Source organism: Oncorhynchus tshawytscha, linkage group LG11, assembly GCF_018296145.1.
Source record: "Oncorhynchus tshawytscha isolate Ot180627B linkage group LG11, Otsh_v2.0, whole genome shotgun sequence".
Classification (NCBI taxonomy): domain Eukaryota; kingdom Metazoa; phylum Chordata; class Actinopteri; order Salmoniformes; family Salmonidae; genus Oncorhynchus; species Oncorhynchus tshawytscha.
In genome coordinates this window covers 45527242-45599330 of record NC_056439.1, presented here as the reverse complement: position 1 = coordinate 45599330, position 72089 = coordinate 45527242, and positions in this window count along the sequence as shown.

Here is a 72089-nt window from a genome sequence, read left to right as displayed (position 1 = left end):
GTCAATCTGACAGAGCTGCAGAGTTCCTCTGTCTACTTCGGTATGACGCAACAAGCTTGGCACACCTGTATTTGGGGAGTTACTCATAGTCTTCTCTGCAGATCCTCTCAATCTCTGTCAGGTTCGATGGGGAGCGTCGCTGCACAGCTATTTTCAGGTCTCTCCAGAGATGTTTGATTGCGTCTGGATCTGGCTGGGTCACTCAATGACATTCAGAGACTTGCCTCGAAGCCATTCCTGCATTGTCTTGGCTGTGTGCTTAGGGTCATTGTCCTGTTAGAAGGTGAACCTTCGCACCAGTCTGAGGTCCTAAGCGCTCTGGAGCAGGTTTTCATCAAGGATGTCTCTGTACTTTGCTCCGTTCATCTTTCCCTCGATCCTGACTAGTCTCCCAGTCCTTGCCGCTGAAAAACATCCCCACAGCATGATGCTGCCACCAGTATGCTTCTCATGGTCTGAGAGTCTTTACGTGTCTTAATCTCAAACCCCAAGCAGGCTGTCTTGTGCCTTTTACTGAGGAGTGGCTTCCGTCTGGCCACTCTACCATAAAGGCCTGATTGGTGGAGTGCTGCAGAGATTGTTGTCCTTCTGAAAGATTCTCCCATCTCCACAGAGGAACTCTGGAGCTGTCAGATTGACCATTGTGTTCTTGGTCACCACCCTGATCAAGGCCCTTCTGCCCCGATTTCTCAGTTTGGCCAGGCAGCCAGCTCTAGGAAGAGTGTTAGTGGTTCCAAACTTCTTCCATTTAAGAATGATGGAGGTCACTGTGTTCTTAACCTTCCCAAGATCTGTGCCTCGACACAATCATGTCGAGTAGCTCTACAGACAATTCCTTCAAACTCATGGCTTGATTTTTGCTCTGACATGCACAATCAACTGTGGGACCTCGTATAGATAGACGGGTGTGTGCCTTTCCAAATCATGCCCAATCAATTGAATTTACCACAGGTGGAGTCCAATGAAGTTCTCATAGCAAAGGGTCTGAATACTTATGTAAATAAGGTATTTCTGTTTATGTTTCTAATACATTTGCAAATATTTACAAAATGTGGGAAAAGTGAATTCTTTCCAAATGCATTGTATATTTTTTCCATATAATTGAGGATGAAACCTCCTGCACTGTAATCGGGCCCTTCCATAACTGTCTGGTTAGGAGTGCATGGCGCTCCTCACAATCCCGGGGCCTTTAATGATTTTGGTGCCTATTCGGCGATGGCTACTTAACAGATCACTTCTCGCCGTGGACCCTTGTTAATTCCAAACCATGTTCCTTGGGATGGAAGCGATTCAGCATTTTCAGAGGAATGCCTTCAAAATATAAACATAAAAGGATGAAAAATAAACAAGAGCAGACAATCAAAGTATTTTCCATGAAATGTATAATTATTAGTTGTGCGAACCAAAACTTATTTTCAGTGTATTTCAGTTTTTTCAAATAATGTGGCCTGAATTAACTACTTAGCCTATTACTTGAAAGTATTTTCAAATACTTATTTCAAATACAATTTTCAAATACCTGGGTTAAATGTATGGGAGTGTATTTGAGTATTTTCAAATCCATGTGGATTTCCAAACACATTCCAATATTCAACCACTTCTCTTTTCATAATGGATGTGAAAGTACTGTAATATTAGATATTAGATATTTAAAATAGTATTTGAACCCTGTCTTGCATATAAGACCAGAGAAGATGGAGGGTGGAGGAGCTAGGGAACTAGTCGTACCTGCCAGCCGGTAGCTGCACCAATAGGAAAGCATGGGACTGATCGGATGTTAGAGGATTATGTGTTAGCCCTCTGAGCTAAAACCAAGATTAGTTATGGGAGCTAACACACGTCATTGGGTCTCCGTCGAGGTTACTGGTTGTGTGATCGTAGTTCACTGAACCCTCTTCCGTTACACACACGGAGGGCAAGGCCACCAAGCAAGGTTGGTTCTATCGGGAGATGGTATGGTGATGGGAAAATGCTCTGCTCCAGTGCTTTCTGTGAAGCAGCTGTGATGTCATCTGGTTTCCATGAGTTTGATACCATTCCATTCACTATTACGAGCCGTCCTCCCATCACCAGCCTCCTTAGTGCGTGTGCTTATTTTGTACATACAGTTGAAGTCGAAAGTTTACATACACCCAAGCCAAATATATTTGAACTCAGTTTTTCACAATTCCTGATATTTAATCCGAGTAAAAATTCCATGTCAGTTAGGATCACCACTTAATTTTAAGAATGTGAAATGTCAGAATAATAGTAAAGAGAATGATTTATTTCAGCTTTTATTTTTTTCATCACATTCCTAGTGGGTCAGAAGTTTGCATACACTCAATTAATATTTGGTAGCGCTGCCTTTAAATTGAATAATTTGAGTCAAACTTTCAGGGAGCATTCCACAAGCTTCCCACAATAAGTGTGGTGAATTTCAGCCCATTCCTCCTGACAGAGCTGGTGCAACTGAGTCAGGTTTGTGGGCCTCCTTGCTCGCACACGCTTTTTCGGTTCTACCCACAAATTTTCTATAGGATTGAGGTCAGTGCTTTGTGATGGCCACTCCAATACCTTGACTTTATTGTCCTTAAGCCATTTTGCCACAACTTTGGAAGTATGCTTGGGGTTATTGTCCATTTGGAAGACCCATTTGTGACCAAGCTTTAACTTCCTGACTGATGTCTTAAGATGTTGCTTCAATATATATACACTATTTTTCCTACCTCGTGGTGCCATCTATTGTGTGAAGTGCACCAGTCCCTCCTGCAGCAAAGCACCCCCACAACATGATGCTGCCACCAGCGTGCTTCACAGTTAGGATGCTGTTGTTCAGCTTGCAAGCCTCCCCCTTTTTCCTCCAAACATAACGATGGTCATTATGGCCAAACAGTTCTATTTTTGTGTCATCAGACCAAAGGACGTTTCTCCAAAAAGTATGATCTTTGTCCCCATTTTCCCATTTGCAGTTACCTGTTTCCTCCAGCATCTTCACAAGGTCCTTTGCTGCTGTTCTGGGATTGATTTGCACTTTTCGCACCAAAGTATGCTCATCTCTAGGAGACAGAAAGCATCTCCTTCAGGAACGGTATGACGGCTGCGTGGTCCCATGGTGTTTATACTTGCGTACTATTGTTTGTATAGATGAACGTGGTACCTTTGTAAAATGTTTTGAAATTGCTGCCAAGGATGAACCAGACCAGGTCTATATTTCTTCCTGAGGCCTTGGCTGATTGCCTTTGATTTCCCCATGATGTCAAGCAAAGAGGCACTGAGTTTGAAGGTAGGCCTTGAAATACATCCACAGGTACACCTCCAATTGACTCAAATGATGTCAATTTGCCTATCAGAAGCTTCTAATGCCATGACATCTTTTTCTGGAATTTTCTAAGTTGTTTAAAGGCCTTGTCAACTTAGTGTATGTAAACTTCTGACCCACTGGAATTGTGATAAAGTGAATTATAAGGGAAATAATCTGTCTGTAAACAATTGTTGGAAAAATTACTTGTGTCATGCACAAGTCCTAACCGACTTGCCAAAACTATAGTTTGTTAACAAGAAATTTGTGGAGTGGTTGAAAAACAAGTTTTAATGATGCCAACATAAGTGTATGTAAACTTCCGACTGTACTGCACTGTATGTACAATCAAACATTTGTGCCTGTGAGCGTGTGTGTAAATGTGCATGCACGTGTGTGTGTACATGTGAGCAAGTGTGTGTATGCATGCATGTGCCTGTGTGTGTCCACTATCCCCTATATCTACTAGGCACAGTAGCACTGACCACATGCCTCAGGCCCTCGCGGGAGCATTAGTGTGTGAAGAGCGTTTGAGACAATAAATATGAGATGACCGGGAGGATGCGAGGCTGTAGCCGCCGATCGATCCCCCCTCACTGTGTCCTCTGTAGAGCAGATTGGAAGGGAGGGATTACCCATGAGTCAGAGAGAGAGAGAAAGAGAGAGAGGTGGCAATGCAGAGAGGGGATGGACACTGAGTGAAAGACAACCAAACAGGAGTCCAATTAAGTGGATACACACACACGTATACACCCTAGCCCCCTTTTACAAACAGGGCCATAAAGTGCAACAAAAGCCCAGGTGTTGCCCATCTTCACCATTAGCCCCTGGGTACTTATTCCTGTATTTTCTGTCTGTCTGTGCCAGTTTGTTTTGTTCATTCAAACCTACCAGTGTTTTCCCTTACTCCTGTCTTTGCTGAGCCTGACCCTGAGCCTGACCCTGAGCCTGCCTGCAGTCCTGTAGCTTTTCCCCTACTCTGGATTACCGACCTCAACCTGACCTGACGCTGACCCGCCTGCTGCTCCGGTGCCTTACACACTCTCTGGATTACTGACCTCTACCTGACCTGACGCTGACCCGCCTGCTGCTCCGGTGCCTTGCACCCTCTCTGGATTACCGACCTCTACCTGACCTGATGCTGACCCGCCTGCTGCTCCGGTGCCTTACACCCTCTCTGGATTACCGACCTCTACCTAACCTGACGCTGACCCGCCTGCTGCTCCGGTGCCTTACACCCTCTCTGGATTACCGACCTCTACCTGACCTGACGCTGACCCGCCTGCTGCTCCGGTGCCTTGCACCCTCTCTGGATTACCGACCTCTACCTGACCTGACGCTGACCCGCCTGCTGCTCCGGTGCCTTACACCCTCTCTGGATTACCGACCTCTACCTGACCTGACGCTGACCCGCCTGCTGCTCCGGTGCCTTACACCCTCTCTGGATTACCGACCTCTACCTGACCTGACGCTGACCCGCCTGCTGCTCCGGTGCCTTACACCCTCTCTGGATTACCGACCTCTAACTGACCTGACGCTGACCCGCCTGCTGCTCCGGTGCCTTGCACCCTCTCTGGATTACCGACCTCTACCTGACCTGACGCTGACCCGCCTGCTGCTCCGGTGCCTTGCACCCTCTCTGGATTACCGACCTCTACCTGACCTGACGCTGACCCGCCTGCTGCTCCGGTGCCTTACACCCTCTCTGGATTACCGACCTCTACCTGACCTGACGCTGACCCGCCTGCTGCTCCGGTGCCTTGCACCCTCTCTGGATTACCGACCTCTACCTGACCTGACGCTGACCCGCCTGCTGCTCCGGTGCCTTACACCCTCTCTGGATTACCGACCTCTACCTGACCTGACGCTGACCCGCCTGCTGCTCCGGTGCCTTGCACCCTCTCTGGATTACTGACCCCTGCCTGCCTTGACCTGTCGTTTGCCTGCCCCTGTTTAAAGAATAAACATTTGTTTCTTCAACACTTTCTGCACCTGGATCATACCTTAAAACGTGATAGTTATGCAACACCCAGTGCCTCTGTGTGGAAAAGAAATTGCCCCCTTACACTCAATAACTGGTTGTGCAACATTTAGCTGCAATGACTCCAACCAAACACTTCCTGTGGTTGTTGATCAGTCTCTCACGTCGCTGTGGAGGACTGTGCAGCACTATTCTGTGCAGAACTGCTTTCAAGCATGAACTGCTTGTTTCAATTCATGCCACAACATCTCAATTGGGATTAGGTCTAGACATAAACTAGGCCATTGAAAACCTTCAAATTTGTTGCGTTTCAGCCATTTTCATGTAGACTTGGTTGTGTGTTTAGGATCATTGTCTTGCTGCATGACCCAGCTACACTTCAGCTTCAGCTCACAGACGGATGGCCTGACATTCTCCTGTATCATATTCTGATACAGAGCAGAATTCCTGGTTCCTTCTATGTAGGCAAGTCGTCCAGGTCCTGAGGTAGCAAAGCATCCCCAAAACCATCACACTGCCACCACCATGCTTGACCGTTGGTATGAGGTTCTTACTGTGGAATGCTGTGTTTTGCTTTTCGCCAGACATAATGTAACCCATGTTGTCCAAAAAAAGTTACACTTTTGACTCATCTGTCCACAGAACATTCTTCCAAGAATCTTTATGATCATCCAGGTGCATTTTGGCAAACTTGATCCACTTTTTGGACATCAAACCTCCCAGGCAGACTGCTCTCCAGTGAGCCCTCTGACACAGAAAGGAGCCCACATACAGAAAATGGCACAAGGATATGTTAGTAAATGTGTGCCATGTAGTCTAAGCCACAACAAGAGATAGATACAGAGAGAAAGACAGACAGAGGCAGAGAGAGGGAGGGGGAGAAGAGAAAAGTAACGCTAGTTTTTGAGCATGTGAAAAAAATGAGGAGGCCCTGCTGTTCCTTTTCGAGGGCCGTCTCAGATCCAATCAGGCCCAGGATGCAAATAACGAACTCGACAAGGTTCTGCATGCGAGTATGTGTGTGAGTGTGTGTGCAGGCGGGGAAGCTGAGGGATTGGTTGCCACGGAGATTCTGACATTTCGGGCCCCATTCCCTGCTGCCCTCAGTTTAGCCTCAACAAGGCAGAGAAAACGCTCGGAGGCGGGCAGGCTAATTTAGCATCCCCCCCCTCTCCTTTCCCTGTTTCTCTACCCCCCTTTCTCTCTCTACTCCTGTCGTTCTCTCCCACTTTCGTTCTACAGTATTTGCCTCTCCTGTCCTGTCTTCTCCCCTTCTCTTTCTGTCTGCATCCTCACTCACTAATTTTCCCTCTTTTTCTCCCTCGCTCTCTCTCTCTAGTAGTATGATGTGGGTAGGCCAGCCTGCGCGCACCAACAGGCTATAGTGCTATTAATCTAATCTCGTTACATCCAAACAGGGCCTCTGGTAATTAGCAGGGAATTTTAATGAGCTTATCAGGTCAAAAACAGCTTACTCCTTTAGGATCCTACTTGTGTAGAAATTAGCCCGGAGAGTCTCGCAGACAAACACACACATTACAAAAACACATTATGCACACCGATGATACTGTGAGATTCATTAAAAAGCAACATACTCCCGACAAACTTTCCTCTCTTCTTGAGGAAAAGGATTAGGGGGCTTTACATTAGTCGCTTGACAAAAATGCATAATGAATGGAGTAAAGCAACTGTGGTGATATGCAACTAGATGTAATGTGCAAATGAAAGAGTAGCTTGAGGGGGAAGACAACCGGCCATGGTAGACAAAGAGTGGAATCAATAAGTGCGTCATTCACACAAACAAGGTGTTTCCTGGGAGCGTAGTGAGATAACACTGTTGAAAAAAATAAAGTTATATTTCCCCCAAGGGTATGAAGAAGAAGAAGCCTTTGGGTTTTAAGCCCTGGGAACACTTCTGTTCAAGCAGTAGAAATATCTCTTGTGAAATATCTGGGCAATTAGTTCTGGGGAAGTTGCTGCGAGATGGAGAGGCGAGCGAGGTACATTGATTATGCATTGCAACAGTTGTACCAACAGGATTATACAAAATTTTTTCATCGCTCGTCGGCCATCTTTGCATTTCATTTATCGCTTCCTTTTTCTTTTTTCTCTCTTGACCCGATGCTCCCATCTAAATAGAAACAAAGCTCTATAAAGCAGAGGGACCGAAGTGTGGAAATGGAATTAAACAAATAGCACTGGGTTTGTGCAAGGTATGTGATGGGAGACTAAAGAGGAAAGGGATTGTGGAGAAACCAGGGTGGAGAGGGAGGGGGTGGGCAGTTTAAATCATTTTCCTGTGTTTCATGTGTGTTGTTATGTGTTAATAACATTTAGACTATGTTACCAGGCTATGCTGGAGGGGGGCAGGTGGTTGAAGAATGCCTTGCATGGCTAAACGTGAGTATTCGAAGATGCTAGCTTGCAAGAGCGAGGGCAACGAGCCACAGCAGCGAGAGTGACAGCAGCGAGAGTGACAGCAGCGAGAGTGACAGCAGTGAGAGTGACAGCAGTGAGAGTGACAGCAGTGAGAGTGACAGCAGCGAGAGTGACAGCAGGGAGTGAGAGCAGCGAGAGTGACAGCGAGAGGGAGAGAGGGACAGCAGAGAGAGGGACAGCAGAGAGAGGGACAGCAGAGAGCGACAGCAGAGCGACAGCAGAGAGAGGGACAGCAGAGAGAGCGACAGCAGAGAGAGCGACAGTAGAGAAAGCGACAGCAGAGAGAGCGACAGCAGAGAGAGCGACAGCAGAGAGAGGGACAGCAGCGAGAGGGACGAGAGCGACAGCAGAGAGAGGGACAGCAGAGAGAGGGACAGCAGCGAGAGCGACAGCAGAGAGAGCGACAGCAGAGAGAGTGACAGCAGAGAGAGTGACAGCAGAGAGAGCGACAGCAGAGAGAGCGACAGCAGAGAGAGGGACAGCAGAGAGAGTGACAGCAGAGAGAGCGACAGCAGAGAGAGCGACAGCAGAGAGAGCGACAGCAGAGAGAGCGACAGCAGAGAGAGCGACAGCAGAGAGAGCGACAGCAGAGAGCGACAGCAGAGAGAGCGACAGCAGAGAGAGCGACAGCAGAGAGAGCGACAGCAGAGAGAGCGACAGCAGAGAGAGCGACAGAGAGAGCGACAGCAGAGAGAGCGACAGCAGAGAGAGCGACAGCAGAGAGAGCGACAGCAGAGAGCGACAGCAGAGAGTGACAGCAGCGAGAGGGACAGCAGAGAGGGAGAGAGCGACAGCAGAGAGAGGGACAGCAGAGAGAGCGACAGCAGAGAGAGCGACAGCAGAGAGAGTGACAGCAGCGAGAGGGACAGCAGAGAGGGACGAGAGCGACAGCAGAGAGAGGGACAGCAGAGAGAGGGACAGCAGCGAGAGCGACACAGCAGAGAGAGCGACAGCAGAGAGAGGGACAGCAGAGAGAGCGACAGCAGAGAGAGCGACAGCAGAGAAAGCGACAGCAGAGAGAGCGACAGCAGAGAGAGCGACAGCAGAGAGAGGGACAGCAGCGAGAGGGACGAGAGAGTGACAGCAGAGAGAGTGACAGCAGCGAGAGCGACAGCAGAGAGAGCGACAGCAGAGAGAGTGACAGCAGAGAGAGGGACAGCAGCGAGAGGACAGCAGAGAGACAGCAGAGAGAGTGACAGCAGAGAGAGCGACAGCAGCGAGAGGGACAGAGAGAGACAGCAGAGAGAGTGACAGCAGCGAGAGTGACAGCAGAGAGAGTGACAGCAGAGAGAGTGACAGCAGCGAGAGTGACAGCAGCAGCAGAGTGACAGCAGAGAGAGTGACAGCAGCGAGAGGGACAGCAGTGAGAGTGACAGCAGTGAGAGTGACAGCAGCGAGAGTGACAGCAGCGAGAGTGACAGCAGTGAGAGTGACAGCAGCGAGAGTGACAGCAGAGAGAGTGACAGCAGAGAAAGGGACAGCAGAGAGGGACAGCAGAGGACAGCAGAGAGAGCGACAGCAGAGAGAGCGACAGCAGAGAGTCAGTGACAGACAGCAGAGAGAGCGACAGCAGCGAGAGGGACAGAGAGCGACAGCAGAGAGAGGGACAGCAGCGAGAGGGACAGCAGCGAGAGGGACAGCAGCGAGAGGGACAGCAGCAGAGAGGGACAGCAGAAGAGAGGACAGCAGAGAGAGCGACAGCAGTGAGAGGGACAGCAGAGAGGGACAGCAGAGAGAGGGACAGCAGAGAGAGACAGCAGAGAGCGACAGCAGAGAGAGGGACAGCAGAGAGAGCGACAGCAGAGAGAGGGACAGCAGAGAGAGCGACAGCAGAGAGAGGGACAGCAGAGAGAGCGACAGCAGAGAGAGGGACAGCAGAGAGAGCGACAGCACAGAGAGCTACAGCAGTGAGAGGGACAGCAGCGAGAGGGACAGCAGCGAGAGGGACAGCAGAGGGAGAGGGACAGCAGAGAGAGGGACAGCAGAGAGAGGGACAGACAGAGAGAGCGACAGCAGAGAGAGGGACAGCAGAGAGAGGGACAGCAGGGACAGCAGAGAGAGGGACAGCAGAGAGAGCGACAGCAGCGAGAGGGACGAGAGGGACAGCAGCGAGAGGGACAGCAGCGAGAGGGACAGCAGCGAGAGGGACAGCAGCGAGAGGGACAGCAGCGAGAGGGACAGCAGCGAGAGAAAGCAGAGAGAGGGACAGCAGAGAGAGTGACAGCAGAGAGAGGGACAGCAGAGAGAGGGACAGCAGAGAGAGCGACAGCAGCGAGAGGGACGAGAGGGACAGCAGAGAGAGGGACAGCAGCGAGAGGGACAGCAGCGAGAGGGACAGCAGAGAGAGTGACAGCAGCGAGAGGGACGAGAGGGACAGCAGCGAGAGGGACAGCAGCGAGAGGGACAGCAGCGAGAGGGACAGCAGCGAGAGGGACAGCAGCGAGAGGGACAGCAACGAGAGTGACAGCAGCTAGTGACAGCAGCGAGAGTGACAGCAGCGAGAGTGACAGCAACGAGAGTGACAGCAACGAGAGTGACAGCAGCTAGAGTGACAGCAGCGAGAGTGACAGCAGCGAGAGTGACAGCAGCGAGAGTGACAGCAACGAGAGTGACAGCAGCTAGAGTGACAGCAGCGAGAGTGACAGCAGCGAGAGTGACAGCAGCGAGAGTGACAGCAACGAGAGTGACAGCAACAAGAGTGACAGCAGCGAGAGTGACAGCAGCGAGAGCGGGGCTGCATTGGAATCTGTTGAAGAGCAAGTTGATGAGCAACATACTGAAGGAAGAGAAATTGACACTGTTCCTGTTCTCCGTCATGGATAGGCTTAGTCCTCCTACTCCTTTGCAGTTAACAGGCAATCTAGCTGACAATTGGAAACAAGCAGAGACTCCATATCTACCAAGCAGCCAGTGGTGCAGCGGGAGATGATGACAATTGGAAAGGTTTCAAGCAGAGATTCCATATCTACCAAGCAGCCAGTGGTGTAGGGGGAGATGATGACAATTGGAAAGGTTTCAAGCAGAGATTCCATATCTACCAAGCAGCCAGTGGTGTAGGGGGAGATGATGACAATTGGAAACGTTTCAAGCAGAGATTCCATATCTACCAAGCAGCCAGTGGTGCAGGGGGAGATGATGACAATTGGAAAGGTTTCAAGCAGAGATTCCATATCTACCAAGCAGCCAGTGGTGCAGGGGGAGATGATGACAATTGGAAAGGTTTCAAGCAGAGATTCCATATCTACCAAGCAGCCAGTGGTGCAGGGGGAGATGATGACAATTGGAAAGGTTTCAAGCAGAGATTCCATATCTACCAAGCAGCCAGTGGTGCAGGGGGAGATGATGACAATTGAAAGGTTTCAAGCAGAGATTCCATATCTACCAAGCAGCCAGTGGTGCAGGGGGAGATGATGACAATTGGAAAGGTTTCAAGCAGAGATTCCATATCTACCAAGCAGCCAGTGGTGTAGGGGGAGATGATGACAATTGGAAAGGTTTCAAGCAGAGATTCCATATCTACCTAGCAGCCAGTGGTGCAGGGGGAGATGATGACAATTGGAAAGGTTTCAAGCAGAGATTCCATATCTACCTAGCAGCCAGTGGTGCAGGGGGAGATGATGACAAATTGAAACGTTTCAAGCAGAGATTCCATATCTACCAAGCAGCCAGTGGTGCAGGGGGAGATGATGACAATTGGAAACGTTTCAAGCAGAGATTCCATATCTACCAAGCAGCCAGTGGTGCAGGGGGAGATGATGACAAATTGAAACGTTTCAAGCAGAGATTCCATATCTACCAAGCAGCCAGTGGTGCAGGGGGAGATGATGACAATTGGAAACGTTTCAAGCAGAGATTCCATATCTACCAAGCAGCCAGTGGAGCAGGGGGAGATGATGACAAATTGAAAGCTTCCATTGTTCTGCATGTTATTGGAGAGGATGGACATATACAATAGCTGTCAGCAAGCCAAGGCAAACTTCACATTGACTGTGTTAGCAGAGAAAGCAATAGACACAACGCCTTACAAAACAAAAACAAGCAAAAGAGAGAAATCAAAACACTACATGTGGAAAATGTGGATTTATCCACAAGCCAGAAATTTCCCTGCATATGGCAAATCATGTAACAACTGTGGGTAAAATAATCATTTCTCAAAATGTTGCAAAGCTGAGGCTACAAAGAAAAAGGTTCACACAGTCAAGGAGGAGATTAAAGAATTCATTGTTGATTCTGTGAAAATATGCAATGCAGTATAATCTGAATGGATTGTGCCATTGACTGTGACTGAAACTATAATACCATTCAAGCTTGATACTGGAGCACAGGTAAACCTGTTGTCCCTGGATGACTACAAAACACTGAAGGTGAATGATACTATAATACCATTCAAGCTTGATACTGGAGCACAGGTAAACCTGTTGTCCCTGGATGACTACAAAACACTGAAGGGGAATGAAACTATAATACCATTCCAGCTTGATACTGGAGCACAGGTAAACCTGTTGTCCCTGGATGACTACAAAACACTGAAGGGGATGAGCAAAATACACCTGGTGAAAAAAGGTTACTGGTTATAGTGTTGAGAACATTCCAGTCAAAGGTAGCTGCATAGTAACTTTACAGCACAAAGGAAAACTGTTCAGAGCACAGCTGCTGATTGTGGAAAAGAGTGTACAGCCTATTGTAGGAATCAATGCATGTGAAAAGCTCAATTTGTTGAAAAGAGTGTATGTAGTGACATCATAGACTGAAAATGACCAATAATCGCTACTGGCTGAGTATGAGGACGTGTTTGAGGGTCTTGGATGTTTACCAGGAGAACACAAAATATGTACTGATGACAAAATGACTCCAGTTGTGCATGCATGGAGAAAAGTTCCATTTGCACTGAGGAAAAAGCTCAAGGTGGATCTCTGACGCATGGAAAAGATGGACGTCATCACAAAAATGGATGAACCTACAGACTGTGTAAGCTCTCTGGTTATTGTGGTGAAAAAGAACGGCGATCTCAGGATATGTCTAGACCCGAGAGATCTCAACAAAGCAATCAAGAGAGAGCATTTCAAGTTGCCAACCAGACAAGAGATAATGTCGCAGTTTGCTGGAGCAAAGTGGTTCAGTAAGCTTGATGCCTCATTAGGATTCTGGCAAATGAAGCTAGACGATGCAAGCTCAAGGCTATGCACATTCAACACAACTGATGGCAGGTAGAGATTTCTTCATCTACCATATGGGATTCTCTCAGCGCCAGAGGTCTACCACAAGACAATCCACATGATCTTCGAGCACATTCCAGGAGTGGACACTATGATGGATGACATCATCGTCTGGGGGTCCACAAAAGAAGAACACGATGCGAGAGTGAGACAAGTGCTGGACCGGACACAGAAAGTCAACCTAACACTAAACAAGGGCAAATGTGAGTTTGGTATGAAAACACTTACCTTCGTGGGAGATGTACTTTCAGAGGACGGAGTCAAACCAGACCAGAGGAAAACATCAGCCATCAACAACATGAAGCGCCCGAAGAACAAGGACGACGTGAGACGCTTCATGGGCATGATCACCTACCTTGCAAAGTTCATACCTCAACTGTCAGCACAGTCCGCTCCACTCAGATGTCTTCTGGAACAGAAAAATGAATGGGAATGGCCCCATGAACAGGAAAACTGATTAAAAAACCTAAAGACAATTACAGAAGAACCAGTGCTCAGGTTCTATGATCCAGAGAAAAGCACAAGGATTTCTGCAGGCGCATCACAGTTTGGCCTGGGAGCAGTTCTTCTGCAACAGCATGACGACACATGGCAACCTGTCCCGTATGCTTCCAGAGCCTTGACAGGCGCAGAGACAAGGTATGCAGAAATAGAGAAAGAACTACTGGCGAGCACTACTGGCAACAAAACTTTGAGGTAGAAACCGACCACAAACCATTGGTGTCAATCATGTCCAATGAGAATCCAGAGAATGTTGATCAGACTGCAAAAGTATGATGTGAAAATGATCTATACCCCGGGAAAGTTAATGTTCGCTGCTGACACTCTTTCTCGAGCAGTCGACAAGAAAGAGAGCTTCGACACACAGAAAAACACTGAGATTCAGGCCTACGTCGACATGATCGTAGCATCACTTCCTGTGTCTTCTGAGAGAATGGAGCAGATCAAAAGAGAGACCGCAGCTGACCAAACAATGACAGAGTTGATAGAAACAACACTGATAGAGAAAAAAACTGTCCAAGGAGAATACAGGATTACTGGATGTGCAGAGCAGAGCTCCCCATTGTGGATGCCATAGTGTTCAAAGGCAACAAGATTGTCATTCCCATGACACTACGCAAAGAAATGCAAACTACGAGCACGAGAAGTAATGTACTAGCCAAGAATGAACCAGGAAATCAGCCAGACCGCTGCTTCATGTGAACTGTGTTTGATCTAAAGGCCAAAGCAGCAAGCAGAGCCGCTAATGCCTCATCCAGTACGCAACAGACCCTACTACAAAGTTGGAGATTACCTTTTTGACTGCAATGGCAAAAGTCACATTGTTGTTACCGACTACTACTCAAACTACCCTGAAGTAGCAACACTACCAACTACCTCCAGCAGAGCTGTAATCACCTACCTGAAATCAGTCTTTGCAAGACATGGGTCTGAACTGTACTCGGACAATGGCCCGCAGTTCTCAAGTTCCGAATTCCGATTGTTCACTAAAGAAGTGACACAACACCTCCAGCCCAACTACCCAAGGTCCAATGGCTTAGTAGAGAGGTCAGTAAAAATTGTCAAAGGTCGAATGAAAAAGGCACACAATGGAAAGGAATATTTCTTTTAAAAATCTGATGATCTACCGCACCGCTGCAGAACGGACTTTCACCTGCACAAATGTTGATGGGACGTCGCATCAGAACCATCCTACCCATCCATGTGGACTTGCTAACACCCAATTGTGCTCACAATGTCAAACTCGTGAATGGAAAAATAGAAAGACAAACAAAAACATCAACACGACAAAAGTGCAAGACACTTACCTGAACTGAAACCTGGAGATCGTGTACGACTCCGAGACATCACTACAGGAACCTGGATGCAGGGTGTGTGCAAAGAGAAGTTGCACCGCAATCCTATGAGATCCAAACGGAGCATGGATCACAACTGAGACGAAACAGAGTGGATCTAAGGCTTTAGCCATTCACTCAAGGGACTGAAGATCATCTGGAGGATACTGCTGAAGCGTCAAATGCCTTTAGAAATGGACAATTCAGTCAGAACACCCTGACTGACGACAAACGCTGTCCAACTGTTTCAGGAAGAACTTCAGCAGAACGACGAGCACTGTCCAACTGTTTCAGGAAGAACTTCAGCAGAACGACGAACGCTGTCCAACTGTTTCAGGAAGCACTTCAGCAGAACGACGAACGCTGTCCAACTGTTTCAGGAAGCACTTCAGCAGAACGACGAACGCTGTCCAACTGTTTCAGGAAGCACTTCAACAGAATGACGAACGCTGTCCAACTGTTTCAGGAAGCACTTCAGCAGAACGACGAACGCTGTCCAACTGTTTCAGGAAGAACTTCAGCAGAACGACGAACGCTGTCCAACTGTTTCAGGAAGAACTTCAGCAGAACGACGAGCACTGTCCAACTGTTTCAGGAAGCACTTCAGCAGAACGACGAGCACTGTCCAACTGTTTCAGGAAGCACTTCAGCAGAACGACGAACACTGTCCAACTGTTTCAGGAAGCACTTCAGCAGAACGACGAGCACTGTCCAACTGTTTCAGGAAGCACTTCAGCAGAACGACGAACGCTGTCCAACTGTTTCAGGAAGCACTTCAGCAGAACGACGAACGCTGTCCAACTGTTTCAGGAAGCACTTCAGCAGAACGACGAACGCTGTCCAACTGTTTCAGGAAGCACTTCAACAGAATGACGAACGCTGTCCAACTGTTTCAGGAAGCACTTCAGCAGAACGACGAACGCTGTCCAACTGTTTCAGGAAGCACTTCAGCAGAACCACCAAAAAGGACAGTTAGAAAGGCTTGAAAGGCTTATTGAGAATTGCTAAAAAGAAAATGTTTAAAAAAGGGGCACCTGAACTGAAGGTTTTGTTTATGTAAAAAGAAATAGAGCCACAATGGAGTATTGTTGGACAGACCCATACTTAGTTTAAAAAATATATAAAAAAACATCAGAATATGTTTGTTGCCTCTTCAGTGATGAGAACAATGTAAAAACACAACAAAAAGTGGGAAGGAAATGTGTTATTTAAAATGGCATGTTATGCATGTTATTACCCAGCAGGCTATGCGGGGATGGGGGACATGTGTTATTTAAAATGGCATGTTATGCATGTTATTACCCAGTAGGCTATGCGGGGAGGGGGGACATGTGTTATTTAAAATGGCATGTTATGCATGTTATTACCCAGCAGGCTATGCGGGGAGGGGGACATGTGTTATTTAAAATGGCATGTTATGCTTGTTATTACCCAGCAGGCTATGCGGGGAGGGGGGCATGTGGTTGAAGAATGCCTTGCATGGCTAAACAAGGAGTTTTCTAGCTGAAGAATATGTTCATTAAAAGTAGTTAAACCTACACCCCGGGTTTGTCATTATACAAGGAACAAACATAACACTGTGTTGGAGAGTAGAAGCTCTCCATCTGTGTTGCTCTGTTATCCAAACTGATTCAAAGTCTGATTCATATCCAATCAGTTACCGAGACACTTCTCTGATGCCAGGAACAAAAATGGAATACCTCTCCACTCGCATCTTTAGATGTTTGCCAGAAGAGTGAAAAAAATGTGCATACACGAGCCAGCATCAGACAACACACACTCGTTTTGTTACAAGCAAAACACAGAAAACACACTATACCCTCCTAAAATAACAGAGCCCTCTGAGAAAACACAACATTAAAAAGCCATATGAGGTGTGGAATTCTGGGATTTGTATTTTCAAACGGGCTCTTTATTTGGCTTTCCTAGAGAAGCTTAGAATAACTGGCATTGTGCTCTCAAGTGCATTAAAATGGCTCTTGTTCATGGTTTAGTAAGTGGGTTTAATTTCAAAGCTCATTAGCTGCTTGAATGTCGTTAGCAGCTATTCTGAGATCGTCTTCATCGATATATAGTTTCAGTACTAGACCTCTCTGTTAGTACTAGACTAACCTCTGAGGCAAAGACTAAAAGGAGTCAGTGCAACAGATCACACACACACACACACACAATGTTTGCGCTAGATTAATCTCCCTGTTGACTGTGTCTGACACCTGTCTCTGGAATTCCATCATATTGTATGTATCCCCCACATGAGCGATAGAGAGGGAATATGCATCTGCCTTGTCCGCTCTTCAATCCCAAACAGACAGTCAGGCAGGTAGGCATGTGGACATGTCGGGAGGGAGATGGGCTACATCACAAGACACAGACCTGGACCATGAAAGTTAATGAAGCAGTCCCTCCCAATTACCTCTTGCAGCATCCATCTGACATGGTGACGGCAGCCAGCAGGATCTCTCCACTGTGCCAACCTGGCCGGGGTCCTGCTCCACTCATCCCCCACGCAAGGATCTCTCCGCTGTGCCAACCTGGCCGGGTTCCTGTTCCACTCATCCCTCACGCAAGGAAAAGCGGATCTGGCCCAGGCGCCGGCATAAATTCACTTTTGTTTCCAAGTAATAAAGAACTTTGCAGTGAGGAGAGAGCGAGAGAGAGCGAGAGAGAGCGAGAGAGAGAGACAGAGAGAGACAGAGAGAGAGAGAGAGAGAGAGACAGAGAGAGAGACAGAGAGAGACAGAGAGAGAGAGAGAGAGACAGAGAGAGAGACAGAGAGAGAGACAGAGAGAGAGACAGAGAGAGAGACAGAGAGAGAGAGAGAGAGAGAGAGAGAAGTGAGGTAGGAATAGATTTAGTAAGAGAGTGAAAAAACGTATTGACTAATAATCTGAGTGAAATATTTATAGTGCTGCCTATATCTGCCACGTGGCCATGCAGTGTGGATTTATAATATGGAACCTGTGGCCCCGGCTGCTTTCAAACACAGGCTAAATTTAAAAAGGGAGGAGGGGCAAAATGAGATAGGAGGACACAGGAACCAAAGTAAATTCCCTGTCCCGTCCTTTCTAGACGGTCGATTAAGTTCTGCTACAGAATGCCGAACTTCCAGAAGTTATGGGTTTGATCCTTAATATAAAAGGTATCGGATGGCCATTTTTCTTCCATTTACAATTCAAACTCCTCAAACTGTGAAAAGTATCCCGTTGAGAAGTAACAGATCTATGGAGCAAAGAGAATGTCTGAACATGCACAGGTACGAGTTGACATCAAGTGACGCTCCAAAACATTCTGAAAAAATCTGCTTGATCAAGTGAGATGAGCTTGATGCCATGAAACAGGATCTGTGTTATTAAACTCTGAGGTGAGAGGATACTGCTGCCATGAAACAGGATCTGTGTTATTAAACTCTGAGGTGAGAGGATACTGCTGCTGTGGAACAGGATCTGTGTCATTAAACTCTGAGGTGAGAGGATACTGCTGCCATGAAACAGGATCTGTGTTATTAAACTCTGAGGTGAGAGGATACTACTGCCATGAAACAGGATCTGTGTTATTAAACTCTGAGGTGAGAGGATACTGCTGCCATGAAACAGGATCTGTGTTATTAAACTCTGAGGTGAGAGGATACTGCTGCCATGAAACAGGATCTGTGTTATTAAACTCTGAGGTGAGAGGATACTGCTGCCATGAAACAGGATCTGTGTTATTAAACTCTGAGGTGAGTGGATACTGCTGCCATGAAACAGGATCTGTGTTATTAAACTCTGAGGTGAGAGGATACTGCTGCTGTGGAACAGGATCTGTGTTATTAAACTCTGAGGTGAGAGGATACTGCTGCCATGAAACAGGATCTGTGTTATTAAACTCTGAGGTGAGAGGATACTGCTGCCATGAAACAGGATCTGTGTTATTAAACTCTGAGGTGAGAGGATACTACTGCCATGAAACAGGATCTGTGTTATTAAACTCTGAGGTGAGAGGATACTGCTGCCATGAAACAGGATCTGTGTTATTAAACTCTGAGGTGAGAGGATACTGCTGCCATGAAACAGGATCTGTGTTATTAAACTCTGAGGTAAGAGGATACTGCTGCTGTGGAACAGGATCTGTGTTATTAAACTCTGAGGTGAGAGGATACTGCTGCTGTGGAACAGGATCTGTGTTATTAAACTCTGAGGTAAGAGGATACTGCTGCTGTGGAACAGGATCTGTGTTATTAAACTCTGAGGTGAGAGGATACTGCTGCTGTAGAACAGGATCTGTGTTATTAAACTCTGAGGTGAGAGGATACTACTGCCATGAAACAGGATCTGTGTTATTAAACTCTGAGGTGAGAGGATACTGCTGCTGTGGAACAGGATCTGTGTTATTAAACTCTGAGGTAAGAGGATACTGCTGCTGTGGAACAGGATCTGTGTTATTAAACTCTGAGGTGAGAGGATACTGCTGCTGTAGAACAGGATCTGTGTCATTAAACTCTGAGGTGAGAGGATACTGCCTTAGTACTGCTCTCCCTATGGGACTCTTGCTTTGTGTGTCGTCTCCAATTGCATTTGATATGATTTTTGATAGTGACTGTCAATATTCAGTAACTGTATGTCACCCCTTCTTTGTTTTATCCACCGTTGTCTGCAAAATGTACTGGTTAATAATATTTCATATGGAATTACATCCTACCTCTCCCTGAACAAATTATGATATATTTTTCTTTCCTCTCCATCTCTCCTACAATCATGGCGTCAGGTCAACTGTGGAAACTGAATTAGATAAGGTTTCTGGTATGTCATGTTTGAGGACTCGATGAGCGTGTGTGTGTCTTCCCGATGCAGAGTGATAATGAATAGCTTTGATTTCCATTCCAGCCATGAAACAGGAGTCAATATTATGAATCCCAGCTCCCACAGCGATAAGGCAAATTGACAGAAGCATACAGATTCTGCCTGATGTTACTCCTCGCTTCTGCCACCACCTGGAAAGTCCCCTGGATCAGCTTGGCGCGGCGCTTTCTTTCAAATTCACACCATTTTGTCATAAGGAAATGTGTGTTTTGGATTTAGCCATAGCTCCATTTGCACGTCTCTTCCTGTCTTTTCTCTGCTGTCTTTTTGATGGTTGGTTTTGTCATCTTGTCTGAAAATTAAATGAGCTCCAGTTCCCATTTCGGTGCAGCCGAGACAGGTCTCATGTGAGGATCTCCATTACTTGACAGTCGTGTACTGTATGTAGCCAACCGACGGGGCCTTCCTGAATCTTTAATGTAGGCGATGTCGTAGAAATAAAAAAGAGGAAGTAGCAGAGTGAAATCGACAGTGACATTCTTAGAAGAAAGTGAGGCTGTGCGGGGAGAATGTCACGGCCAATCGCTAATGAAGGCCCTTCCGGGAAATAAGTTAGATGAATTATTTAAAGGCTTTCATTTAAAAATGTCCAAAAACTGTGGTGAAATGATTTGCGTTAAAGCAAAAAAAAAGGTCAGGCCGGTGTTGGGAGAGCATAATTAACCTCATGCCACCTTCCTCCCTCAATTATTTCTGTCACTCAGTACTGCAGCCAGGAGGAGAGAATGGCTGCTCTTTTCGGTTGCAGGCTACAGCTACAGAGGGCTGCTGTTTACTTTTGTTAGCTTTTTTTTGGATGCCGCTAACGGTAGGCTACATTTGCAGTGTTCCCAGAGTTCCACTCTTCCTGAAAGTTCTCTGAGGGAGAAGGATACGTACACTTGCAAAGGAGACCTGTGCTGAGGGCCTCAGGAGGGTTAGAGCTCTGATCTCCTAAAACGGCTCCAAAACCGTTACGATAGAGGTCCACAGAACTCACAGGGCTGCGAGGGAGCCAAAGCACATCCAAATTGCTTTTCGGGTTTGAGCTGATGCCTTATCCATCTGCTTCAGCTGCAGGAGGGAAAGAATCCCTCCATTTCTCTGTCTCCTCTCGTTCACATCCCCTGTGGTTGAGGCATACGTTAAGTAAACTGGATTGCATCATGTCAAAGGGGAGCACGTTTGTATTGCTGGCCACACATTTCTCATTTTTGACCTCTTTTTGAATATCATGGAAGATTTAGACTGGTAAGTGGGGCATTAGGTGCCGCCCTGCACATGTTTTCTACCCAGTGCTCTCCAGACTTGGGCGTTTTGGAGCAAGAGTCTTCCCAGGGTAGGAATGCACTCTGTGGCTCCAATTCCACCAAGGGAGCATTAAACTAATTGCCAGGCCGTTCCGCTAATTCCTCGTTTCTGGGTTAGAGGGCAGCTGTCGGCTCCCGAGAGGTCCAGGCTAGTCCCGGGTTGCAGTTTTGCCAGGGCCGGGAGGAAATCTGATTAACCCCTGATATTTTCTCACATGTTTTTTTTATTTCACCTTTATTTAACCAGGTAGGCTAGTTGCGACCTGGCCAAGATAAATCGTAGCAATTCGAAACATACAACAACACAGAGTTACACATGGAATAAACAAAACATACAGTCAATAATACAGTAGAATACAATTTTAAAAAGTATATATAGAGTGAGTTCAAATAAGGGAGTTAAGGCAATAAATAGGTCATGGTGGCTAAGTAATTACAATATAGCAATTAAACACTAGAGTGATAGATGTGCAGAAGACGAATGTGCAAGTAGAGATACTGGGGTGCAAAGGAGCAAGATAAATCAATAAATACAGTATGGGGATGAGGTAGGTAGATAGATGGGCTGTTTACAGATGGGCTATGTGTAGGTGCAGTAATCTGTGAGCTGCTCAGACAGCTGGTGCTTAAAGCTAGTGAGGGAGATATGAGTCTAATAATTCTCGGTGGGGATTTTCCTTCTTCTCGTCTCCCAAAATGCTTCAGGTTTGAGAAAACAGGGAGTGGATCTGAAATATAGTTCCCAGGCGAGATTTAAAGATGTAATACTATATGCTGCATTTCTGTCTTTCTATTCCATTTAAGAGGATGTCGTCTGCGACAGACAGAGGAAAATAGATTACTGTTGCTTTGCTAGTTCGGCTTGAGGTTTCAGATTATTCATCATAAATCACATTCATATCAAATTGTAAAATACACAAGTAATCATGCTGTCATGAGTGTGTTGCACCTTTAAAATCCTTTAAGATACGTTTTTTGGGGGTTTCTGTAGTTCTTACTCAGCTGACTTCAACAGACTCAATCAAGTCTGACTTGCATCGACCGAGGAGACACACACACACACACACACACACACACACACACACACACACACACACACACACACACACACACACACACACACACACACACACACACACACACACACACACACACACACACACACACACACACAAGCCTTTACCAATCGTACGTTAAAAGTAATTGTGGATCAATGTAAAATAACATTTGGTCCCAGGTTCTTTTGATGAGCACAGATTAAAGACAAACTCGGTCAATTTCACATCCACTGTTTGGCCAGACCTATTTATAGCTAGAGTGGAGGTTTTAATGAATCGTAAATAACGGACTGACTTAATTGGGTGTAATCTGTCCGATGAGGTGTGAAGTACAAAGCTCTGTTGAGCAGTCTAATAAATACAGGCTCGTCTCTCCTTGTGATTTGCTATGCAGTATACAATATACAGAAGAAAACATACAGCACACAATACAAGACATATTACTGGTAACGCAATAAAACTCATATCAATCACTATGATGGCTCATTCCCACGGCACACGACCCGTCCAGGAGTTCTCCTTCTCTCTATCTGGAGGGGCCCTTCGCAATCAGAAAAAACAACAAGCTAGTTAATATAAAACTCAATAAATCACATCAGCAAACCTGCATGTAACTGGTCTCTAGACCTGCATCCTCGCTATTATAGAGCTCCGGTATGATAGAGGAGAGAAAATGTCATTTAGAATGCACTCATCCCAGAATTAGAGAGGTCTTATTTGCTCTGAAATGAACTGTGTGCTGTGTGTCAGGGCTGGTGTGTGGTGGCCTCCTGCAAGGATCCCTGGTGATGGGGTGGGTGATGATGCCTCGGGGGGGCCTACGGGTTGTAGTGACACATAGGCTTCTGTGCCATGTATCTGGATAAAGTAGGGAATGGTGCTCTTATGAGTTGTTCCACCAATCAGGTGACTTTTGAGTAGTGTAACGTTTTATTTCACCTAATTTTAACATTCTGTCATAAAGGCCACATGTTGAACTTAATTTTTTTTTAAAGAATTTATCATATCAAGAGGTTAAATTTAAAAAATCACTATCAGAAGTGCCTATTAAGTGCCAAATAAAGTAACAGGGTTGACAGTCTTAGGGTTGACCTTAACAGGGTTGACAGTATTAGGGTTGACCTTAACAGGGTTGACAGTATTAGGGTTGACCGTAACAGGGTTGACAGTATTAGGGTTGACCGTAACAGGGTTGACAGTATTAGGGTTGACCGTAACAGGGTGGACCTTAACAGGGTTTACCTTAACAGGATTGACAGTATTAGGGTTGACCGTAACAGGGTTGACAGTATTAGGGTTGACCTTAACAGGGTTGACAGTATTAGGGTTGACCGTAACAGGGTGGACCTTAACAGGGTGAACCCTAAGAGGGTGGACCATAACAGGTTTGACCATAACAGGGTGGACCGTAACAGGGTGGACCGTAACAGGGTTGACCGTAACAGGGTGGACCTTAACAGGGTGAACCCTAAGAGGGTGGACCATAACAGGTTTGACCATAACAGGGTTGGCCGTAACAGGGTGGACCTTAACAGGGTTGACCTTAACAGGGTTGACCATAAATGTTTTGACCGTAACAGGGTTGAAAGTAACAGGGTTGACCTTAACAGGGTTGACAGTATTAGGGTTGACCGTAACAGGGTGGACCTTAACAGGGTTGACAGTATTAGGGTTGACCTTAACAGGGTTGACCTTAACAGGGTTGACAGTATTAGGGTTGACCGTAACAGGGTTGACCTTAACAGGGTTGACCATAACAGGTTTGACCGTAACAGGGTTGAAATTAACAGGGTTGACCTTAACAGGGTTGACAGTTTTAGGGTTGACCGTAACAGGGTGGACCTTAACAGGGTGAACCCTAAGAGGGTGGACCATAACAGGTTTGACCTTAACAGGGTGGACCGTAACAGGGTGGACCGTAACAGGGTTGACTGTAACAGGGTGGACAGTAACAGGGTTGACCTTAACAGGGTGGACCGTAACAGGGTTGACCTTAACAGGGTTGACCGTAACAGGGTGGACCGTAACAGGGTTGACCTTAACAGGGTTGACTGTAACAGGGTGGACCGTAACAGGGTTGACTGTAACAGGGTGGACCGTAACAGGGTTGACCTTAACAGGGTGGACCGTAACACGGTTGACTGTAATAGGGTTGACAACTTCATCTTAAATCAGCCTTAAATCCCCTGTTACTTGTTACAGTTAGAATGGAAGCTTGTTGTTCAATGTCTCTTTTGAAAAAAACATTTAACAAGGAATAGTTTCACCATATTAAAACAAGAGTTCAGTTCATGTAACAGGGTTGACCTTAAAATGAGGGACAGGTTGTTGTTGTTTTTTTACCCTAAAATGAATTACTAATCAATTATCATCTCCAGAAATGACTTTGTCAAAGCAACAAAAATAACTAGGGCTTTACAATGAGGGTGAAAACATGGAGAAATGTTGGGGTGAAGGGGATTAAAACTCGCTAGAAGTCACAGAGGGACAAAATGTTGGGGTGAAGGGGATTAAAACGTGCTAGAAGTCACAGAGGGACAAAATGTTGGGGTGAAGGGGATTAAAACGTGCTAGAAGTCACAGAGGGACAAAATGTTGGGGTGAAGGGGATTAAAACGTGCTAGAAGTCACAGAGGGACAAAATGTTGGGGTCAAGTGGATTAAAACTCGCTAGAAGTCACATAGGGACAAAATGTTGGGGTTAAGTGGATTAAAACTTGCTAGAAGTCACAGAGGGACAAAATGTTGGGGTGAAGGGGATTAAAACGTGCTAGAAGTCACAGAGGGACAAAATGTTGGGGTGAAGGGGATTAAAACGTGCTAGATGTCACAGAGGGACAAAATGTTGGGGTCAAGTGGATTAAAACTCGCTAGAAGTCACATAGGGACAAAATGTTGGGGTTAAGTGGATTAAAACGTGCTAGAAGTCACAGAGGGACAAAATGTTGGGGTGAAGGGGATTAAAACGTGCTAGAAGTCACAGAGGGACAAAATGTTGGGGTTAAGTGGATTAAAACGTGCTAGAAGTCACAGAGGGACAAAATGTTGGGGTTAAGTGGATTAAAACGTGCTAGAAGTCACAGAGGGACAAAATGCTGAATTGGCACTTTAGCAAGTCTGTAGTCATAACGTTGCTTGGGTGTTGCTTATTCAGGCAATGTTTGCTTTCGTGTGTCTCAGCATGTATGTATCATTCAGCGTGTGTGTGTGTGGTGCATGTGTGTGTGTGTATCTATATCTATTTGTGTGCCTGAATCTTAGCTTGCATCCGTGTGTGCGTGTATAGATATGTCTGGATGTGTGCGTGTATAGATATGTCTGGATGTGTGTATAGATATGTCTGGATGCATGCGTGTATAGATATGTCTGGATGTGTGTGTGTATAGATATGTCTGGATAGGTGCATGTATAAATATGTCTGGATGTGTGTATAGATATGTCTGGATGCGTGTGTGTATAGATATGTCTGGATGTGTGTATAAATATGTCTGGATGTGTGTATAGATATGTCTGGATGTGTGTATAGATATGTCTGGATAGGTGCATGTATAAATATGTCTGGATGTGTGTATAGATATGTCTGGATGTGTGTGTGTATAGATATGTCTGGATGTGTGTATAGATATGTCTGGATGTGTGTATAGATATGTCTGGATGTGTGTATAGATATGTCTGGATAGGTGCATGCATAAATATGTCTGGATGTGTGTATAGATATGTCTGGATGCATGCGTGTATAGATATGTCTGGATAGGTGAGTGTATAGATATGTCTGGATAGGTGAGTGTATAGATATGTCTGGATAGGTGCGTGTATAGATATGTCTGGATAGGTGCGTGTATAGATATGTCTGGATAGGTGAGTGTATAGATATGTCTGGATGTGTGTATAGATATGTCTGGATGTGTGCGTGTATAGATATGTCTGGATGCGTGTGTGTATAGATATGTCTGGATGCGTGCGTGTATAGCTATGTCTGGATGTGTGTATAGATATGTCTGGATGCGTGCGTGTATAGATATGTCTGGATGTGTGCTTGTATAGATATGTCTGGATGTGTGTATAGATATGTCTGGAGGTGTCCGTGTATAGATATGTCTGGATGTGTGCGTGTATAGATATGTCTGGATGCGTGTGTGTATAGATATGTCTGGATGTGTGCGTGTATAGATATGTCTGGATGTGTGCGTGTATAGATATGTCTGGATGTGTGTATAGATATGTCTGGATGCGTGTGTGTATAGATATGTCTGGATGTGTGCGTGTATAGATATGTCTGGATGTGTGTATAGATATGTCTGGATGTGTGTATAGATATGTCTGGATGCGTGTGTGTATAGATATGTCTGGATGTGTGCGTGTATAGATATGTCTGGATGTGTGCGTGTATAGATATGTCTGGATGTGTGCGTGTATAGCTATGTCTGGATGTGTGTGTGTATAGATATGTCTGGATGTGTGTATAGATATGTCTGGATGTGTGTGTGTATAGATATGTCTGGATGTGTGCGTGTATAGATATGTCTGGATGTGTGTATAGATATGTCTGGATGTGTGCGTGTATAGATATGTCTGGATAGGTGCGTGTATAGATATGTCTGGATGTGTGCGTGTATAGATATGTCTGGATGTGTGCGTGTATAGATATGTCTGGATGCGTGTGTGTATAGATATGTCTGGATGTGTGTGTATAGATATGTCTGGATAGGTGAGTGTATAGATATGTCTGGATGCGTGTGTGTATAGATATGTCTGGATGCGTGTGTGTATAGATATGTCTGGATGCGTGTGTGTATAGATATGTCTGGATGTGTGTATAGATATGTCTGGATGCGTGTGTGTATAGATATGTCTGGATGTGTGTGTGTATAGATATGTCTGGATGTGAGTGTATAGATATGTCTGGATCTAGATATGTCTGGATGTGTGTGTGTATAGATATGTCTGGATGTGTGTGTATAGATATGTCTGGATGCGTGTGTGTATAGATATGTCTGGATGTGTGCGTGTATAGATATGTCTGGATGTGTGTATAGATATGTCTGGATGTGTGTGTGTATAGATATGTCTGGATGTGTGTATAGATATGTCTGGATGTGTGTATAGATATGTCTGGATGTGTGTATAGATATGTCTGGATGTGTGTATAGATATGTGTGGATGTGTGTATAGATATGTCTGGATAGGTGCATGTATAAATATGTCTGGATGTGTGTATAGATATGTCTGGATGCATGTGTATAGATATGTCTGGATAGGTGAGTGTATAGATATGTCTGGATAGGTGAGTGTATAGATATGTCTGGATAGGTGCGTGTATAGATATGTCTGGATAGGTGTGTGTATAGATATGTCTGGATAGGTGAGTGTATAGATATGTCTGGATAGGTGCGTGTATAGATATGTCTGGATAGGTGAGTGTATAGATATGTCTGGATGTGTGTATAGATATGTCTGGATGTGTGCGTGTATAGATATGTCTGGATAGGTGCGTGTATAGATATGTCTGGATAGGTGAGTGTATAGATATGTCTGGATGTGTGTATAGATATGTCTGGATGCGTGCGTGTATAGATATGTCTGGATGCGTGTGTGTATAGATATGTCTGGATGCGTGCGTGTATAGATATGTCTGGATAGGTGCGTGTATAGATATGTCTGGATGTGTGCGTGTATAGATATGTCTGGATGTGTGCATGTATAGATATGTCTGGATGTGTGTATAGATATGTCTGGATGCGTGTGTGTGTAGATATGTCTGGATGTGTGTATAGATATGTCTGGATGCGTGTGTGTATAGATATGTCTGGATGTGTGCGTGTATAGATATGTCTGGATGTGTGTATAGATATGTCTGGAGGTGTCCGTGTATAGATATGTCTGGATGTGTGCGTGTATAGATATGTCTGGATGTGTGTATAGATATGTCTGGATGCGTGTGTGTATAGATATGTCTGGATGTGTGCGTGTATAGATATGTCTGGATAGGTGAGTGTATAGATATGTCTGGATGTGTGCGTGTATAGCTATGTCTGGATGCGTATGTGTATAGATATGTCTGGATGTGTGTATAGATATGTCTGGATGCGTGTGTGTATAGATATGTCTGGATGTGTGTGTATAGATATGTCTGGATGTGTGTGTATAGCTATGTCTGGATGTGTGTGTGTATAGATATGTCTGGATGTGTGTATAGATATGTCTGGATGCGTGTGTGTATAGATATGTCTGGATGTGTGCGTGTATAGATATGTCTGGATGTGTGTATAGATATGTCTGGATGTGTGCGTGTATAGATATGTCTGGATAGGTGCGTGTATAGATATGTCTGGATGTGTGCGTGTATAGATATGTCTTGATGTGTGCGTGTATAGATATGTCTGGATGCGTGTGTGTGTGTATAGATATGTCTGGATAGGTGAGTGTATAGATATGTCTGGATGCGTGTGTGTATAGATATGTCTGGATGTGTGTGTGTATAGATATGTCTGGATAGGTGAGTGTATAGATATGTCTGGATGCGTGTGTGTATAGATATGTCTGGATGCGTGTGTGTATAGATATGTCTGGATGCGTGTGTGTATAGATATGTCTGGATGTGTGTATAGATATGTCTGGATGTGTGTATAGATATGTCTGGATGTGTGTGTATAGATATGTCTGGATAGGTGAGTGTATAGATATGTCTGGATGCGTGTGTGTATAGATATGTCTGGATGTGTGTGTGTATAGATATGTCTGGATGTGTGCGTGTATAGATATGTCTGGATGCGTGTGTGTATAGATATGTCTGGATGTGTGCGTGTATAGATATGTCTGGATGTGTGTATAGATATGTCTGGATGTGTGTGTGTATAGATATGTCTGGATGTGTGTATAGATATGTCTGGATGTGTGTATAGATATGTCTGGATGTGTGTATAGATATGTCTGGATGTGTGTATAGATATGTGTGGATGTGTGTATAGATATGTCTGGATAGGTGCATGTATAAATATGTCTGGATGTGTGTATAGATATGTCTGGATGCATGCGTGTATAGATATGTCTGGATAGGTGAGTGTATAGATATGTCTGGATAGGTGAGTGTATAGATATGTCTGGATAGGTGCGTGTATAGATATGTCTGGATGAGTGTATAGATATGTCTGGATGTGTGTATAGATATGTCTGGATAGGTGCGTGTATAGATATGTCTGGATAGGTGAGTGTATAGATATGTCTGGATAGGTGAGTGTATAGATATGTCTGGATGTGTGTATAGATATGTCTGGATGCATGCGTGTATAGATATGTCTGGATAGGTGCGTGTATAGATATGTCTGGATAGGTGAGTGTATAGATATGTCTGGATGTGTGTATAGATATGTCTGGATGCGTGCGTGTATAGATATGTCTGGATGCGTGTGTGTATAGATATGTCTGGATGCGTGCGTGTATAGCTATGTCTGGATGTGTGTATAGATATGTCTGGATGCGTGTGTGTATAGATATGTCTGGATGTGTGCATGTATAGATATGTCTGGATGTGTGTATAGATATGTCTGGATGCGTGTGTGTGTAGATATGTCTGGATGTGTGTATAGATATGTCTGGATGCGTGTGTGTATAGATATGTCTGGATGTGTGCTTGTATAGATATGTCTGGATGTGTATATAGATATGTCTGGAGGTGTCCGTGTATAGATATGTCTGGATGTGTGCGTGTATAGATATGTCTGGATGTGTGTATAGATATGTCTGGATGTGTGTATAGATATGTCTGGATGCGTGTGTGTATAGATATGTCTGGATGTGTGCGTGTATAGATATGTCTGGATGTGTGCGTGTATAGCTATGTCTGGATGCGTGTGTGTATAGATATGTCTGGATGTGTGTATAGATATGTCTGGATGCGTGTGTGTATAGATATGTCTGGATGTGTGCGTGTATAGATATGTCTGGATGTGTGCGTGTATAGCTATGTCTGGATGTGTGTGTGTATAGATATGTCTGGATGTGTGTATAGATATGTCTGGATGCGTGTGTGTATAGATATGTCTGGATGTGTGCGTGTATAGATATGTCTGGATGTGTGTATAGATATGTCTGGATGTGTGCGTGTATAGATATGTCTGGATAGGTGCGTGTATAGATATGTCTGGATGTGTGTGTGTATAGATATGTCTGGATGTGTGTATAGATATGTCTGGATGCGTGTGTGTGTGTATAGATATGTCTGGATAGGTGAGTGTATAGATATGTCTGGATGTGTGCGTGTATAGATATGTCTGGATAGGTGCGTGTATAGATATGTCTGGATGTGTGTGTGTATAGATATGTCTGGATAGGTGAGTGTATAGATATGTCTGGATGCGTGTGTGTATAGATATGTCTGGATGCGTGTGTGTATAGATATGTCTGGATGCGTGTGTGTATAGATATGTCTGGAGGTGTGTATAGATATGTCTGGATGCGTGTGTGTATAGATATGTCTGGATGTGTGTGTGTATAGATATGTCTGGATAGGTGAGTGTATAGATATGTCTGGATGCGTGTGTGTATAGATATGTCTGGATGTGTGTGTGTATAGATATGTCTGGATGTGTGCGTGTATAGATATGTCTGGATGCGTGTGTGTATAGATATGTCTGGATGCGTGCGTGTATAGCTATGTCTGGATGTGTGCGTGTATAGATATGTCTGGATGTGTGTATAGATATGTCTGGATGCGTGTGTGTATAGATATGTCTGGATGTGTGCGTGTATAGATATGTCTGGATGTGTGCGTGTATAGATATGTCTGGATGTGTGAGTGTATAGATATGTCTGGATGTGTGCGTGTATAGATATGTCTGGATGTGTGCGTGTATAGATATGTCTGGATGTGTGCGTGTATAGATATGTCTGGATAGGTGAGTGTATAGATATGTCTGGATGCGTGTGTGTATAGATATGTCTGGATGTGTGTGTGTATAGATATGTCTGGAGGTGTGTATAGATATGTCTGGATGTGTGTGTGTATAGATATGTCTGGATGTGTGCGGATGAATGTTAGTTTGCGTCCTTGTGTGAACGTAAGTGGAATAGGTAGCCCAGGACTGCCTGGCTGTGGTCAGCATTAGCTATGGATCACAGCACGTATCTATTGACTGCTCTTTGTAGGTAATCAATTAGCATGCTGGATCCTGATGGGTCTCACTCATTACAGCTCTTTAATAACAGGCCACCCTGCAGTGACTGCTGCTGCCTTACCAACATGCTGTGTTCAATGCAGAGAGAGGCCTACGGAAGCACCATTCATATTGGAAACAGTATTTCATCATACACAGCCACATCTACCATGTCCCAGGTCACATATCTAGGGACCACTCCCGGTTTTCTTAATCTGTCAAGAAGAAGAAGGAGAGAGAGAGAGAGAGAGAGAGAGAGAGAGAGAAGAGAGAGAGAGAAGAGAGAGAGGCCATGGTATAGAACAGGACCTAATACACTCAACTAGCCTACATTTGACTTCAGACAGAAATGATCCAGATAGTAAAAACCCTTGACAGGTCACCTTTTATATTCAACACATCAAATACTGAAAAATACCTAACTAGACAATGGAAACAGTCAAATGTATTAATGTAACAACAGACTGTCAGCAAGTAGAATGAACCCACCCTCTCTCGCTCTCTCTTTGGGTTGGGCTTGGCCAATTACCTTTTCCTGTCCCAGAATAGCAGGGCTATGTGAAATAGAGTTAATATGACACAGGAGAGGCTGACCCTGGAGTCAATGGAATTGCCTGACACAGGCACGCACTCACACACACAATAATGTTGTCATATAATTCTAAATACAGTTTTATACACATTTTCTGTATAAATAGCCTTTAAAATATATGTTTGTTTTCTCAGGAAGCTTTGAGTGCTATTATACTTGCATTCACAACTTGTCTCAGTCCTATTCAAATGATTTCAGCCAGTCTAAGGCTGTGGATTGACTGCATTGCTTGAATGGAATGTGGGCATATTGGCAGTTAATTTGAAAAATGTATGGAATAATTCCTGTAAAACTGTCTGGCTAATGAACATACAGTGCAAATTAAAAATATTAAAATTCATAAATATACACAATATCTTATCACAGTACTGGAAAACCATGGTTGACCAACTCCCTGATCAAATGGATGTGACCTTTTTCCCCATCATAAGACATTGTCTTCCGTCAGATGAGTCCACCTGCACTGATCTGTCTCGTATCTCGCAAAGGGTAATGGGATATCTCAAAAGTAGTGAGGCTACAATGTGCTGTCTAACATCAGAAAACAAAAATTATCCTAATTCTATGGCTAAATCCTTGTCCAGCAAATTGAAATCTCACCCACTAAGATGAGCCTGAATTACACGTTTGACTCTCAAATCAGTTTCGCTCCCGCTTGTCTCTATATCCAAACACCTCCAAGCTGACTTCTCCTTCTCTCCAGACTTGAGCGTGTTTGACAAGACCACTCAGTGGGAGACAGGAACCTAAATGTTTCAGGCTCCCTCATGTTCCTCCTTCCTGCTGATCCCTGCTGATGTGGAGTCAGTGGAGGAGAAGAGCAGGAGAGCGCGGCCTCCAGGCTCTCCAGTCCAATATAGGAGCAGACGAGAGGGATCTCCACGGCTCTGGTTAAATATTTGATAGGCGGTGAGTGATGGCGCTGTGATGAGAGCGGGGTAGCCTGGGTACAGTGTCCCTGGCGTACACGACTGGCAGGGGTCAGCGCATTACAAGACTTAGAGGAGTTAGCCAGCCGACTGGGCTGCATTATTCAGCAGTGGAGGCTGGGCCAGTCCACACAAGAGGGATCTAGCAGCTAGTAGCTATACATTTATGAAAGGAGTGAAGCAAGACCACATACAGCGAATTCGGAGGGATGGGAGAGTGGCTGGCTTTACATGGTAATGCAAAAGAGAAACCAAGGAGAGAGAGAGAACAGAGAGAGAGAGAGAGAGAGAGAGAGAGAGAGAGAGAGAGAGAACAGGAGAGAGAACAGAGAGAGAACAGAGAGAGAGAACAGAGAGAGAGAACAGAGAGAGAGAACAGAGAGAAAGAGAGAGAACAGAGAGAGAGAGAACAGAGAGAGGGAGAGAGAACAGAGAGAGGGAGAGAGAACAGAGAGAGAACAGAGAGAGAGAGAACAGAGAGAGGGAACAGAGAGAGAGAGAACAGAGAGAGAGAACAGAGAGAGGGAACAGAGAGAGAGAGAGAGAGAGGGAGAGAGAGAGAACAGAGAGAGGGAACAGAGAGAGAGAGAACAGAGAGAGAACAGAGAACAGAGAACAGAGAGAGAGAACAGAGAGAGAGAGAGAACAGAGAGAAAGAGAACAGAGAGAGAGAACAGAGAGAGAGAGAGAACAGAGAGAGAGAACAGAGAGAGAGAGAACAGAGAGAAAGAGAACAGAGAGAAAGAACAGAGAGAGAGAGAACAGAGAGAGAGAACACAGAGAGAGAGAACAGATAGAGAGAACAGAGAAAGAGAACAGAGAACAGAGAGAGAGAACAGAGAGAGAACAGAGAACAGAGAGAGAGAGAACAGAGAGAGAACAGAGAGAGAGAGGGAGAGAGAGAGAGAACAGGGAGAGAGAGAGAATAGAGAGAGAGAGAGAGCGAGAGAACAGAGAACAAGGAACAGAGAACAGAGAGAGAGAGAGAGAGAGAGTAGAGAGAGAACAGAGAGAGAGAGAGAGAACAGAGAACAAGGAACAGAGAACAGAGAACGAGAGAGAACAGAGAGAGAGAGAGAACAGAGAGAGAGAGAGAACAAGGAACAGAGAACAGAGAGAGAGAGGGTAGAGAGATAACAGAGAGAGAGAGGGAGAGAGCGAACAGAGAGAGAGAGAGAGAGAGCGAACAGAGAGAGAGAACACAGAGAGAGAAAACAGAGAAAGAGAGAGAGAGAACAGAGAGAGAGAACAGAGAGAGAGAGAGAGAGAACAGAGAGAGAGAACAGAGAGAGAGAGAGAGAACAGAGAGAGAGAACAGAGAGAGAGAACAGAGAGAGAGAGAGAGAACAGAGAGAGAGAGAACAGAGAGAGAGAGAACAGAGAGAGAAAACAGAGAAAGAGAGAGAGAGAACAGAGAGAGAGAACAGAGAGAGAAAACAGAGAAAGAGAGAGAGAGAACAGAGACAGAGAACAGAGAGAGAGAACAGAGAGAGAGAGAGAGAACAGAGAGAGAGAACAGAGAGAGAGAGAGAACAGAGAGAGAACAGAGAGAGAGAACAGAGAGAGAGAGAGAGAACAGAGAGAGAGAACAGAGAGAGAGAGAGAGAACAGAGAGAGAACAGAGAGAGGGAGAGAGAACAGAGAGAGAGAGAACAGAGAGAGAGAGAACAGAGAGAGAGAAAACAGAGAGAGAACAGACAGAGAGAGAGAACAGAGAGAGAGAGAGAACAGAGAGAGAGAGAACAGAGAGAGGGAGAGAGAACAGAGAGAGAGAGAACAGAGAGAGAGAACAGAGAGAGAGAAAACAGAGAGAGAACAGACAGAGAGAGAGAACAGAGAGAGGGAGAGAGAACAGAGAGAGAGAGAACAGAGAGAGAGAGAACAGAGAGAGAGAAAACAGAGAGAGAACAGACAGAGAGAGAGAACAGAGAGAGAGAGAGAGAACAGAGAGAGAGAGAGAGAACAGAGAGAGAGAGAGAACAGAGAGAGAGAACAGACAGAGAGAGAGAGAACAGAGAGAGAGAACAGACAGAGAGAGAGAGACAGAGAGAGAGAACAGAGAGAGAGAGAACAGAGAGAGAGAAAACAGAGAAAGAGAACAGAGAGAGAACACAGATAATGTGACAACCTTGCAGCCCTGTGAAGAGGGATGCAGCGTGAAGGCCCTCGTGCCGCTGTGCTATTAATAAGTGGTGAAGATATTAATGAAGAAGAAATTAAACAGGGGATTGCTTGAGGGTGAATGTAATGTCTTCGACAAACACACTTACGATTTATGTCTGCGACAATACTTTGTTTGCATTGCGGAGCGTCTCATTTGTCTAATGTTGAAGCCTTGTAGTCTTGTCGTTATCATTATGTTCATACAGTAGCCTATATCAGAGTAAAAAAGGTGCTACATTTGCCACAGAAGTGTAAGATGGAGGACATTTCAACGAGTTTGTGTGTGTGTGTGTCTGTGCGTGTGCAATTTAGTGTGATTTTTAAGAGCAGACATGAGTGGAGGAGAGAGAGCGCTCTGGGGTTTGTTACAGTGTTTGTGCAGTGAAATCTTGGCCCTAATTTAAAGTGCCAATGGAAACCGGGTTTCACTGTCAAACAGCATAGAGCCGTGCACAACCTGACAACAGCCCTTTATACAGTGACAACAATTAAAACCACATTCCCTCATACACTTAACATCTTGAGAAATTAAATCTCTCCACACTCCCCTCCCATGTCTTTCTCTCTCCATCCCGTCCTGCCTCTCTCCGTCTGTCACCTACTCTCTCCCTGCCTTTCCCTGTGTGGATGGGGAACAGACAGTAGCACGACAGGGTCTCGTTCTATGCGGCCCTACCCTGCTGTTGTGTGTTCTCTCTGCTACAGCAGCACTGAGGAGGCTTTTCTTGATTGTAAAATCAGCTGGCAACTCAGCTGGCCTGGACGGGAGGCCCTGGACGGGAGGCCCCCGGGGCTACTGCTGCTGAGCTGCTGCGGGTGGAAGAGCACACTCCATCACACCACTGTCCCAAAACCACTTTAACCCTAGCTACGCTAGCTAGATAGCTGGCTAACACAATATGGCAATATCTGCTCCAGCGGATCCCCTTTCGCTAGCCAGAGACATGATGGATGCCATAGAGGCGGATGTAGGGGAAGAGAAAGGGGCCATAGGGGGGGCAGAAGAGGGGTGGTATAGGGGGACGTGTATGAAATCCCAGAAGGAGCACAAAGTCTCCACTGCTGGTGGCCTCCGGGTTGGAGGACAGTGCTTTATTCTAAACTGACTTGCCTAGTTAAACAAAGGTTCAATAAAAGAGAAATAAAATGTGAGACTTTATGCTGCTTTATGTGAGAGAGGTGTGGATGGCTTACGTCCCCAGAGAGGGCAGATACGGTTACCTCAGAGGGAACTGAGAGGGTTGGCTCTGGAAAGGACCAGACATGGACAATCATACAGATAACACACACACGCAGACAGACTCCCACTCATGGAGACATGATGACTGACCCACAGTGATAATGACTGAGACGCCACATACACAGGGGAAATCAGAGGGTGAAACACTAATGGAAGTTGCCTATATGGGGGTGATGGGGCTGTTTGTGGGTTTTATGAGTCAATGCAAGTACAGTGTTTATGTACAGAGATGGAGTTGTGTGTGCATGTGTACAGTATTTGTATGTACACGTGTCTGTGTTACTATGTCTATGTCTGTGTGTGTGTGTACATGTGTGCCTATGTACATTCATATGTCTGTGTATGCATGCTTCTGTGAGTGTATGTGTGTGTGTGCATGCTTCTGTGTGTGTTTGTGTATGTGTGTGTGTGCATGCTTCTGTGTGTGTTTGTGTATGTGTGTGTGTGCATGCTTCTGTGTGTGTTTGTGTATGTGTGTGTGTGTGTGTGCATGCTTCTGTAAGTGTTTGTGTATGTGTGTGTGTGTGTATGCTTCTGTGAGTGTTTGTGTATGTGTGTGTGTGCATGCTTCTGTGTGTGTTTGTGTATGTGTGTGTGTGTGCATGCTTCTGTGAGTGTTTATGTATGTGTGTGTGTGTGCATGCTTCTGTGAGTGTTTATGTATGTGTGTGTGTGTGCATGTTTCTGTGAGTGTTTATGTATGTGTGTGTGTGTGCATGCTTCTGTGAGTGTTTATGTATGTGTGTGTGTGTGCATGCTTCTGTGAGTGTTTATGTATGTGTGTGTGTGTGTGCATGTTTCTGTGAGTGTTTATGTGTGTGTGTGTGTGTGCATGCTTCTGTGAGTGTTTGTGTATGTGTGTGTGCATGCTTCTGTGAGTGTTTATGTATGTGTGTGTGTGTGCATGCTTCTGTGAGTGTTTATATATGTGTGTCTGTGCATGCTTCTGTGAGTGTTTATGTATGTGTGTGTGTGTGTGTGTGCATGCTCAAATCTGTGAGTGTGTATGTATGTGTGTGTGCATGCATCGATGGAACAGTAGTGGAGAGGGTAGAGTGTTTATGTATGTGTCCACTCACACGTATGCTTCTCAGGAGGCTGAGTGTTTATGTATGTGTCTGTGTGTGCATGTTTCTGTGAGTGTTTATGTATGTGTGTGTGCATGCTTCTGTGAGTGTTTATGTATGTGTGTGTGCATGCTTCTGTGAGTGTTTATGTATGTGTACGTATGCTTCTGTGAGTGTTTATGTATGTGTCTGTGTGTGCATGTTTCTGTGAGTGTTTATGTATGTGTGTGTGCATGCTTCTGTAGAGTGTTTATGTATGTGTGTGTGTGTACCATCACTCATTCATATATCCTTATGTACATATTCTTTATCCCCTTACACTGTGTATGACAGTAGTTTTTTTTTTGAATTTTATGATTATGTGTCTGTGAACTGTGCATGCATTAACATCTTCATGTGATGTGTTTGATTTGATTTGATTTGATTTGTCTGTGTGTGCATCCTTCTGTGAGTGTTTATGTATGTGTCTGTGTGTGCATCCTTCTGTGAGTGTTTATGTATGTGTGTGTGTGTGCATGCTTCTGTGAGTGTTTATGTATGTGTGTGTGCGCCAACTGCCAACAGGCAGAGGGTTTGTGGAGCGTGGGCTGCGCCCAAGGCATGCTGATCCTAACAGGGCTGGACAAACGGCTGCAGACAACCCCAGTATGTGCGGCCGGCTGCCTGTGGGAATGTCAAACATAATGATGTGCTGTGGAGCTGCAGTGAAAGCTCCCTGGCAGGTATTAGTCACACGTGAGCCTGTGCCGTGCAGAGAGGCTTGGGTTACACATACATACATACCCTATGAAATCTGTTACATTTCTTGCCTGATTCTGTCTAGTTTTTTTCTTAAATTCTGTTTTCTCAGTTTTTTCAGGATATTGCTCTCAAAATCACCGTTTTTTTTATATAGAAAAACTCAAATTCCACAACAACGCTTAAACAACATCAGGAAACCACTTTTAAAGTCTGGGAAAAGTAGAATACATTTCGATTTGGGGGTGTAGTTACCCTTTATTGCAACCAGCAATAGACCGTTGTTTGGTTAGCGATGTTTCTCTAGCGCTCATGCCATTGCAGAGTTTACAAAACAAATGGCCACTGGATTGATGCAAATAATCATATCATTCAGCCAGGTAGCCATTTTGGTAGTCTTTCCATCTACCAGAACAAGGTTATCATTAGCGTTATCGCTAATGGCTACACAAAGTGTACACCAAGTGCACACCAACACAGGGACATTCCTGTGCCGTTTCAGAAAATTACAGGAAAATATGAATTTGGTTCATGTTTTATGATTAACTTGGGCAAATTAACACATTTTCAAATAAGTTCAATACATTTATTTGATTTCCTATTAAGTCCCCCCCCCCCCAAAAAAAATGTATATTGAATTATGTAATGTCTGGATTCCGTGATTCCGTCCCCGTTGGGGAAAACACGTACTTTGACCTATGTTACATTGATAAAAGTCACCTGGTAGAAAAACGATATGAACCACTTCCCTGTTTGACCACTAGGTTCTATTGGCATTATGACACGTCCACTGTGGGGCTCTATAGCCTTCTGAGACTCAACAACTCTGAAGTTATTATCAGAAAGCAAAGATCCACCCAAGAAGAAGTATTAGATAGTGTTACAACAGTTGTATGAAGAAAAGCACCAGGAATGGATGGCTTTCCCAGAGAATTCTATTCAACATTTTGGGACAAAGTATCGCCCCTATTGACACAAATGGTATCACATATGTCACCCAATTCAGTACTTCCTAGATCCATGCAAACAGTTATTTCAGCTTTATTGAAACCAGGAAAAGTCCCCTGCTGATTAGAGACCCATAAGATTGTTGCGCCTTCTTCGACACACTGTCTGTGTGAGTGGACCATTTCAGATTGTCAGTGATGTGCTGAGGAAATGTAATCTTTCACCTTGTCCACTGCGGTCCCGTCGATGTGGATAGGGAGGTGTGTCCCCCCCCTTTTGAAGTCCACGATCAACTCCTTTGTTTTGTTGACGTTGAGTGAGAGGTTATTTTCCTGGCACCACACTAAGAACACCTTGTCACAACACAACTGATTGGCTCAAACGCATTAAGGAAATAAATTCCACAAATTAACTTTTAAAAAGGCACACCTGTTAATTGAAATTCATACCAGGTGACTATCTCATGAAGCTGGTTGAGAGAATGTCTAAAGCTGTCATCAAGCAAAGGGTGGCTACTTTGAAGAATCTCAAATATGAAATATTTTTTGATTTGTTTAAGACTTTTTTGGTTACTACATGATTCCATATGTGTTATTTTATAGTTTTGATGTCATCACTATTATTCTACTGTAAAAATAAAGAAAACCCTGGAATGAGTAGGTGTGTCCAAACTTTTGACTGATACTATACATATAGTGCCTTATAAACACTCGCAGGGCAGCGCACACACACATAGGCTAACAGAACACATAGCATAACAGAACACATAGCATAACAGAACACATAGCATAACATAACACATAGCATAACAGAACACATAGCATAACATAACACATAGCATAACACATAGCATAACAGAACACATAGCATAACAGAACACATAGCATAACATAACAGATAGCATAACATAACACATAGCATAACAGAACACATAGCATAACATAACACATAGCATAACATAACACATAGCATAACACATAGCATAACATAACATAACACATAACAGAACACATAGCATAACAGAACATAACACATAACAGAACACATAGCATAACATAACATAACACATAACAGAACACATAGCATAACAGAACACATAGCATAACAGAACACATAGCATAACAGAACACATAGCCTAACATAGCACATAGCCTAACATAGCACATAGCCTAACATAACACATAGCATAACATAACACATAGCATAACATAACACATAGCATAACAGAACACATAGCATAACACATAGCATAACACATAACAGAACACATAGCATAACACATAGCATAACACATAGCATAACACATAGCATAACACATAGCATAACACATAGCATAACAGAACACATAGCATAACACATAGCATAACACATAACATAACACATAGCATAACACATAGCATAACAGAACACATAGCATAACACATAGCATAACACATAACAGAACACATAGCATAACAGAACACATAGCATAACAGAACACATAGCATAACAGAACACATAGCCTAACAGAACACATAGGCTAACAGAACACATAGGCTAACAGAACACATAGGCTAACAGAACACATAGCCTAACAGAACACATAGCCTAACAGAACACATAGGCTAACAGAACACATAGGCTAACAGAACAATAGGCTAACAGAACACATAGGCTAACAGAACACATAGCCTAACAGAACACATAGCCTAACAGAACACATAGGCTAACAGAACACATAGGCTAACAGAACACATAGGCTAACAGAACACATAGGCTAACAGAACACATAGGCTAACAGAACACATAGGCTAACAGAACACATAGGCTAACAGAACACATAGGCTAACAGAACACATAGGCTAACAGAACCATAGGCTAACAGAACACATAGGCTAACAGAACACATAGGCTAACAGAACACATAGGCTAACAGAACCATAGGCTAACAGAACACATAGCCTAACAGAACACATAGGCTAACAGAACACATAGGCTAACAGAACACATAGGCTAAGCGGGCACAAGCACACACACACTCTGCCAGGCTAGTGTGTCTTCCCTGAGTGGTGACACAGCACAGTCATGGTTCCTCTCAATTCCATTATAAAGAAACAGAAATGATCACGACAAGTCACTTCTCTTCAGTAAAAAATGTTGCCAGCATACATTATTCATTGCTCTCCCCGGGATTGTCTAATTTCTAGAACTCAATAAATGTGTTAAACACAAAGAACCCCGGAGCCGTTACAATCCTTGTGAATCCTTTGAAAATTCCCTCAAATTCATCAATTACAGAGTGTGCTAATCTCATTGAGATTTGAATGAATGAGGAGGCCTCATCATAACTCATCAAATTAGGTAATTGACTTCTTCTCTAGGATTAGGGGGAAGAAATAATGGGCAAGCCCCACAGAGTGCCGAGTGGAAGCCTGGTGACTCTAAAGATGTCCTACTGTCCTATCATAGCTGGGCAGACAGATTCAAGGCCTATGCCAGTGGTCACCAATATTGTTGTCCTGGAGAGCAACAGGGTGTGCAGCCTTTTTGTTCCAGCACTAACAAACATGTTAGCTAATTATCTCATGGTGGAGAGGATCTCGATGAGTTGAATCCGGTGTGTTAGCGCTGGGCTGAAGAAAATACGGGGAAAAAAACCTCCATAACCCACTACAGTAGCTCTCCAGGGCCAGGGTTGGTCACCATTAGTGGACAGCATTACCACCTCCAGATACAGCACAGGGCGTCTGTAGCCTAAGCCTGTTGACACGAAATGGAGAAAAAGGTAAATGGAAACTCAAGGATGATCAGTCATCTACAAAACAAGAAATGAGGAGATTAATAGTGAGAGAGAGGGGAATAAAAAAAAAATATATTACTCTGAGCAGGAAACAGAAGGAGATATGGAGAGAGAGACAGAGAGAGGGAGAGAGAGAGACAGAGAGAGAGGGAGAGAGAGAGGGGAGAGAGAGAGAGAGAGAGACAGAGAGAGAGAGAGAGAGACAGAGAGAGAGAGAGAGAGAGAGAGAGAGAGAGAGAGAGAGACAGAGAGAGAGAGAGAGAGAGAGAGAGAGAGAGAGAGAGAGAGAGAGAGAGAGAGAGAGAGAGAGAGAGAGAGAGAGAGAGAGAGAGAGAGAGAGAGACAGAGAGAGAGAGACAGAGAGAGAGACAGAGAGACAGAGAGACAGAGAGAGAGAGAGAGAGAGAGACAGAGAGAGAGAGAGAGAGAGAGAGAGAGAGAGAGAGAGAGAGAGAGAGACAGAGAGAGAGACAGAGAGAGAGAGACAGAGAGAGAGAGGGGAATAAAAAATATATATTACTGTGAAGTAGGGGAGAGAGCAACTGACCGAGCTGTGCGAGACGCTGAAGGAGCAACTGACTGAGCTGAGTGAGGTGCTGAAGGAGCAACTGACTGAGCTAAGCGAGACGCTGAAGGAGCAACTGACCGAGCTGAGCGAGACGCTGAAGGAGCAACAGACCGAGCTGAGCGAGACGCTGAAGGAGCAACTGACTGAGCTGAGTGAGACGCTGAAGGAGCAACTCACCGAGCTGAGCGAGATGTGGAGGGAGCAACTGACCGAGCTGAGCGAGACGTGGAGGGAGCAACTGACCTAGCTGAGAGAGACGTGGAGGGAGCAACTGACCGAGCTGAGCGAGATATGGAGGGAGCAACTGCCCGAGCTGAGAGAGACGTGGAGGAGCAACTGACCGAGCTGAGCGAGATGTGGAGGGAGCAACTGACCGAGCTGAGAAAGACGTGGTGGCTGAGTTGAGCGAGACATGGAGGGAGCAACTGACTGAGTTGAGCGAGACATGACTTGTAGGGAGCAACTGACTGAGCTGAGCGAGACATGGAGGGAGCAACTGACTGAGCTGAGAGAGACGTGGAGGGAGCAACTGACCGAGCTGAGAGAGACGTGGAGGGAGCAACTGACCGAGCTGAGAGAGACGTGGAGGGAGCAACTGACCGAGCTGAGCGAGACATGACATGGAGGGAGAAACTGATTGAGCTGAGCAAGTGAGCAGCGGCCCAGATTATGCAGTAGCCGAGTGCCTTATCAGGTGACCTTTCAATTGGAGGCGCAGCGCGGCTGGAGGCCCAGGGGCCGCCGTCTCCGCTCTGATTGGCTGGTCGGACCTGGACCTGTTGACAATAGAAATTAACCGAGGCAGCGGGCATATCCAGAGCAGAAATTCTATTCATATATAAATATATTTCTACATTTCTGTCTTTCTTAAAGATGGGAGAGGAGGATGAAATCATTATGTGCTGTGAAGCATGCTGAGTGATAGGGAGGGAGGGAGCAGGAGAATAAGGGAAAAGGAGGTCGCGGCTCTCTCTCTCTCTCAATAGTAGAGGGGTGGCAGGCTGTGATTTCCTGATAGATATATCCCGATGACGAGGGGGGACGAGGGGGCCACTGCTGGGGAAGAGGTGTGTGTGTTCTGGGAAAGGGAGCCCTGTCATCTGTAGGGATGAGGAGCTTTGTGTCTGGTGTGCCTGTGGAGGATGATGGATTATACAGGGCAAGGGGAGCAGTCTGTGTGTGTGTGTGTGTGTGTGTGTGTGTGTGTGTGTGTGTGTGTGTGTGTGTGTGTGTGTGTGTGTGTGTTGCTGTAGGACACGAGGAGGATGAGGATGTCACAGGGTCAGCTCTTAACAGCTCCATCTCAGAGTGGTGGTGTAACAGAGCCGTCAGAGCCTGGCCAGGAGCCGCCCCGGAGAGGAAGACTGAGTGGCCTGACCGACCGGCGAATCGATCACCAAACAAAAACCCAACCGCCTCAGCCTGCCTGGCCGGCTGGAAGAAGACAGAGAGCCAGACAGAGAGCCAGAGAAAGAGAGAAATAGGGGTTGGAGGAGAGAGAGAGAGAGAGAGAGAGAGAGAGAGAGAGAGAGAATGTGTGTGTGTCTTATTGTTGCTGGCCACATTCCACAACGGAAGATAAAGGAGGGCAAATTAACTAGATCACAGGGAGGGTGACAAATGGGGGACGAGGGACCAACACCACAGGGAGGGTGTCAGTGACGAATGGGGGACGAGGGACCAACACCTCGCCGATACGGGGAGAAAATCGTCATAACAACAGCCGAGTGAAAAAACACACACAGCCTACAAGATGGTAAGAAACTTGACCAGGAAGGAGCATCAAGATACACTAACGGTAGCGTTGCTCCTACGTTACCATGTTAGCATCTATTCTCATGATTACACTATAGGTTCATGACAAGTGGGTGTTATGAAGAAATCAGTTTCACCTTATTCAACGTGTCAGTGTGAACCATGATGTGATAGATGGAACCGTAAAAGGCAAGGCCTGTATATTATTTTACAAAGCGTCTCAGCGTAGGATTGCTGATCTAGGATCAGTTCTGCCTTTTGGATCATGCTGAACAAGATTACATGGACGGGGAGGACCTGATCCTAGATCAGCACTCCTACTCTGAGACACTGTGTGAATACAGATTGTGATGGAAGGGAAAAGACCCGATGCAGCTGGTCAAGAGGGATCCAAGGCTCCATTAGTTTTGGTAGCTTATCAGTAACAAGAAGTGTTGGGGCTGCTATTTCTGACATCGAAGTGGCCGATAGGTCGAGAGAGAGTCTGTGTAAAGCTTCCCACACCTGCAAAGAACGACCTGTCAGAGGAGCTATGGTGGGGTCGTGACTAGCTCTTTGACCTCATCACACCATCATCTCATGAAAACTGGACCAAATATGTGCCACTTCAAAAGAATTGTCAATGCCAGGGGTGGAACTTAGGAGTTGAATGTCTTAAACTAGATTATCTATATAGACTTTATAGATAGACTATAAAGTCTATAGCTTACAAAGTTGTCCAACAATAGAGATAGAATCCATCGATCATTCCTCATTGACTTGAATGGGGATGCCTGCTCTAGTAAATCTATGTATATGTCTCCAACATTCTCTCTCTCTCTCTCCCCCCTCTCTCTCTCTCTCTCTCTCTCTCTCTCTCCCTCTCTCTCTCTCTCTCTCTCTCTCTCTCACTCTCTCTCTCTCTCTCTCTCTCTCTCCCCCTCTCTCCCCCCCTCTTCTCCCCCTCTCTCCCCCCTCTCTCTCTCTCTCTCTCTCAAGTGAAAGAGCTCTAAATAACTAGTGTTCCCGAGAAGTGTTCCTTCTAGTGAGCGGAGGACGAATGTGCCGGATGACAGACTACGTCGCTCCCTCATAAGGAATGTTGTTGCATCCCATTAGGGATGAGATTCATCACAGCAAGCAAACAAGAGAGCCGTGCAAAATACATCTGTGATTTTCTGCACTATCCTCAACATCGTCATCACACACACACACACACACACACGCACACGCACACGCACACGCACACACACACACACACACACACACACACACACACACACACACACACACACACACACACACTTAATCAAAGCAAACAAAAGCGAATACACAGAGACGATTCAGTAGACAAAAGGCTGCATCAAGTATTACAATGCATAATCTCTGCCATAATAACTAAATTGTTAAGTTCCCTTTGAAACATGGCAGTGTCATCGGTAATGGCTGCCTGCAGCCAGTCAAACATAGACCTAGATAGATATGGCCTTATCTGAGAACGGAGTCATGGAGGCATTCCTTCTCTATATAGCCTCGGGGCCACTCCACAGCCACAGGTAGGGAGCCTGAGATAGGGGTCCTCTGACTACCATGTCACCCTAAGGACCCCAAAGGCGCTGTCCGGCCAGATGCCAGGGAGGGCTTACTTCAACCACAACTCTTGAGCAGTGTTAGAATGCAAAGCTCATAGAAGCTCCGTCCTTGGAAGTGCATAGATAGGGACAGGGAGGGGGAGAGGGACAGGGGGAGCAGGGACAGGGAGGGGCAGAGGGACAGGGGGAGGGACAGGGAGGGGCAGAGGGACATGGGGGGGGGGCAGAAGGACAGGAACACAGGGCTCTGCTGTGTTAGCTAGCTGAGGGGAGGGGGCAGTGGGACAAGGAGGGGGGCAGAGGGACAGGGACACAGAGCTCTGCTGTGTTAGCTAGCTGGGGGAGGGGGCAGTGGGACAGGGAGGGGGGCAGAGGGACAGGGACACAGAGCTCTGCTGTGTTAGCTAGCTAGCTGGGGGGCAGTGTGGAGTGACACAGAGCTCTACTGTGTTAGCTAGCTGGGGGGCAGTGTGGAGAGACACAGAGCTCTGCTGTGTTAGCTAGCTGGGGGTGGGGGGGCAGAGAGACAGGGACACAGAGCTCTGCTGTGTTAGCTAGCTAGCTGGGGGGGGCAGTGTGGAGAGAGACAGAGCTCTGCTGTGTTAGCTAGCTAGCTGGGCGGGACACCGTGGAGAGACACAGAGCTCTGCTGTGTTAGCTAGCTAGCTGGGGGGGACAGCGTGGAGAGACACAGCGATGAGCCAGAAATGGAGTGCTGAAAGTGGCACTCTCTCACCTCTCGCCCCCTAACACCCACATTAGCCAACAGCTGCACATGGGGGACACAAGATGGCCTTTCATTGAGCCCCCCCCATCCCCTCCGTCCCATCCCGTCCCGGTCCCCTTCCCTGTCACTTACTCCCATTCCACCCACTGTCGCTCTGTCCAGGCTCCAGCTGCACACTGGGCTCTGTTGTGGCTTACTGGGGAGATGGGAGATGAGAGAGTGGGAGATGAGGGAGGAGGGTGGAGATGGGGGAGATGAGGGAGGAGGGGGAGATGAGAGAGGGGGAGATGAGAGAGGAGGGAGATGAGAGATGAGAGATGAGAGAGGAGGGTGGACATGGGAGAGATGAGGGAGGAGGGGTAGATGAGACAGGGGGAGATGAGAGGAGGGAGATGAGAGATGAGAGATGGGAGAGAGGAGGTAGATGAGAGATGGGAGAGATGAGAGAGGAGGGAGATGAGAGATGGGAGGGAGGAGGGAGATGAGAGATGGGAGAGATGAGAGAGGAGGGTGGAGATGGGAGAGATGAGGGAGGAGGGAGGAGGGAGGAGGGAGGAGGGGGAGATGAGAGAGGGGGAGATGAGAGGAGGGAGATGAGAGGAGGGAGATGAGAGATGGGAGAGATGAGAGATGGGAGAGATGAGAGAGGAGGGTGGAGATGGGAGAGAGGAGGGAGGAGGGGGAGATGAGCGAGATGAGAGAGGAGGGAGATGAGAGATGGGAGAGATGAGAGATGGGAGGGAGGAGGGAGATGAGAGATGGGAGAGATGAGAGAGGAGGGTGATGGGAGAGATGAGGGAGGAGGGGGAGATAAGAGAGGAGGGAGATGAGAGATGGGAGAGGAGGGAGATGAGAGATGGGAGAGATGAGAGAGGAGGGTGATGGGAGAGATGAGAGATGGGAGGGATGAGGGAGATGAGAGAGGGGGAGATAAGAGAGGAGGGAGATGAGAGATGGGAGAGATGAGAGATGGGAGAGATGAGAGAGGAGGCTGGAGATGGGAGAGATGAGGGAGGAGGGTGGAGATGGGAGAGATGAGGGAGGGGGAGATAAGAGAGGAGGGAGATGAGAGATGAGAGATGGGAGAGATGAGAGAGGAGGGAGATGAGAGATGGGAGAGGAGGGAGATGAGAGATGGGAGAGATGAGGGAGGAGGGAGGAGGGGGAGATGAGAGAGGAGGGAGATGAGAGATCGGAGAGATGAGAGTGGAGGGAGATGAGAGATGGGAGAGAGGAGGGAGATGAGAGATGGGAGAGATGAGAGAGGGGAGAGATGAGAGAGGAGGGAGATGAGAGAGGAGGGAGATGAGAGATGATAGAGGAGGGAGATGAGAGATGGGAGAGATGAGGGAGGAGGGGGAGATGAGAGAGGAAGGAGATGAGAGAGGAGGAAGGTGAGAGATGGGAGAGATGAGAGAGGAGGGAGATGAGAGATGAGAGAGGAGGGAGATGAGAGATGGGAGAGATGAGGGAGGAGGGAGAGATGAGAGAGGAAGGAGATGAGAGAGGAGGAAGGTGAGAGATGGGAGAGATGAGGGGGAGATGAGAGAGGAGGGAGATGAGAGAGATGAGGGAGGAGGGAGGAGGGGGAGATAAGAGAGGAGGGAAATGAGAGATGGGAGAGGAGGGAGATGAGAGATGGGAGAGATGAGAGAGGATGGTGATGGGAGAGATGAGAGATGAGGGAGGAGGGGGAGATGAGAGAGGAAGGAGATGAGAGAGGAGGAAGGTGAGAGATGAGAGAGATGAGAGAGGAGAGAGATGAGAGAGGAGGGAGATGAGAGATGGGAGAGATGAGGGAGGAGGGAGAGATGAGAGAGGAAGGAGATGAGAGAAGAGGAAGGTGAGAGATGGGAGAGATGAGGGGGAGATGAGAGAGGAGGGAGATGAGAGAGAGATGAGGAAGGTGAGAGATGGGAGAGATGAGGGGGAGATGAGAGAGGAGGGAGATGAGAGAGGAGGGAGGTGAGAGATGGGAGAGATGAGGGAGGAGGTTGGACATGGGAGAGGGGATGCTACTGCTGGAATGGGGGGTTAGGCCGAGCCAGTAGTAGTGGGAGTGTACCAGTCAACCACAGACTGTAGTCTTTTGTGCCTTTTTTGTGTTCTGTAGAATCTGTTCAATGTATATGATTGATGTGGCGTCTATCTTGTGGATTGTTTCCTTTTCTTGGGGAATGATTGAATTAGGCCTGTGTGTGACCAAACAAGGCAGAGGTGGGAAACTGTGATGCAGCCCACAAAGGAAAGAATTGAACAGATGACAGGGAAGTTGCAATGTGAAAGTAACAGACGTAATGATTGAGGATAGCATGAAGACTGAGTCATCCATTTCTATTTCAGACGTGTGAGTATTGAGATTGTGACTGGGATTCCTGTACCATTACATCAAACTACTTAGAACTAGGCTAGTTATTGTCCACAGTGTACTGTACATCAACATCCACATTCTAACACAGTGGGTAACCAACACTGACCCTGAAGGACGGGCTACAGGCTTTGTATTTAACCCATCAGGTGCTCTTCACGACAGTGACTGACCCGGACCAGGGTTGGTGATTAGCGTTCTTCTAATACAGTAGAAGCAATCTTCTGTGTTGATCTAGTCAAATATCGTCATGCAGTACCTGGGTGTTTGTGTCCCAAATTACACCTTATTCCCTATATAGTGCACTACTTTTGACTTATTGGCCCAGGTCGGAAGTAGTGCACTAAAAAGGAAATAGGGTGCATTTTTGGGTCATTCACTGTCGTGAAACGGAGGTCTTTTTGGAGGCCATGTGTTATAATGTCTTGCCTCCCAGCTAGCACATAACGTTCTGAGAACCATATGCTACTTAGAGCTTGGTGAGAGCGTCGTTGTCCTATGGTTATTTTCCAAACAACCTTCCCACAACCCTCTTGGAATGGTGCAGGATAGTTTTTTGGGGGCTTTGGAACATTCTCAGCACATTCTTCAGGAACTTGGCAAAAAAAAGTTATTAAAAGTTATTTTCTTGTTATTTCATTACTTTAATACCTGTTTGGGATAGAGGGCAGTATTTTCTTGTTCGGATGAAAAGCGTGCCCAGAGTAAACTGCCTGCTACTCAGGCCCAGAAGCTAATATATGCGTTTTATTATTAGTAGATTTGGATAGAAAACACCCTGCAGTTTCTAAAACTGTTTGAATGATGTCTGTGAGTATAACAGAACTCATATGGCAGACGAAAACCTGAGAGAAATCCAACCAGGAAGTGGGAAATCTGAGGTTTGTAGTTTTTCATGTGATTGCCTATCCAATATACAGTGTAAATGGGGTCATATTGCACTTCCTACGGCTTCCACTAGATGTCAACCGTCTTTAGAACCGTGTTTCAGGATTCTACTATGAAGGGGGAGCGAATAAGAGCTGTTTGAATCAGGGGACCGGCAGAAAGCCATTAGTTGAGTCATGCGCGCAGCCGTGAGCACGAGCTCCATTCCTTTTCATTTCTAAAGACAAAGAAATTGTACGGTTGGAATATTATTGAAGATTTATGACAAAAACATCCTAAAGATTGATTATATACATCGTTTGACATGTTTCTACGAACTATAATGGAATTTTTTGACTTTTCGTCTGGACCTAGTGCCTGCGCCTTGTGCATTTTGGATTACTGGACTAAACGCGCTAACAAAAAAGAGGTATTTGGACATAAAGATGAACTTTATCGAACAAAACAAACATTTATTGTGGAACTGGAATTCCTGGGAGTGCATTCTGATGAAGATCATTAAAGGTAAGTGAATATTTATAATGCTATTTCTGACTTTTACTGACTCCCCAACATGGCGGGTATCTGTATGGCTTGTTTTTGTGGCTGAGCGCTGGACTCAGATTATTGCATGGTGTGCTTTTTCCGAAAATCTTTTTTGAAATCTGACACAGCTGTTGCATTAGGAAGGGGGATATCTTTAGTTCTAATTAGAACACTTGTATCTTTTATCAAAGTTTATGATGAGTATTTCTGTAAATTGATGTGGCTCTGCAAATTCGCCGGATGTTTTCAAGGCACAACATTACTGAACATAACGCGCCAATGTAAACTGATATTTTTGGATATAAATATGAACTTTATTGAACAAACATACATGTATTGTGTAACATGAAGTCCTATGAGTGCCATCTGATAAAGATCATCAAAGGTTAGTGATTCATTTTATCTCTATTTCTGCTTTTTGTGACTCCTATATTTGGCTGGAAAATGGCTGTATGTTTTTGTGACTAGGCGCTGACCTAACATAATCATATGGTGTGCTTTCTCTGTAAAGCCTTTTTGAAATTGGACACGGTGGCTAGATTAACAAGCTAAGCTTTAATTTGGTGTGTTGCACTTGTGAATGTATGAAAGTTAAATATTTCTAAAACATATTTTTGAATTTTGCGCTCTGCCATTTCAGCGGATGTTGTCGAGGGGTTCCCTAGCCTTAAGTAATTTTAAGAGAACGTTCAGAAACAACATTCTTCTGTGCGAATTTTAGTACGTCAGTATAACGTTTGCTACAGGTTTCCTCATGGTTCTATTTAAAGTTCTGTTCTCAAATTGTTACAAGAAAATTAAGAACAAATTCCATAAAAAAACCCAACAAAACTTTTGTAATGTTCAGAGAACGTTCCAAGAATGTTTAAAAAATATATACATTCTGTTCTCAGAACGTTAAAGGGATAATCCACCCCAAGAAATAAAAATCATGAAACTCCTTTCAATTTGGTGAAGGCCTATGTTCTATCAGTGGGTAAAATAAAACATTCCCCCATAATGTATTTTCTAAGTGGTCCACCTGTGAAATCAGGAAATCGTGGGCAGAGACGAACTGCAAGTTGAACTTGGTGAGATATCCCTATATTGATAGCGCAATTTGTTTAGGTGATTTTACATCTAGCTATTTACTAAACATGCTGATATTGACTTTGGCAAGGCTAGTGGGTTCTATTCCCACTAGGACCACCCATATATCAAATGTATGCACGCATGACTAAGTTGTTTTGGAAAAAAGCATCTGATAAATGGCTCATTTAGAAAACAGAAGATTATTGGTTTGAATCTCTCTGATGCCATGTCACAATAAAAACATGTTTTGCCATGATTAATGCCTAAGGAAAGGAATGTCCATGTGTCCTATCTGTGTTTGAAGCTCATAAAACGAGCCAGGAAATCTTTGAAGGAAACCAGAGTAAAATGCTCTCAGAACCTTCCTGCAACCTAAAAATAAACTTTCCCAGAACAGGTGAAATGTTCATTTCTGTTCTCAGAACGTTTTCTTTTTTAAAGTTCAGTTTTACCCGATCAGGAAACATATTCCCACATTTTCCCTCATTCCCACAACCAATGTGAAACCAAAAACATACATTTCTACAACTTCCAAGGAACCAAATGTGCTAGCTGGATGTACTCTGCCTCAGCGCTGGCTTCCTGTTAGAGGTCAGACCCTATCAGCCAGACAGCAGCCTGGGCAGGAAGCAGGAACAGCCGAGCCAGGTAAAAGGGGCCTGCAATAATGAATGCCAGGCCAGACCGAGGCAGCAGCCAGCTTAGACAGGGCAGTATCAGGCAGAGATAAACTATTCCTGGTGGGGCTCGCTGGGCCTGAGATACAGCGGCTCAAAACAGTTTAGGGATTGATTTGACAGCTAATATACAGAGGAGATATGCATAAGGCTTTGGAGCTAATAAGACAGGCTTTCTGTTCTTCTCCCATCGCTTTCTGCTTTCTGTTCTCACCCCATCTCTTTCTCCGCTTTCTGGTTTCCCCCCTCTCTCTCACCTTTCTGTTCTCCCCATCTCTTTCTCACCTTTCTGTTCTCCCCATCTCTCTCGTTTCAGTTCTCCCCCTCTCTCTACTTTCTGTTCTCCCCATCTCTCTCTCCTTTCTGTTCTCCCCCTCTCTCACCTTTCTGTTCTCCCCCTCTCTCTCCTTTCAGTTCTCCCCCTCTCTCTACTTTCTGTTCTCCCCTCTCTCTCCTTTCTGTTCTCCCCCTCTCTCTCCTTTCAGTTCTCCCCCTCTCTCTACTTTCTGTTCTCCCCATCTCTCACCTTTCAGTTCTCCCCCTCTCTCTACTTTCTGTTCTCCCCATCTCTCTCTCCTTTCTGTTCTCCCACCTCTCTCACCTTTCAGTTCTCCCCATCTCTCTACTTTCTGTTCTCCCCTCTCTCTCTACTTTCTGTTCTCCCCTCTCTCTCCTTTCTGTTCTCCTCTCTCTCTCCTTTCTGTTCTCCCTCTCTCTCTCCTTTCTGTTCTCCTCTCTCTCTCCTTTCTGTTCTCCTCTCTCTCTCCTTTCTGTTCTCCCTCTCTCTCTCCTTTCTGTTCTCCTCTCTCTCTCCTTTCTGTTCTCCCCCTCTCTCTCCTTTCTGTTCTCCTCTCTCTCTACTTTCTGTTCTCCCTCTCTCTCCTTTCTGTTCTCCCCCTCTCTCTCCTTTCTGTTCTCCTCTCTCTCTACTTTCTGTTCTCCCCCTCTCTCTCTTTCTGTTCTCCTCTCTCTCTACTTTCTGTTCTCCCTCTCTCTCCTTTCTGTTACAGCGGGGCTCTCTCTCTCCTTTTGTCAGCCCCCTCTCTCTCCTTTCTGTTCTCCTCTAATTTTCTTTCTGTACACTCTCTCAACTATGACAGTTCAAAATCTCTCTCTCCTTTCAGAAAATCACATTGTAGGACTTTTTTTATGAATTTCCTTTATGTTCTCCTCTCTCTCTCCTTTCTGTTCTCCCCCTCTATCTCCTTTCTGTTCTTTCTCTCTCTACTTTCTGTTCTCCCTCTCTCTCTCCTTTCTGTTCTCCCTCTCTCTCTCCTTTCTGTTCTTTCCCCCTCTCTCTCCTTTCTGTTATTCCCTCTCTCCTTTCTGTTCTCCTCTCTCTCTCCTTTCTGTTCTCCTCTCTCTCTCCTTTCTGTTCTCCTCTCTCTCTCCTTTCTATTCTCCTCTCTCTCTCCTTTCTGTTCTCCCTCTCTCTCTACTTTCTGTTCTCCCTCTCTCTCTCCTTTCTGTTCTCCTCTCTCTCTCCTTTCTGTTCTCTCTCTCTCTTTCCTCCTTCTCTCTACTTTCTGTTCTCTCTCTCTCTCCTTTCAGATTCTGAAGAAATGCTCTCTCCTTTCTGACTAATCATTTTATTATTTATTTATTTTACCTTTATTTAACTAGACAAGTAAATCCTTTTGTTCAAAACATCTCTCCATAATGTGACATAAATAGAATATTGAACTATTGAAAACCATTTCTGTTCTTTTTCATGATAGAAATGTTAATCTTTCCTTTCTGATTTAAAAAAGATCTCCTTTCTGGGAGAACCATTCCTTTCTGTTCTGGAGTTATCTCACTTTCTGTTAGCAGTCTCTCTCTCCTTTCTGTTCTCGTTTCTCTCCTTTCTGTTCTCCCCCTTCTCTCCTTTCTGTTCTACTCTCTCATTCCTTTCTGTTTTCCTCTCTCTCTCCTTTCTGTTCTCCCTCTCTCTCTCCTTTCTGTTTCTCCTCTCTCTCTCCTTTCTGTTCTCTCCCCTCTCTCTCCTTTCTGTTCTCCTCTCTCTCTACTTTCTGTTTCTCCTCTCTCTCTACTTTCTGTTCTCCTCTCTCTCTACTTTCTGTTCTCTTCCTCTCTCTCTCCTTTCTGTTCTCCCTCTCTCTCCTTTCTGTTCTCCCCCTCTCTCTCCTTTCTGTTCTCCCCCTCTCTCTCTCCTTTCTGTTCTCCCTCTCTCTCCTTTCTGTTCTCTCCCTTCTCGCTCATTTCTATTCTCCCCTCTCTCTCCTTTCTTTTCAGCCACCTGTGCAAGTTCTCCCACTTAAAAAGATGAGAGAGGCCTGTAATTTTCATCATAGGTACACTTCAACTATGACAGACAAAATGAGAAAAAAAAATCCAGAAAATCACATTGTAGGATTTTTTATGAATTTATTTATGTCTCCCTCTCTCTCTCCTTTCTCTTCTCCCCTCTCTATCTCCTTTCTGTTCTTTCTCCCTCTCCTTTCTGTTCTTTCTCCCTCTCTCCTTTCTGTTCTCCCTCTGTCTCTCTCCTTTCTGTTCTTTCCCTCTCTCTCTCCTTTCTGTTATTTCCCTCTCTCCTTTCTGTTCCCCTTCTCTCTCCTTTCTGTTCTCCCCTCTCTCTCTCCTTTCTGTTAGGCCTCTCTCTCCTTTCTATTCTCTCTCTCTCTCTCTCCTTTCTGTTCTCTCTCTCTCCTTTCTGTTCCTTCCCCCTTCTCTCTCCTTTCTGTTCTCTCTCTCTTCCTCCTTTCTGAGATTGAGTTGATTTAATCTTGCTCACAGATAAAACTGAAGAAATGCAGAATTTACATGACTAATCATTTTATTATTTATTTATTTTACCTTTATTTAACTAGACAAGTAAATAATTGCAAAACATAACACATAATGTGACATAAATAGAATATTGAACTATTGAAAAACATTGCAAGACATTTTTCATGATAGAAATGTTAATTTTCAAATGTGATTTAAAAAAGATATAATTTGTGGGAGAACCATTGAAGACGTGGAGTTATGACACGGTCTGATAGCAGTGGGTAGTGAAAGCAGTTGCGTTTCACATGCAGACGTACAGGCAGTTATACAGGACAGTTATACAGGATCATTCTATGGGTTTTCCCCCTCACTCTCCTTTCTGTCTCCCTCTCTCTCTGCTTTCTGTTCTCTCCCCTCTCTCTCCTTTCTGTTCTCTCCCTTCTCTCTCAATTCTATTCTCCCTCTCTCTCCTTTCTGTTCTCTCCCCTCTCTCTCCATTCTATTCTCCCTCTCTCCTTTCTGTTCTCTTCCTCTCTCTCTGCTTTCTGTTAGGCCTCTCTCTCCTTTCTGTCTCCCTCTCTCTCTCCTTTCTGTTCTTTCCCCCTCTCTCTCCTTTATGTTCTCTCTCTCTCTCCTTTCTATTCCCTCTCTCTCTCCTCTGTTCTTTCCCCTCTCTCCTTTCTGTTCTCTCTCTCTCTCCTTTCTGTTCTCCCTCTCTCTCTCCTTTCTGTTCTCCCCCATCTCTCTCTCCTTTCTGTTCTCCCATCTCTCTCTCCTTTCTGTTCTCCCCCATCTCTCTCTCCTTTCTGTTCTCCCCCATCTCTTTCTCCTTTCTTCCCTTGCGTTTCTACTCCTATCTCTCTCTTTTTATCCTCCCCCAACACTAAAATGGCAACAAGATGATGTAACATAATTAAAGATACAAGAGATTCAAATTGGATATTGATTAAGAAACTAAAGCCCTGTGTTCAGGCCCTGTTAATGCCCCATGTTCAGGCCCTGTTTAAGCCCCCTGTTCAGGCCCTGTTTAAGCCCTGTGTTTAAGTGATTGATTCACAATGCCACTCTTCTTTCACATTCTACTGACACCGATGGATGAATGGCGTTTTGGGGCTTGTCTGAGCCTAGCTGTCGGTCTGCTTTTCATCGTCTGGTTGTGAATGGGACCGTGTCGACGCTTTAAGGCTTGACAGTGCCTGCCTATCGGATGCCAATCTGGAGACGCCGTGTGTCACATAGGATAGGGGTGAATCTGAAGGACGTTGGTTGTCCTCTAGTCTAAAGCCAATACATTGATGGAAAAAGGAAAAGTGAAAATGGCTTTCAATATCGAGCGTTTAGTTAGATGAAAGAGGAGGAGAACACGACTCAGGGTCAAACATGATGGATTATGGGACAATCAGGGGACGTATGGACAAAAATAAGCTTTCATAGTGAGTACTAGCGAGCACACACACACACACACACACACACACACACACATGCATGCACACACACATGCACGTACACACTCACTCTTGCATTGACATGTTAATAGTGAGCTCAAACTCAGGGCTCTCCAGGACATCTACAGCACCCGGTGTCTAGTGCTGAGAGATTTGTCCTTTTTGAGGTTGTTCGGTTTTATTATTAAAACAAACATAATCACGGTTTTCAATTTCAATTTTTTTTTTTTTTTTTTAAACGCACTATGCATTATGTGAGTTGAATGCTGTAATAATAATAACACAGAATAATACAATTATTACAATTACAATTATTACATGATAGTAGTGACTGCCCCTTACTGCTCATCACTTATTAACCATTATTTATTCACTTACTTTAATAAAATAAAAATGAAATCATGAATGTATTATTTCATTCCAAGTCATCATATCATCTCTATAGAGTTGCTGTCTATGCTGTCTGAAAAAAAGACTATGTTTTAGTTCTTCAAAGTAAATAAGGCTTTTATGACTGCTGAATAAAAACTATCAATCACTTAGATCACGTATTTTTAGGCTCACGAAGCAACTGCTTTCTATCGCTCTCGATCAAGCAGTCTCTCTTCTCTCATCTCCGTGTCTGCTCCGCTGAGACCAGACAAGTTTCAACGGGGGCGCAATGGATTATGGTCATTGTAGTAAATTACCATGTATTCTGCGCAAAAATATGTAAATATTGTCCTGTTGAGAAACTACAACTCCCTACTACATCCCACAGTTCAGGCTTGATCTGATTGATCTTCACAGAAAAAAAGGAACTAAAAGAGCTCAGAAAGAAAAGGGACTAAAAGGAATTCAAATACTTGAAACGACGTCAATGCGCCAGGCACAACTCGTTACCCCGTTCAAAGGCACTTAAATACTTTGTCTTGCCCATTTAACCTCAATGGCACACATACACAATCCAATTGTCTTAAAGCTAACAAATCATTCTTTAACCTGTCTCCTCCACTTTATCTACATTGATTGAAGAGTATTTAACAGGTGAGATCCATAAAGGATCATAGGATTCACCTGGTCAGTCTATGTCATGGAACGACCTGGTGTTGTTTTGTACACTGAGTGTATATTATTCTAATGATATATTTATTTACAGGGTTTTTCTTTATTGTTACTATGTTTTACATTGTAGAATAATAGTCAAGACATCAATACTATGAAATAACACATATGGAATCAATGTAGTAATCAAAAAAAGTGTTAACCTCTCTTGGGTAGGAGGCAGGATTTTCACCTCCGGATGAAAAGCGTGCCCAAAGTAAACTGCATGATATTCAGGCCCAGAAGCTAGGATATGCATATAATAGATGGTATATTTGGATAGAAAACACTCTAAAGTTTCCAAAACTGTTACAATAATGTCTGTGAGTATAACAGAACTCATATGGCAGGCAAAAACCTGAGAAGAATCCATCCAGGAAGTGGAATTATTTTCATGTGGCTGTTTTTCAACTCATTGCCTATAGAGAATCCAATGGATTAGGAATCAGATTGCAGTTCCCATGGCTTCCACTAGATGTCAACAGTCTTTAGACATGGTTTCAGGCTTTTATTTTGAAAAACGACGTGTAAAAAGCCATTTTGGTCAGAGGAGAGAGGAAGTTTGCAGACCTGATTTGTTTTTATTCCTTTCTATTGAAAATAGTATTGTCCGGTTGAAATAATATTGATTATAAAGACAATAAACAACCTGAGGATTAATTATAAACATCGTTTGACATGTTTCGACGAACTTTACCGGTACTTTTAGTACGTATTCGTCTGCCTGTTGTGACCGCCTTGGAGCCATTGGATTACTGAACAAAACGCACCAACAAAACTGAGTTTCTGGGACATAAAGAGGGACTTTATCGAACAAAACTATAATTTACTGTGTAACTGGGAGTCTTGTGAGTGCAACCATATGAAGATCATCAAAGGTAAGTGATTAATTTTATCGCTATTTCTGACTTTAGTGACTCCTCTACTTGGCTGGTAAATGTCTGCATGCTTTTTTTACACGGGCAGCTGTCCTTAGATAATCACATGGTATGCTTTCGCCGTAAAGCCTTTTTGAAATCTGACACGGTGGCTGGATTAACAAGAAATTAATCTTTAAACCGATGTGTAACACTTGTACATTTTACGAATGCTTATTATTTGTATTCCTGTAATTTGAATTTGGCCCTCTGCAATTTTACCGGATTCTAGCGTCCCACATACCCTAGAGAGGTTTTAAACAAATCTAAATATATTTGCCACCCTTTTCCTTGATGACAGCTTTGCACACGCTTGGCATTCTCTCAACCAGCTTCATGAGGTAGTTACCTGGAATGCATTTAATGATCAAGTGTGCCTTGTTAAAAGTTAATTTGTGGAATTTCTTTCCTTCTTAATGTGTTTGAGCCAATCAGTTAGGGGGGTGCGGGTGGTATACAGAAGATAGCCCTATTTGGTAAAATACCAAGTCCATATTATGGCGAGAACAGGACAAATAAGCAAAGAGAAATTACAGTTTATCATTACTTAAAGACATGGTCAGTCAATGCGGAACATTTCAAGAACTTTGAAAGTTTCTTCAAGTGCAGTCGCAAAAACCATGAAATGCTATGATGCAGTTGGCTCTCATGAGGACCGGCACAGGAAACGAAGACCCAGAGTTACCTCTGCTGCAGAAGATAAGTTCATTAGAGTTACCAGACTCAGAAATTGCAGACTGAATAAATGCTTCCAAGTTCAAGTAACAGACACATCTCAACATCAACTGTTCAGAGGAGACCGAGTGAATCATGGCCTCAAGGCTGAATTTCTTCAAATTAACCACTACTAAAGGACACCAATAAGAAGAAGATACTTTCGTGGGCCAAGAAACACAAGCAATTGACATTAGACCGGTGGAAATCTGTCCTTTGGTCTTGAGATTTTTGGTTCCAACCATCGTGTCTTTGTGAGACGCAGAGTAGGTGAACGGATGATCTCCGCATGTGTGGTTCCCACCGTGAAGCATGGAGGAGGAGGTGTAGGGGTGCATTGCTGGTGACACTGTCTGTTATTTATTTAGAATTCAAGGCACACAACCAGCATGGCTACCACAGCATTCTGCAGCAATAGGCCATCCCATCTGCTTTGCGCTTAGTGGGACTATCATATGTTTTTAACAGGACAATGACCCAACACACCTCCAGGCTGTGTAATGGCTATTTGATGATGAAGTGCTACGTCAGATGACCTGGCCTCCACAATCATCCGACCTCAATCCAATTGAGATGGTCTTGACCACAGAGTGAAGGAAAAGCAGCCAACAAATGCTCAGCATATGTGGAAACTCCTTCAAGACTGTTCGAAAAGCATTCCAGGTGAAGCTGGTTGAGAGAATGCCAATTGTGTGCAAAGCTGTCATCAAGGCAAAGGTTAGCTACTTTGAAGAATCTATAATCGGAAAAAATATAGATTTTATTAACACTTTTTTAGTTACTACATGATTGAATATGTGTTATTTCATAGTTTTTATGTCTTCATTATTATTCTACAGTGTAGAAAATAGTAAAAATAAAGAAAAACCCTTGAATGAGTAGGTATGTCTATTCCGGTCTTTGACATTGCTCGTTCTGATATTTGTTATTTTGTATTTTTCTGGATTTTGTGTGTATTGTTTTTATTGCTAGGTATTACTGCACTGTTGGAGCTAGAAACACAAGAATTTCACTGCACCTGCCATACCATCGTCAAATTTGTATACACGACCAATGAACTTTAATTTGATTTCAGCGCTTTACCATCAAGACCTTAAATCCTGGAAATGGAAGAGCGGGAGCATTCCTGGAAGATGCTCGGAGCTGTGTGAGGCCTGTGGGTCAACTTGAAGCTCACATCGACTACGCCAAAAGAATAGCCTACAAAATCAACGCAAACTGCCTTTCCACCATATAGGCTACAAACATGAACAGTATTCACTCTAGCCATCACTCAAATACATGCATACTGTTATAAGGAGAATTTAGTTGCTAATGGCATCCTGCAGTACCCCGGTCACCCTTCAACTTGAGATTCTCAATGAGAGGGGGCAGCACAGCTAGCCTGCAATGTCACTTCCTGCAGTAGCTTAAACTGAGCATGTTATGTCTCTATGAAATGCCATCTTAAAACTTCTTGGTGACAGGGGGGCAGTATTGAGTAGCGTGGATGAATAAGGTGCCCAGAGTGAACTGCCTGCTACTCTGTACCAGATGCTAATATATGCATAGTATAAGTAGTATTGGATAGAAAACACTCTGAAGTTTCTAAAACTGTTTGAATGATGTCTGTGAGTATAAAAGAACTCATATGGCAGGCGAAAACCTGAGACAAATCCAAGTGGGAAAGTGGGAAATCTGAGGTTTGTAGTTTCATTTAAGTGATTGCCTATCCAATATGCTGTGTCTATGGGGCCAGATTTCACTTCCCAGGGCTGCCAGCAGATGTCAACAGTCTTTAGAAAATTGTTTGAGGCTTCTATTGTGGAAGGGGGTTGAATAAGAGCTGTTTCAACAAGTGGACTGGGCTGTGGCCAATCAGTTGTTTACTGCGCGGTCACGCGGGCTTCTTTTTCCGCTGTAATGAATACGCTATTGTCCGGTTGGAATATTATTGAAGATTTATTATAAAAAGACCCTAAGGATTGATTGTAAACATCGTTTGACATGTTTCTACAAACTGTAATGGAACTCTTGACTTTTCGTCTGGATTTTGCGCTCGCACATTGTGCCTTTGGAATAGTGAACTAAATGCGCAAACAAAACGGAGGTATTTGGACATAAATATGGACGTAATCGAACAAAACAACCATTTCTTGTGGAAGTGTGAGTCCTGGGAGTGCATTCCGACGAAGATCAGCAAAGGTAAGTGAAGATTTATAATGCTATTTATGACTTTTGTTGACAATTTGACGGGTAACTGCATGGCTTACTTTTGTGGCTGAACGCTGTTCTCAGATTATTGAATACTGTGCTTTTGCCATAAAGCTTTTTTGAAATCTGACACAGCGTTTGCATTAAAACAAGTTTATCTTTCATTCTATGTAAAACATCTATTTTTCATCAAAATTTATGATGAGTATTTATGTTATTTGATGTGGCTCTGCAATTTCTCCGGATGTTTTGGAGGCATTTCTGAACATGGCGCTAATGTAAACTGAGGTTTTTGGATATAAATATGAACTTGATCGAACAAAACATACATGTATTGTGTAACATGATGTCCCATGAGTGTCATCTGATGAAGATCGTCAAAGGTTAGTGATGAACTTTATCTATATTTCTGCTTTTTGTGACACCTCTCTGGTTGGAAAATGGCAGAATGCTTACTGTGACTAGTTGCTGACCTAACATAATGATATGTTTTGCTTTCGCCGAAAAGCCTTTTTGAAATCGGACACTGTGGTTGGATTAAAGAGAAGTGTATCTTTAAAATGATGTAAAATACTTGTATGATTGAAGGAATTTTAATTATGAGATTTCTGTTGTTTTGAATTTGGTTCCCTGCAATTTCACTGGCTGTTGGCGAGGTGGGACGCTAGCGTCCCGAACGATCCCAGAGAGGTTAACCGACTTCCTTGGCTTCAAATTCAAATTGAGTCTTCACATAGGCATGAATGGTGTCACGTGATCGATGGCTTTGTCCATTCATATACAGTCATTGGCTAGCACTCAGATACATACAATAGTGTCCTTTAGCACAACACCAACATCATCAAGAGGTCCGGAACTGCTGGTGTACACTCTAGGTAATGTAGGACAGTGATTTTGCAGGGTCGCGGGTTCAAAGTAACCAAGTAGAGTGTAGAGAATCACTGTACCATCTAAACTATATATTTTCCATAATTGAAGATCTTGTATTGTTAGCTGTTTGAAGCTGGTGTACAAAACCGAAAGCAAAGACATAAAAAAAAATTAAGAACAGAAAGCATAGAAATAGAGCACATACTGTAGAACCGATCTACCGCTTGTTAGACTTGCTTTCAATAACATATCTATAACTCATATTTCTATGTGAATTTGGTCAGGTCGCCCAAAAAAGGTACATAGTGCATTTAATGTAAATAAATAATTGAAACCGAAATCGAAAACAGTGATTACTTTTTTAATAATCAAACCGAAACGACCTCGAAAAGCACTTAATCGTTCAACATACCCATCAAACATACTGCCATACTGTAACGATCTATAAGGTGGGCGACTCACTGTTCATGTTCTTGAAGATGATGAGGATAGGTAGGATCTGTCTGTAGTAAGGCACCAGGGCCTCTCCAGACGCCACCAGGTGCTGCAGCATCTTCAACATGGTGCAGACCGTGTGTTCAGGGCATCTGTGGGGACAGAGAGGAAGGGCACCATAAAAATAGAATGTTAAGTTATGAGTATACTCAATATGCCTGCCGCAACATATAGCCATACGCAGGTTGACGTTTATTGGGATGAATCTTGTCCTGGAGGCAGAGCTGAGTGATTTCCACTAGATTTACCAGCTGCAGTCTATATATCGTAACAGTTAATTAATAGAAATTGCTAGTTAGGGTTAGTGTTAGGCATAATGTTTCAAATCTGACTTTGTGACTGTGCCAGTGTAACAGTGTAGCTTCCGTCCCTCTCCTTGCCTCAAACCAGGGACCCTCTGCACACATCGACAACAGGCACCCTTGAAGGATGGTTACCCATTGCCCCACAAAAGCCGCTGCCCTTGCAGAGCAAGGGGAACAACTACTTCAAGGTCTCAGAGCGAGTGACGTCATCGATTGAAACGCTATTAGCGCGCACCACCGCAAACTAGCTAGCCATTTCACATCGTTTACACCAGCTAGTGACTACCCTGCAGAATTACCTCCAGTACGAGTCATACTTTGATTTGAATGGGGATAGCTGTTCTAGTCATTACATTTATATGGAGTGCACACATGATAGAGGTTGTGGGTTAGAGGTCAGGAAGAGAGGGTAGTGTGTGAGCACTACTTGTTTTCGTGGAGGCTTTCCCTAGGGAGGTGTGTGATTGGGAATGAGCAATTAAATCCTCCTATGGTAAAGTCTAAGTAGTGATCCTATACATATCATGGTAAATTTAACCACAGCATGTCATGAACACACACACACATGTAAACACACAGGTAAAAAAAAACACACACAGAAAAGACCAAGAAAGGGGTCACGCAGAATTCACACTCCCTCCACTGAAATCAATGTTTTTTTGTTACTGGGCTTTGACTTACAATGGCATGGCTGCAATCAGAGGTTTGAAAAGGCACAAGTGAGAGCCAATCACAGAGCAATTTGGCCGACAGCTGCACTTAACTCCATCTCCCACTGATAGGGAGAACAAAAGAGAGAACAAAAGAGAGAGAAAGAGAGGCAAACATATCAAATCAAATGTTCTTTTTCACATGCTTGGTAAACAACAGGTGTAGACTAACAGTGAAATGCTGACTTATGGGCCCTTCACCACAATACAGAGAGAGAAATATAGAAAAAGGACTAAGCCAAGGATTTAGTACAGAATGAGAAACAATAACTTGGCTATACATTGCATTCGGAAAGTATTCAGACTCCTTGACTTTTTCTACATTTTGTTACATTATAGCTTTATTTTAAAATGGATGAAATAGTTTTTTTTCTTCCCAATCATGAATCTATACACAATACACCATAATGGCACAGCAAAAACAGGTTGTAAGATTTTTTTTCTATTTAAAAAAATGGCAAAAAATTTAATCACATTTCCATACGTATTCAGACCCTTTACTCAGTACTTTGTTGAAGCACCTTTGGCAGCGATTACAGCCTCGAGTCTTCTTGGGTATGACGCTACACGCTTGTCACACCTGTATTTGGGGAGTTTCTCCCATTATTCTCTGTAGATCCTCTCAAGCTTTGTCAGGTTGGATGGGGAGCATCGGCTACACAGCTAATTTCAGGTCTCTCCAGAAATGTTCGATCAGGTTCAAGTCTGGGCTCTGGCTGGGCAACTCAAGGACATTCAGAGACTTGTCCCGAAGCCACTCCTGCATTGTCTTGGCTGTGTGCTTAGGGTCATTGTCCTTTTGGAGGTTGAACCTTTGCCCCAGTCCGAGGTTCTGAGAACTCTGGAGCAGATTGTCATCAAGGATCTCTCTGTACTTTGCTCCGTTCATCTTTCCTTGATCCTGACTAGTCTCCCATTCCCTGCAACTGAAAAACATTCCCACAGCATGATGCTGCCACCACCACGCTTCACCGTTGGGATGGTGCCAGGTTTCCTCCAGACCTGTCGCTTGGGATTCAGGTCAAAGAGTTCAATCTTGATTTCATCAGACCAGAGAATCTTGTTTCTCATGGTCTGAGAGTCTTTAGGTGCCTTTTGGCAAACTCCAAACGGGCTGTCATGTGGCTTTTACTGAGGAGTGGCTTCCATCTGGCCACCCTACCATAAAGGCCTGATTGGTGGAGTTCTGCAGAGATCGTTGTCCTTCTGAAAGGTTTTCCCCATCTCCATAGAGGAAGTCTAGCTTTCTGTCAGAGTAACCATCACCGTCACCTCCCTGACCAAGGCCCTTCTCTCCCCCGATTGCTCAGTTTGGCCGGGCGGCCAGCTCTAGGAAGAGTCTTGGTGGTTCTAAACGTCTTCCATTTAAGAATTTAAGAATGATGGAGGCCACTGTGTTCTTGGGGACCTTCAACACTGCAGACATTTGTTGGTACCCTTCCCCAGATCTGTGCCTTGACACAATCCTGTCTCGGAGGTCTACGGACAATTCCTTCTTTCTCATGGCTTGGTTTTGCTCTGACATGAACTGTCAACTGTGGTTCCTTATCTAGACATGTGTGTGCCTGTCCAAATCATGTCCAATTAATTGAATTTACCACAGGTAGACTCCAATCACACAGGTAGACTCCAATCAAGTTGTATAAACATCAAGGATGATCAACGGAAACAGGATGCACCTGAGCTAAATTACGAGTCTCATAACAAAGGGTCTGAATACTTATGTAAATACAGTGTTTCTATTTTAAATTTTTAATACATTTGCAAAAATTTCTAAAAAAACTGTTTTCACTTTGTCATGATGGGATATTCTGTGTAGATTGCTGAGGATTGTTTTTATTTAATTTTTATTTAATCCATTTTAGAACAAGACTGCAACGTAACAAAAGGCACTGTATCTACCTCAAATACCTCATACCTCTGCACATTGATCTGGTACTGGACATGTCTGTGTATATCTCCACTCTTGTTTGCATTTCACAGTAAAGTCTACACCTGTTGTTTTCGGCGCATGGGACAAATACTATTTGAATGTATTTTATTTTCAAAAAACATTAGGAAACACCTGCTCTTTCATGACATTAATCAGGTGAATCCAGGTGTAAAACTATGATCCCTTAATGATGTCACCTGTTAAATCTACTTCAATCAGTGTAGATGAAGGGGAGGAGATGGGCTTCAGAGGGATTTTTAATCCTTTTTTAAAAATGTTTTTTTTTTAAATTTTACCTTCATTTTACTAGGCAAGTCCGTTAAGAACAAATTCTTATTTGCAATACGGCCTAGGAACAGTGGTTTAACTGCCTGTTCAGGGGCAGAACAACAGATTTGTACCTTGTCAGCTCAGGGATTTGAACTTGCAAGCTTTCGGTTACTAGTCCAACGCTCTTACCACTAGGCTACCCTGCCGCAATATTGGATTGTGTATGTGTGCCATTGAGAGGGTGAAGGGGCAAGACAAAAGATTGACGTGCCTTTGAACAGGTTATAGTAGTAGGTGCCAGGCTCACTGGTTTTAATGTGTCAAGAACTGCAACGCTGCTGGGTTTTTCACGCTCAACAGTTTCCCGTGTGTATCAAGAATGGTCCACCACCCAAAAGACATCCAGCCAACTTGACACAACTGTTGAGGCATTAGAGTCAACATGGGCCAGCATCCCTGGGGGAACATTTTCGACACCTTGTATTCCATGACCCGACGAATTGAGGCTGTTCTGAGGGCAAAGGGGGTGCAACTCAATATCAGAAGGGTGTTCCTAATGTTGTGTTAATTCACTGTACACAGGGTACCAGTACTGAGTCGATGTGCAGAGGTACGAGGTAATTGAGGAAGATACCATATGTATATGCAGGTAGGGATAAAGTGACTAGACAACATGATAGATTAACAGTAGCAGCAGAGTATGTGATGAGTCAAAAGAGTTAATGTAAAAAGGGTCAATGCAGATAGTCCAGGTAGCCATTTGGTGAACTATTTAACAGTCTCAAAAGGGGCTTTTCTAACTTAATATTTTTCCGCTGTAGAAGCTATGACAGTCTAAATCGCTCCTAGATACCTTAAGTGGATATTGCCATAACATAACTAAAAGGAGTTAACGATTCATGCAAAAACAAATATTGAATAATGAAAGGGAGTCTCTTGGCTATCCGAAGGAAAGTACTTCTGAAATAGAGAGAGAAATAAGTACAATATGTTAGCAGGGTGGAGAGAGAGCGAGTGAGAGAGAGATGGAGTAGGAACCATACAATGTGTAGTATGACGGTTAGTGCACTCAGCGAGCAGCAAGCGGTGTCACTCGCAGCCTGAGTGTTAAACAGCTCATGTGCAAATGCGTGGCTGTCACACACACACACCCACAAACACAGAGAGAGACGCAGCCTCCCTCCGAGCCATACTACTGTCATGACGTTGGCCTGTGGGTAAGGTTTGTAACCCCCCATAAATACCTTTCTCACTTCCCTCTCTCTTGACTCTACAGAGGGACTCTTGAATAGCCTTTGTTAAACCTTTTACGGCTGCTGTCCCTGTACAGGGATCAACATCAGCGGAAATTCAGAGTGACAACTAATAGTACTCGATACAACTCAAACTTTCATTAAAACACACATGCAGGGTACTCAATTAAAGCTACACTCGTTGTGAATCTAGCCAACATGTCAGATTTTTAAAATGCTTTTCGGGGGAAAGCATGAGAAGCTATTATCTGATAGCATGCAACCCCCGAAATACCCAAACGGGACGTAAACAGAATAATTTGCGTAGCCGGCGCTACACATAACGCAGAAATAAAATATAAAACATTCATTACCTTTGACGAGCTTCTTTGTTGGCACTCCTATATGTCCCATAAACATCACAATTGGGTCTTTTTTTCGATTAAATCCGCCCATGTATACCCAAAATGTCAATTTATGAAGCCCGTCTGATCCATGGAAAAGCACCGTTCCAAAACGCAACGTCATTTTTTTAAATTAAAAAAGGTGCCTATAAACTTTGACAAAACACTTCAAACTACTTTTGTAATCCAACTTTAGGTATTAGTAAACGTTAATAATCAATCAAATTGATCACGGGGCGATCTGAATTCAATAGCAGCACGTTTGGAAATTATGCTCCATTTTGTCTCTCTCCAAACTTCTGCCTGTGTAGTCGATAACAGGAAGTGCCTATTTGTCATCTGACCAAGAATTAACTTCAATCTAAATGCCAGTACTGGCGACATCGTGTGGAAGCTGTAGGCATTGTAAACGGATCGCTATATATTTTCCCTTGCCATAGACAATACAGAGACTGGCGGATGGATATTTTTTGGTGAACAGTTTTCCTTGGGATTTTGCCTGCTAAACACGTTCTGTTATAGTCACAGACATGACATAAACTTCAGAGTGTTTTCTATCCACACATACTAATCATATGCATATACTATATTCCTGGCATGAGTAGCAGGACGTTGAAATTTTGCGCAACTTTTAACAAAAAGCTGCGAAAATTCGCAGCATCCCCAACATTACACATAAAAAGTCTGGGAACATCAAACAAGTGGAGGGAAAAGAACCATATTTCGGTAACAGAACCAATTGAAAATATGCACTGGTACTTAATGAATATGATGTCAGTTCGGTTGTCATCTGAGACATTATGACTGATGGCAGGACGACCAAAACTGTATCTGGGAAAGTCTACACATTATAGTTCTCAGATTCACATGGAATTGTTGTGCAATTCAATTGTTTATATATAAAATTATTTGTGGAAAGATTAAATGTAATTTTAGCTTCCAAATGAGAGATTTGGGTTTTCATAAGGTTGGGGCTCTGCTCAATCAGTGGCCCGCCCCTGTGAAGAGACATGAGTTATAAACTATGAAACACACCCTTCTCTCCCTCCACTATATAAGCCCTTAAGCCCATATATAAGCCCATATAAAATGTAACTATCTGTTCCGAGGACGTTAGGACGACGGTCCATACGTTGAAAAGGACTAACATGTCAACTACAGAACTAAGCCAACCTCACCGTGAGCTTTGGTTGTGAATGGTATAAACTTTGAACTCTTATTCACTAAAGAAGTGAGACATCCTAACCGTTGAGTTAGCAACAGCAGCTGTAAACTTGGGCTAGGAAAGGACAGACGACCTATCCCGTCTACAACACAACGAAGGACAAAGGACTCTGTTGGGCAACACGGCCAGCATCTACGACCAACCTACCGAAGCGCAGCTCAGAGTAAATATTTATTGCGTTTTCCTTTTCCAAATGGGCGGTAATTTAGAATACATAAGATACTGTATTTACGATAGCGGAGCTTCTCCCTTTGTTCCTCAGTCTTCCTGCTCTTTCACTCAAATCCAACCCCCTTTCCTTTGTGTAACCAGCCATGTTGGCTCCGTCCACCAGGCACGTTTTCCTTTATGACATAACTTGTAATCAAGGTATGATTCATTCTGTGTATATGTAATTCTGTGTGATTAATTAGGTATTTAGTAAAAAAAATAATTAAACCCAATGTTGTATTGCTGATTCAACTTCTTAGCCAGGGTTTGTGAACCAAGAATTTACCATTTTCAGATGAGACAAATTAATATTGACTGCTATTGATGTAAAATATTACTAGGTCTTTAAGAGTTTATTCGGAAGATAACTGCTATATAAATATTATTTTGTGGTGCCCCGACTTTCTAGTTAATTACATTTACATGATTAGTTCAATCAAGTAATATTAATTACAGAGAAAGGATTTTATAGAATAGCATGTCATATCACTTAATCCGGCATAGCCAAACAAAGACACGACACTACCAAATATTTTTATAACTAACCCAAGATAGTTCATCTGTGTGGTTGTCAATGGGAACAAATAAAGCATAGTGGGCAGAACAAGCAAGGAGGTGGACAGTGCCAAGTACGAGATAGCGAGACCTTATTGGCACGCTCTAGCATTTTCTTTCCATATTTCTGTTAGGCATGTGTGCAATAACTCAATTCGCGCTTGCACGCCTTGTAAACAAAGCAATTTCTTTTACACTTTGACAAAGAGTCACATCAACAAAACTTAGAATATGTTACGAACAGGGTGCACTGAAAGAAGCATTTATTGAGATAGGCTTTTTTCTTTTATGAGAAAATCCATAAAATGACGGTCCAGTTCCATCTCGCTCCGTACTCTCCCATTGCCGGCCACTGGGCTTCCTCTCCTTACTATATTTGGTGGGGAGTGGATAGGGCTGTCGCGGTGACCGTATTACCACCACAACAGCAGTCATGAATCATGACCACAGTAAAAAGTCCATGTGACCATTGAGTCACGGTAATCTCCTCTTATGCACTCTGGACATGCGTTGGTAGTACCCAACTCCATATCGACCGTCAAGTCGCTAATGACCTGGTACTTAGAGCTCTATTGTCCCTCTAACCATCAATGCAAATGCAATCGAAAATCACATCAAACACTTACCATCAAAATAGTATTGTGCTTTTAAAGCCCACCTCACTGTAATGATCAGCTTGAAGAAAGAAGTTCAACAGGTGATTGATACTGAGTGGAAAAGATGGTTGTTGAGGATGTCGTTTCAAAGCCTAACAAAACAAAATGTAGGCATATTTGAGTTAATGCATTGGTTTTATAAACGCGTCCAAACCCGTAAAAAAATCTGAATTAAAATAATGATTGTGCCATAATACAATACATAGCCTACAGCATATTACACAAGGCAGAAAAACATCAAACAAAACGTATTTAAGATATCTTTGGTACATAATTGGTCTAGCCTATACTTCAACATTAAACCAGTTCTAGTAATCACCTTTTAGTGTGGACAGTATTATTATGCATACCGGAAGGACTGGATACCTTAATTAAGCTGCGCTCCAAAATGAGTCTGGGAGAGAATGAACAGGCCTAGGCAACTTTGTTGGTTAATTGATTGTGCAGGGCGGTTTACAGAGTTAGCCTACAATTATAGTGATTTTGGATAACCTACTAATACGGCATTTCTATATTTTCATGTTTAACAGGGTGACACATTACCGTTATCTGCAGAATCTCACCACCGTGCATGTTCTTCTTCTCCTCTCTCCTTCATTGCTTTCTCAAGCATGTTACGACAGAACTTCTTGAACAGATTTCCCTTGGTTTCCCAAATGAAGCACTTGGAAGCTTCAGGAGCAGGGTTGAAGAGCCCATGGCATTCTGAGATTAGATGCAATATCATCTGCCACGCAGCAAGAGGCTGGCTGCTTCTCAAATAGTGGTTGATGCCGTGGAGTGAAGTAATGAGTAGTCTACCAGGCATTATTGAGAAGAAGAAAAACTCGCCTGGCAAGAAAACGGCCTCCATTCGCTATTCCAGTGCATATGGATGATGTATTTTTTGCCCTGCCCCTGTTCCTGCCCATTTGATAATGGGCCATTCTAAATCAAAACAAATTTGACACATTAGGAAAGACAAGATTACATTGAGAATAGATTTATCGGTGAAAATATGACCACTTGATGAGAGAACAGCTGTGCAGCCTGAGGCAAGGAACAGAACACAATATTGTTTTGTGACTTTCTCAATTCATCAATAGCCTACAGTCTCATCATGCAGCCCAGATGTATTTTGATTTCTAAGACATTCATAGGTTTGTATTATTCACAACTAAAGTTGCCTAATAACTCTAAATCTTTCATATGTCCACTTTTATGCTATATAGTCACGTCATATGTCCACTTTTATGCTATATAGTCACGTCATATGTCCACTTTTATGCTATATAGTCACGTCATATGTCCACTTTTATGCTATATAGTCACGTCATATGTCCACTTTTATGCTATATAGTCACGTCATATGTCCACTTTTATGCTATATAGTCACGTCATATGTCCACTTTTATGCTATATAGTCACATCATATGCGCACTTGCTCCACAATGGGATAAATAGCTTGTATGCATGTTTTTTTCTGCATGGAGGCCTGGAGATGATAAATGTGTTTATGTTAATTAACGGTCAATTAACGTGAGACCGGCAGGCTTTTGCATGACAATAACCAGCTGACAAAATTGCATGAACACCACAGCCTGAAAACTGGATGCTTCAGATTTGTACATCCGGTGAAACATTTGTCTCCTTGTTCTAGGCCAGCCAGCCAGCCAGCCAGCCAGCCAGCCAGCCAGCCCAGACAGACAGACAGACAGACAGACAGCCAGCCAGACAGACAGCAGACAGCCAGCAGACAGCCAGCCAGACAGACAGACAGACAGACAGACAGACAGACAGACAGACAGACAGACAGACAGACAGACAGACAGACAGACAGACAGACAGACAGACAGACAGACAGACAGCCATTGACAGACAGACAGACAGACAGACAGACAGACAGACAGACAGACAGACACACACACGCACGCACGCATGCACGCACGCACACACACACAGCACATTTTCATGTTAAACCCACTCTGACACATGCCTTACAATCCATATTACATGTCTACTACACAGAAGGACATGGTGTCTTCAAACCCAGTTGTGTTATTTACACACATGGGCTGTTTCACAGGATGTCAAAATGTGAAGAATGGATGTCCTGTGTGTGTGTGTGTGTGTGTATGAGCACGGGTGTGTGTGTGTGTGTGTATGAGCACGGGTGTGTGTGTGTGTGTGTATGTGTGTGTGTGTGTACGAGCACGGGTGTGTGTGACTGCGTAACTGTGTGTATTAGTGCTACAGACAATGCTGAATGAGTGTATCCATTGTAGGACATCTCTCTCTTGTTTCCTCACACAACGGGAGAGCTATCTGCCATCACAGTGATAAGGTAGAATGTGGACCGACAGGGAAGGACATCTCTCTCCTGTTTCCTCACACAACGGGAGAGCTATCTGCCATCACAGTGATAAGGTAGAATGTGGACCGACAGGGAAGGACATCTCTCTCCTGTTTCCTCACACAATGGGA